Raw genomic sequence first — 58,629 nt, forward strand, 5'->3', positions numbered from 1 at the left:
AAAAGAACCAAACAGAAATATTGCCAATGAAAGACACTGTTCAGTGAAAGTTTCTCTAATAGAGTAGTACATGCCAAACACAATCTCAGAGCTAGAAGACAAAGTCTCAGAGGTGGGAAAAAACGTGACCAACCTTGACCATGCAGACAGTCTTAAAATAAAACAACTAACCATGACCAGAATATATACAAAATCTGGGACATAAAGGGACCAAATTTAAGAATCACTGGAATTGAGAGTTGTGAAGTGCAGGCTAATGACATGGATAACCTCTTCAGGGAAATAACTGATGGATTTCTAACTGATGGATTTCAAGATACAGGAAGCTTTCAGAGCCCCAAATATACAAGATCAAAAAATAACCTCTCCACAACACTGTATAATTTAAATGCCTAAAATACAGAACAAGCATAGTAATTTAAAAGTCTACAGATCACATTTTAAGGCAAGCCAATCAGAACTACTTCTCATTTCTTAATACAAACTCTAAAAGCCAGGAGATCTTTGATGTGTTCCAAGTTTTCAATGTCTAGCAAAGCTGTCATTCAAAATTGAATGGGAAATAAAAACATTCCAAGAGAAGAAAAAACTAAAATAATTCATGATTGCTAAACCAGCACTACAGAACTTCTTAAAGAAATACTCCACACAGAATAAATCAAAAACAAAACCCAGATCTCACAAATAAAAAAATATCATCTTAATAGTAACTAAGAAAATATAAACAGGACCAAAATAAACATTAGAAATAATTCAAAATGGCAGGAATTAACGAACATCTCTCTGTAATTACATGAATATAAACAGTCTTAGCTTTCCAATTAAAAGACACAGACTGGTAGAATGGATTAAAAATAAGACACAATTATACATTGCTTGTAAAATACAGGCAAAGACAGGTGCAGGCTTAAAGTAAGAGGATGAAAATTGATATACCATGTGAATGGAGCCCCAAAACAAGCAAGAGTAGCTACTCTCATATCTGAAAAGCAGGCTTCAAACTAAAATTAATCAGAAGATAAAGAAGATCATTTCATATGTTAAAGGGAAAAATCCAAAAAGAAGATACAATAATAGTAAATATTTATGGCCCAAATGTTGGTATACCTAATTACATAAAAAAAAGACACTACTTGATTTAAAGCCACCCATAGACCCCAATATGATTATAGTTGATGATTTCTACACACCTCTCTCACCAATAGATTGTTGTCCAGACATTAAACTCAGTATAAGACACTTTGGACCTGAAAAACATTATGAATCAAATGTGCTTAAAAGACATCTATAGAAAATTTTATACAACAACAACTGAATACACTTTCTTCTCAGCAGCTCATGGAATTTTCTCCAAATTAGACTATATTTTAGGCCACAAAGCAACTGTCAGCAAATACAAAAATAATTGATATAGTTTCTTGCATCTTATCATATCATAATGGAATGAAGTTAGAAATAAATTTAACAAAACCTTATATAAACTGTATGAACACATAGAAATTAAACAATACACTTTTTAAAGTACTTTTTAAAAATATTGTTTTTAGTTGTAGGTGGACACAACACCTTTATTTTATTTTTATGTAGTGCTGAGGATCAAACCCAGTGCCTACACATGCCAGGTGAGTGCTCAACCACTGAGCCACAGCCCTGGCCCTAAACAATATACTTTTGAATTATTAATGGCTTTTGAATGATTAAGAATAAATATTTTTAAAATGTAGGAATAGATAAAGGAGGTGAAGGACTTGTACAACAAAAACTATAATTTAAATTTTTTTACCATACGATTTATTTTTATTTTTTTTAGTCATACATGACAGCAGAATATATTTTGACATATAATACATACATGGAATGTACATACATCAATCATATTGTCTATTCTGCTGCCCTTCCTATCCCCCCTACTCCTCCCCTCCTTTCCCATCCTTTCTCTCTATCCAATCTAATGTGACACACTTTTTTTTCTTTTTCTCATCACAACATCATATATGTATTCTGTATAACAATGAGGTTTTCCTTCTATCTTTCATGCAACTCCCCTTCTCCAAAATTAATTGAGAATAGTGATACAGAATACCAGAACTTCTGAGACACTCTGAAGGCAGATATAAAATAAAAGTTTATGAGTGCTTAATAAACAACCTAATAATTCATCTCAAGGCCCTTGAAAAATAATAAACCAATTCTGAAACCCATACAGGGAAATAAGATCAGAGCTGAAATCAATGAAATTGAGAAAAAAAAAAAGATAAGTGAAATAAAGAGTTGGTTCTTTGAAAATATAAACAAGATTTTTAAATCCTTAGCCAAACTAACCCAGAGAATGAGAGAAGACCCTAATTTTATTAATAAAATTAGAGATGAAAAAGGAGAAATCACAGAAATCCAGAGGATCAATGGACATAACTTTGAAAACTATACTCCAATAAATTGGAAAACCTAGAATAAATGGATACATTTATAGACACATCCAAACTGCCAAAAATTAATCAAGAGCACACAGAAAAACCTACACAGATAATAAGATAGAAGCAGTAATAAAAAGCCTTCCAACAAAGAAAAGCCCAGGACCAGATGGATACTCAGCTGAATTCTATCAGACATTTAAAGAAGAATTAATGCCAATGCTCCTCACATTATTCCATGAAATAGAGATGGAATATTTCCAATTTTTTTTTAATGAAGCCAGTATCATACTCACACCCAAACGAGGTAAGGACACATCTAGAAAGAAAACTACAGACCAATATCCCTAATGAACTTCGATGCTAAAATCCTTAATAAAATATTATTAAATCATATTCAGCAACATATTAAGAAGATTGTACATAATGATTGACTTGGTTTTATTCCAGGGATACAAGGATGGCTTGACATACATAAATCAATAACTAATTCATCACATAAATACAATTACAGACAAAAATCACTTAGTCATCTCAGATGCAGAGAAAGCCTTTGCCAAAATCCAGCACCTATTAATGATAAAACATATACACATACTACGATATAACATCATACAGGCAGTATACAAAAATTCAAAACCAACATCATAGTGAATGGGGAAAAACTGAAAGCATTTCCTTTAAAATCTGGAACAAGACAATCATGTGAACTCTCCAGTTTAATACAGTATTAGAAATTCTACCTAGAGCAATCAGGCAAGAGAAGGAAATAAAAGGTATAAAAATAGGAAAAGAAGAAGTGAAATTGTCACTATTTGCAGGTGATATGCTCCTATACTTAGAAGATCCAAAAAGCTCCACGAAAATTGCTAGATCTAACAAACAAATTCAGCAAAGTAGTAGGTTACAATGTCAATAGCTTTCTTATATACCAATAATGATTCTGCTGAGAAATAATTCAGAGAAACAATTTTATTATGATAGTTTTTTTTAAAAAAAAATGTAGGAATAGGGGCTGGAGTTGTGGCTCAGTGGTAGAGTGCTCATCTAGCATGCACAGAGCATTGGGTTTGATCCTCAGCACCACATAAATTTAAAATAAAGATATTGTGTCCACCTAAAACTTAAGAATAAATATTTTTTAAATGCAGGAATAAATCAAGGCGGTGAAGGACTTCTACAACAAAAACTATAGAACATTGAAGAAGGATATCAAAGAAGGCACAAGAAGACAAAAAGACCTTCCGTGTTCATGGATAGGCATAATTAATATTGTTGAAATAGCAATACTACCAAAAGTAATATACAGATTCAATGCAATACCCATCAAAATACCAATGACATTCTTCACAGATCTATAAAAACAATCCTGAAATTCCTTTGGAAAAATAAAAGATCCAGAATAACCAAAGCAATTTTAAACCAAAAAAGCAATTCTGGAGGCAAAGAGATGTAGTAACAAAATTTGATTGGCACTGACATAAAAACAGATACAGAGAGGAGTGATGCAGAATAAAAAACACAGAGAGAAACCCACACATCTGCAGTAATCTAATCCTTGACATAGGTGTCAAAAACATACATTGGAGAAAAGACAACCTTTTTAACAAATGATCCTAGGGAAACTATTTACTTTATATATAGAAAAATGAGACTAGACCTCATATCTCTCACCCTGCACAAAGATCAACTCAAAATGGATCAAAGACCTAGGAATTAGACGAAACTGCAACACCTAGAAGAAAAGGTAGGGTCAACCCTCCAACATACAGGCAAAGACTTTCTAAGCAGAACCCCTAAAGTTCAAGATATAATGCCAAAAGTTAATGGGATGGCATCAAATTAGAAAGCTTCTGCACAGCAAAGGAAAAAAATTAGTATATAAAAAGAGAACCTATAGAATGGGAGAAAAATCTTTGCTAGCTATTCTCCTGACAGAGGATTAATACCCAGAATATATTAAAAACTCAAAAAACTTAGCACCAAATAAATAAGGAACACAAATAATAAATGGGCCAATTAACTAAATGGGCATTTCTCAAAAGCAGAAAAATATGGCCAAAAAAAGTATGAAAAAAATGTTTAAATGTATGAAAAAAATGTTTAATATTAACAATTTGGGAAATGCAAATCACTACTATCCTGAGATTTCATCTCACTCCAGTCAAAATGGCAGCCATCGAGAATACAAACAATAAAAGCTAGAGAGGATGTGGAGAAAAAGGACATGTTTACACTATTGGAAGGATTGTAAATTAGTACAACCACTATGGAAATCAGTATGAAGTTTTCTCAAAAGACTAGGAATAGTCCCACCAGATGACCCAGCTACAATGCTCTTCAGCATTTACTAATTAAATTAATTTAGTTTTAATTAATGCTGATTCAAGAATTAAAGTCATCATACTATAATAATATATTCAGACTCATGGCAGCACAATTCACAATAGTCAAACAATGGAACCAGCCTAGGTGTCTGTCAGTGAATGAATTGATGAAGAAAATGTGGCATATGCACAAAGTAGAGTTTTATTCAGCCATAATGAAAAGCAAAATTATGTCATTTGCAGAAAAATGAATGGAATTGAAATCATTATGTTAAGCAAAATAAGCCATTCTCAGAAGGTCAAGGTTCATTTTTTTACTCATACATGGAAGCTAGAGGAAAAAAAGGCAAAGAACAATACAGGTGGTGTCTCATAAAAAAATGGAAAGGAGTTCAGTAGAATAGAAGGAAGGGACAAGAAGGAGGAGGAGGGAAAGGAAAAGGAAGTACTGGGGAATTAGCCGCATCTTTTTTTTTTTTTAATTTTTAGATGTTGATGGACCTTTAATTTGTTCATTTATTTGTATGTGGTGCTGAGAATTGAACCCAGTGCCTCACACATGCTAGGCAAGCGCTCTGCCACTGAGCCACAACCCCAGCCCCCCCCCAACACATTATATTTTTATATTTTGTACACGTAGAAATATGTAACAACAATCCCACCATTAAGTACATCTATAATACACCGATTAAAAATAGAAGGAAAAAAGGTCATTTGTTCTACAGTGATCCTTGTAAAAATAGTGTAAAACAAAAAGACAGTGAGTACTTTTCACAATCCTTGCAAAAATGCAAGAGACCCATGAATTGTTGTTCCATAATATCCACCCCTAATTTCTACACTGTTTTGCCACTCCATCAACTCCATTCTGATTAATCTGAGATTACAAAATTAATTTGTCAAATACAATTTTAAGGTTAATATCAGCATAATTCTAAGCAGCAGAATAAAGCTAACCTGCAGTATTTGAGCTCAACTATCCCACCCACACATTACCAGGTCCAACTAACCAAACAGATCCTATGAACCATTTGGGTCTGCCTTTCCACTTGGCTTTATGTAGTAATCAAGTAAAGTACGATGTTTTAGTGACTACACAGATTCCATCCCGGCCTGCAAAGAGGAACTTCTACCATGCTGAACCACGTTGGCCATAGGATCCTGATCTGAATGCCTTCTGAAGTCGAGGTGGCATTTTTATAAATGTGTAAAGGAGCAAGCCAGTATTTTCTTAAGGGAAGCAAGTTAATGCCTGGATTTCATACAATAATACAATCCTGAGAGTGTACCAGGTACACCATGAAAGTGCTATTTACAATTCTTGATGTTTCCTGAGTACGATTCACATCAATCAGAAAATACAGTTGGATGATGCCTGAAAAATATCCTACTGTCTGCCTTGTAAACCCTACAATTCCAAGCTCACACGTTTCTTTTTGGACCTTGTTTTTGGAGATAATTCCAACAGACAATCCAACCATAACCTACGCTCTCTCATGTTCCCCTATCTGCATGAAAACACATCAAAACTCCTCTTATAATAGTGACCCCTTATAATCTTATACCAGACAGGTAATATTATTAACTTTATCACTGGAGAGAGACAAGATGGCCATGGAGAAAGAGATCACATGACCTTATCTTACCAACTAGCTCTTCTCTATCATGAGTTTCCCCATGTAGTTACCTTCTAAAATTGACACTCCTTGAAACTTTTCTTTGTCTTGTGCTTAATTATCTCTTTATGTTTAGTTTATAAACTTAATGGATTTTTAAAAGCCATTCTATCTTCCTTAAAACTAAAATGTTTTTCTTCTTTAAAAAATATGTAAAATGTACCAGTTTTAACTGTTTTAGATGTACAATTCAGTACATCCAATTTCTGGAATTTTTCACCTTGTAAAACTGAAACTCTTAAACAATGACTCCTCTTTCCCCTTTCACCCCAACCCCTGGCAACCAGCATTCCACTTTCTGTCTCTATAATAGTGTGACTACTCTAAGTACCTCATGCAAGTGGAATCATAGAGCATTTATCTTTGTGATTGGCTTATTTCACTTAACAGAATGTCTTCAAAATCAGAGGGGTGGGTTGCCAGGCTTTGAGCAGCACTTCCAAGGGCCTGATCAGCAAGAGTTGGTGGAAGGGGAACAGCGGACAGGAAGGAGCCGGGTCGGTGCGGGAAGCTGCTCGCTGGACAGGGCGCCAGGCTGTTGCAGAGGTGACCAAGCCTGAGGGGCTAGGCTTAGCGAGGCACGGGCAGCCTGAGGGTAGGACTCTGGCACCGGGTGTGTGCGCTCGCGGTGACAGAGCGGGGTGAGTGGGGGCCGGGCGGAGGAGACGCTCGTCGGGGGCACCAGTCCTGGGACTAACCTTGGAGAACTAAAAGGACCAGGGAGGGAGCCCCAGGGGGCCAAGCGCACCGAGGGGAGGGGCGCTCGTGTCGTCGCGGAACCGAGGGGGCGGGCGGAGGGCAGGACGTGGGAGGACAGAAGGGCAGGACTCACGGGGTCTGGGGCCCAGGGACACCCGTTGAAGGACTGTGGGGCAGGACGCACGCGGCGGTGGGGGTAGAGAGGACAAGGAGCACGTGGGGTCGCCGTTGAAACGGGGGGGGGGGGGGGGGTGGCGCACACGACCGGGAGGGGAAAAGAGGAACGGGGCGGGCGTGGGAGGACTGACGGGCGGGACAACGTTGGACTCCTATACGTTGGTCGGCTTCTGAAATGCTGAGGACGCGTTTGAAATGATATTTTCTCCTTTAGCCAGGACAGGTCTGAATTGGTTGGAAGAATATGGTATGATTTAATGTGTGCAGAAGAGCCTCCTGCGGCGTTTTAATTTTTAAATCCCAGTTTACGTGTGCATAATTACAAAATAAGTCGCTTTAAACAGGTTTAAAATGGAATCTTAAAAGTGCCTCAAGACCTTAAGGAATCCCACGGTGGTTAGTTTTCCCCAGTTTATTGGATGCTTTTGAAAACTCAGTGTTTCTGTTAAAGCTTACAAATTTTAAGAGCTCTGGACTGAATGTCTTCGAAAGTGTTACAGAACGTTCATTTGAGTCACCTTACTGAAACTGATTTCTTAAGTTGATTTAAAAAGTGAGCAAACGGAAGGTTAAGTGTCTGAACTGCAGAGTAGCAGAATCAGCTTTTTCCAAGTGCTCTCCACATGTCAGCTTCATTTCTCCTGCTACATTTTGTCTTTTCTTCCATGGGAGGATGTTGCCTCCACTAGCTTCCAGGCTCACATGATCACATTTTCCTATCAGAACTGTAACTCTCTCAAATCAGTCGGATTTGTCTGGCAGAGGTCATATATGATGACGCTTGCGAGAATAGAACATACTGGAAGAACATATCTGGCCTAACTTATTATGTAACTTTTGCCATAATTGCAGGTATGTTTTCAGGATATTATTATTACCATGGATGAAGTTGAAGTACCAGTAACATAGGTAGAGCAAACTTTTGTGAGAGGAAAAAAATGGCAAAATTTAGTGGCAGTCTGTGGGGAATGGAGGACTGAAAACAACTAAATGAATCTGAATGTGGTGGGAGCCTTACACAGAATTGAGGGAGGTGAGGAAGGGAATTTGGGAAGGTTTTATCAGCATTTGTCTGTCTTAGCAGCTTTGGCCCACAGTCTTATTAGTAAGCCTCTGTTACTTAAATTGACATTGTTAAATATCAGAACAAAAGTTATATACTAGGACTACCCTGGAAATTCCCCAATAACAGTAGTCATAATAGCTCTAAAAGTTTCTATCTTCTTACTTCACTACCAGAACCCCCACATTAAATGATAGGTATACTCAAATCTTGAGCAACTCAACAGATTTTTGAACATGTTCTCTCTTCAGGCACTGTGCTTGATGCTAGAGATACAAAAATATCCTCCCTAACTAGGGGTTCAAAATCTGCTGCCTGAAATTAAAACACCATAATGCAAGACTTTTTTTAAAAGTCAATTTCCAACAGAAGAGGGGGTCTAAAAACATTTGAAATGTTCTAGTGGACTGTAAAATGTGATTATAAAAAAGTCTAATATCACCTTAGCAATGGCAGAAAAAGTTAGATGTGCCGTACATAAAAGTTATGTCCAGTAGTAGAAAAATGGTATAAGAATGTGTGTCACGAGAGTGTCACACTTGTTCTTTTAAAAAATTCTTTCTGTACACATGTTATCTGCCAGACACTGCTAAACACAGATAATACAGTGAAGAACTGGACAGAAAACAGCGTTGGTCTCATGGCTTATGTTTTATTATTGATAATAATAGATAAGCAGAACACTTAGGTAGATAAATGGTTGGTAAATGCTATCAAGAGAATAAATAAGGTGGTAAGAGGAAGTAATTTATGTTAGGCCAGTCTTGAACATCCAAAGCAGACCTGTTTTGGTTAGTCCTGCTATAGGAACTAGAAATTTACCATCCCTCAGAATGTTTCCAGCTACTGTTGTAGAGGTAAGCATTCCTTGTGGTTTATTTGAGCCAGAATTATAACTTTATATAACATTGGATCATTGGGAATTTTCAATTTCTTCTTTAATGCATAACCAATGAACTTTCTACAACATTTGAGAAGATTATATTTCCAATGATGTTGCCTTTCATGAGAATAAAATCAGATTTTGTTTTGTAGCACCAGGAAGTGAAGCCAGTGACTACCACCATTTTATATTTTTATTTTTGAGATAGGGCCTACTACATTGCCCAGGCTGGCAACTTGTGATCCTCCTGCCCTCAGTCTCCCAGCTAGAAGAATAAATCTGATTTTGTTATTTGTTGAATAAACTTTGTGCTTGATTCTTTTCTGCCCTTGGACATGGAAAATGGGAGACAGTGGCCTTTTTTAGCTATTTTTCTTTGCTAAAAATTATATTCTTTCTAGGTGCTAATTTCACATGTAAGAATACGTGCACTTCTTTAAAAAAAAGAATGAGTATAAAAATAAAGAGTAAGGAATTTGTGATATTTGAGCAAATTAACATTTTGTTAGGTATTCTGTTTCTCTTCTTTAATCTTTACCAGTGACAAATTTCCTCTCCAAATAGAAGAATGGCAGTGAAATTCAGGCAGTTTACACTTCTTCTTTGGAAGAATTTTACTTTAAAAGTGAGTATACCTTTCTGAAAACTGTGGAAGGGACTTGATATTATTTTTGTGGATCATCAAAAATAAACCACAGAGTTAGGGAACTGTTAGATCAGGTGTTTGGAATATGTAATTGGAATCTCAGAAACCCGTGTTGTTTAAGGATACCACAAAGAAGGAGGAAGTTCAGGGCAGACATTTTAATATGAGTTTCAGGAGGACATAAATATTGAGTGGGAATGTAAGCTGGATAGTCAAAAGTCTGATTAGACAAGATTCATCTTCCACAAATTTTGAAAGGCTGGGCAAAATGGGCTAAAGAACAGATACATCAGACCAATGCCAAGAAGTCTCTTAATACCATCTTCTGCCACAGCCAAGGAATTTTCAAATATTTCCTCTCTGGGCAACAGAAAGCATCTTAGGGGAAATACATGATTAGAGTAGGGGATAAGTAAATAAGAAGCTCGAAGATAACATTTAACAAGAGGGTACTGATAATTACTTTTTAGTTTGGGGACCATTAGTTGTGGAGTAGGGAGGGAAAGCATAAAAACTTGAAGTAAAACACTAGAATTTAAGTCTTTCATATTTTTCAGAAACGACAATGGATTCTTCTCATCATGGAATTTTTTTTTTTTTTGGAACTGCTTTTCACCGTTATTCTTTTGATATTACGTAATTCTGTTTCGACAAAGCATATGGATAAGCTTGTGTTTGCAAGACAAACCATAAATACTCTGCCTTCTTACTTCCTTAATACCAACAAACAAAGAAATTGGGAACTAGTTTATGTCCCCTCTAACAATGAAGCAGTGAACAATCTTATTGAAATGGTACAACAAACTTTGAACAATAAGTTGAAAAGTAAGGAGTTATAAACATTCTTCATGACAATTCAGTTATTTATATATTTAAGTTTACTTTATTCTTGGTCCTCATAATTTTAATCAAACTAAGAATTACAAAACCATCCCTTGTTAGACTTAACAAATTTCTTAATAAATTCTTATCTCTATAAAGTCATTTGATATGCCTCATTCCCTCAGAGCAATGAATTTCATTGTCTTTTTATTAAAAGCTTACTACTTTGGGTCTGGGGTTGTGGCTCAATGGTAGAGTGCTCGCCTAGCATGAGTGAGGTGCCCTCAGCACCACATAAAAATAAAGATACTGTGTCAACCTACAACTAAAAAATAAATATATGTTTAAAAAAAGCTTACTGCTTGGATTTTTGTCTTCTTATAGTTCATGGTTTTACTTCAGAGAAAGACTTTGAAGAATACATTAAATATGATAAGGACTCTGATCATGTGATGGCTGCTATTGTGTTTGACCATGACTTTGTACACAGCGAGGACCCCTTACCACTTAAGGTGAGAAAGCCTTAACTTAAAAGGTTCACAGGGTTATAATAAAGACGTAGTTACCAGAGCTGGCAATTCCTATTGAAATCGAATTGCTTCACTAATCAACTGACTTACTCGATTAACAGAGCAGAAGTTTTGGTATGATTAGCCAAGGGCCTGTATGATTCTGCGGAGATTGGGTCATGGATTCAGTATTTTTCCTAAGGAGATACTGCTTTGAATTTGCCTGAAGTTATTGGAGTGAGAGAGTGAATGTTGCAACAAAATGATAGGAGTTGGAATGTCTGCAGATTTCTTGAAAATGAAGCAGTGGGCCTGGTCAAAGCATGGGACGTTAACAATTGACTGGGTACTCTGTTAAAATCTTCAAAGCTCCTGAGCAATCACTGCTAACCAATGAAGGAGGGCAAATTTGAGCCTTAACTTGCCTAAAGGAAGTTAGCAGAAAAAGCCACCTTCTCAAGGTCCCGAGGTCCTCATACTTTTCTTCTAGTAGTTTGGCATACCCTACCTTCAGTGACTTGAATTGATTTTATTTATTGAGCATCTGCTGTGTTCTGGGAGATACAAGGAATTCCGGGATTAAGACGGTCTTTCAAAGATAAGGAAAACAAGCATGATCTCACGGAATTGTGAGGGAGTGGAGGGGCAGAGGGAGAGACAAATGTATTGCTACTATGTGGTATTTCTAATTTTTTTTTTTTTTGCTATAGAAGTCATGTTAGTTTCAAGATGATAATGGAATATCCATGTGGATTTAAGTGACAAAATTGGGGAGTATTACTAATAGATATTTTTTGTCTTCTCCCTCCTAATTCTGTTGAAGTTTTCTGTGTTCCCCACTAGATTATACTGTCTTAGTTTATATTTCTTATCTTCACAAATATGGTACATTGCTTCAGAGATGGTAAGTCATCAATTAAAAGTATATTTTCAAAGTAAAAATAACTTTCCTCCTTACTGACATTTCCTTTTTTGTGATACACATTTAAAAATTTTATCATTTAAAAATTTTTCAAATGTACAGGGTGGTGGCCTTAAGTACATTCATATTGTTGTGCAAACTTCACCCTCTCCAGAACTTTGTCCTCCTCATTCCCTATCTCCTAAACCCCCCAGTAGTCACTGTTCTGTTAGAAAACAAAAGTCTCTCTGAGTTTGCCTATTCTGGGTACTTCAAGTAAGTGGAATTGTTTGTCCATTTGTTACAGATTTATTTCATTTATATTGTGGCTTATAATCAGAATTTAATTCCTTTTTAAAGCTTAATATTTCCCTGCATTTGTGTATCACATTCTGTCAGTTTATCTGTTAGTGAACATTTGTTTCTACTTTTTGGGCATTATGAATAATAGTGATAAAAAGAATATGGGTGTGCAAATATCTGTTCAAATCCCTGCTTTCAATTCTTTGGGGAATATATATAGAAGTGACATTCCTGAATCATACAGTATGATTTCATATGCTGAATCACTTATTTTTTGAGGAACTGTCATACTGTTTTACATTCTGATTAACAATGCTTAAGAGTTCCAATTTCTCTTAAATCCTTGCTAACAGTTGTTTTCTGGTATTTATTTTTGTTATAATAACCACCTAATAGGTGTGAAGTGGTATCTTATTGTGATTTTTATTTGCATTTCCTTAATGACTAGTGATTTTGAGCACCTTTTTCATGTACTTATTGGCCATTTGTATATCTTTGACATAAAATGTAGTCACAGTTTATTTCTGGGATCTTTATTTTATTCCATTTGTTTATATGTTTGTCTTTATGCCAGTACCATACATTTTGATTAGTTTTGCAGTAAGTTTTGCAATCAGGAAATTTGAGTCATCTTATTTTGTTCTTCTTTTTCAGTTTGTTTTAGCTATTCATGTCTCTCCCAATTCTATATAAATTTTAGGACAGATTTTTACTAACTCTGAAAAAAAATTGTTTTGTTGTTGTTGTTGTTGTATATTGGTAATTGAACCCAAGGGCACTTAACTACCAAGCCACAGCCCCAGAACTTTTTATCTTTTTGAGACAGGGGACTCACTAAGTTGTTGAGGGTGGCCTTGAACTTGTAATCCTCCCACCTTAGCCTCCTGAGCCACTGGTATTACAGGCATGTGCCACCAAACCTGGCTGGTTTTGATATTTTGAAATTTTCATCGGCAAACAGGAACAATTAGACTTCCTCCTTTTTCAAATTGGATGCTGACATTCTTTATTTCCTTCTCTTGTCTGACTGACTCTGGCAGTACTGTAGAACTTACAGTACTACATGGAATAGAGTGATAAAGTAGGCATCCTTGTCTTGTTCCAGATCTTAGAGGAAAAACTTTCAACTTTTCCCCATTGAGTATATTGTTAGCTGTGGGTTTGTTATATCTGACTGCTACTGTGTGGTGGTATATTTCTTGTGACTCATGAAGGGACATTGAACTTTATCAGATGCTTTTTCTGAATTTATTTGTCCTTCATTCTATTGATGTGACATACTGTGTGTTTGCTTTGGATATGTTAAACCAGCCCTTTAATAATTCCCACTTGATCATGATATGTGATTTTTTAAAATTGCTGTTGGATTCTGTTGAAGATTTTTGCATGCATGTTTATAGGAATATGGCCTACAGGGTTTTTTTCTTCCTGTAGCCTTTATCTGCTTTTTTGTGTCAGAAATGATGGCCTCATAAAATGAATTTGAAAGAATTCTCTTCAATTTCTTTAAAACATAAGAAATCCTTAAATGTTTGGTAGGATTCAACAGTGAAACTTTCCTTTGATGGGAGACTTCTTACTGATATTTAATCTCTCTCTTTTTTTAACTTAGTGGTCTGTTTAGATTTTCTTTTCTTAAGTTATCCATAGGCAGAGTACCCAATTCATTTATGAATTGTGCAACCCAGGGAACCAGCAACCTCTCTGCCAGCCTTGGCATGTTACAGTGCACACACCTGCACCCCTGCCCCTCATCCTCAATTCGGAGAGTGGCAGTTCCCTACCTGCAGGTGGCGCTCTCCCCCTGCCGGACCATCACGTTGTCGTGACAGTAGAATGTACTTTGGCATAATATATACCTTTCTATTTATGATTCCACTCTTATGGTTGTCCATGATGCCAAGTTACCCTGGTCGTATATACAAATACAAGGCTAGGAAGATTATGTCCAGTTAATTCTACTGTCTTTCCTGTTCCCCTTCTCTTCCTTTCCCTTTGTCTACTCCAATGGACTTCTGTTCTTCCCATCCCCAACCCCGCTTGTCATGAGTTAATATCCACAAGTCAGTGAAAACATTTGGCCTTTGGATTTTGGGGATTGGCTTATTTCACTTAGCGTGATATTCTCTAGTACCATCCATTTACCGGCAAATGCCATAATTTCATTCTTCTTTATGCTAAGTAATATTTTATAGTGTATATATAGCATTTTTTTTACCCATTCATCCATTGAAGGAAACCTAGGTTGTTTCCATAGCTTGGCTGTTGTGAGTTCACTTGCTATAAACATGAATGTGACAGCGTCTCTGTAGTATGCTGATTTTAAATCCTTTGGGTGCAGGGCTGGGGTTGTGGCTCAGTGGTAGAACACTTGTCCAGCATGTGCAAGGCCCTGAGTTCAATCCTCAGCACCCCATAAAAATAAATAAAATAAAGGCATTGTGTCCAACTACAACTAAAAAAGTATTTTTAAAAAATCCTTTGGGTGGGATAGCTGGATCAAATGGTGGTTCCATTCCAAGTTTTCTGAGGAATCTCCATTCTTCTTTCCAGAGTGGTTGCACCATTTGCATTCCCACCAACAATAAGAGTACCTTTCTCCCCACATCCTCACCAACATTTAGCATTACTTGTATTCTTTGTAACTTCTTTTCCTATTCATATCTCTTTAATCTCTTTCTTTTGTTTGATTGCTCTGCCTAGGGTTTCAAGGACTGTTTTGAATAGGAGTGGTGAAAGAGGGCATCCCTGTCTTGTTCCAATTTTTAAAGGGAATGCTTTCAGTTTTTCTCAATTTAGAATGATGTTGGCCTTGGGTTTAGCATATATAGCTTATTTCAGTCTTGATATGTTGAATATGTCTCGTAACTTATCCATTTCTTCTAGATTTTCCAATTTGTTCGCATATACTTCTTCATGATCCTTTGTATTTTAATGGTATCAATTGTTAACTTCTCATTTTTCATCACTAATTTTGTCTTTTCTCTTCTTAGTCTAGCAAAAACTTTTGTCGGTATCTTTTCAAAAAAACAGGTTTTGTTGTATTGATCATTTGAATGTTTTGCAACCTTACTTTTGTCTCCTCTGATCTACTAATATGGGGTTTGATTTGTTCATTCTTTTCTAGTTTATCGATGCTCTACAACTATAGTTTTATTACCACAGTTTCTGTGTTTCGTTAGTTCATATCTAGGTACTGATGATAAATTATATTTTCCCCTTCTTAGCTTTTTTATATCTATTTCCAATTAATATATAGTTTTTTCTTATTTTTGAACTCTTAAAAAATAGGTACCTTTATGTAGCACTTTTAAACATAGCCAGAAATTTCTAATATTCATTCATTGATGTTGTTAAATATAGCTATAACTTAACCTTTTTATGGTTGTAATAATTTATTTATTAAGATATATCACTATCACTATCCATTCTCCTATCAGTATCAAAGTATCTAAGATTTTTCCAGTTTGGGGTTCTTCTAATTTGTCAAAATTTTCTTAGTAATGTCTTCTAGTGTGCTTCTACATGTGTATTGAGTTTCTCTTGGATATCTATACCCAGAAATACAATTATAGCTCATAAGGTATGGACGTATTCAACTGCTGTTGTTACCATATATCTTACTCAAGTAGGTGTAATATGTAACTTTGGCCTTAATTTGCATTTTCCTACTTAATAATGAGGTTTCATATCTTTCTCACACATACTAGCCATGCATATTTTATGTTGCTGTGAATTTTCTTTCAGAATGTCCTTGGCCTATGTTTATTTTGGATTATTTGCTTTTTTATTAACTTATGTTTCAAAATACATATTTTAAGTAAGAATTTTATATTATTTTTTATGTCTTAAGAACCTCTTATTCAAGAGTAAATGAGATTTGTATTTTCAAATTTTTTAAAGTTGTGCTTTTGACATTTAAGTCCTTATTTAATTTGGAAGTAATCTTTACTATTATTTGCATTGTTCCATTTCTAGAGTTCTTTATCTTTCATATATATTGCCATCTGATGTCATTTCCCTTCAAATTTCCTTAGGTATTCTAGTTATTAATTTTCTTAGCTTTAGTTTATCTGAAAATGTCATTTTTGAAGAATATTTTCACATAGTAAAAAATTCTGGGTTGACTTTCTTTCCATAGTATTAGTGACTGTAGACGCAATGTTGTACAGTAGATACATAGAATTTATTCACCTTGAAGATCTGAAACCTACACCTGTTAAATGATGACTCCTTAGTTCCTCTTCACCCCAGAACTATTTTAGGTACCTAATATAAGTGTAATGGTAAAGTGTTTATTTCATTTATCATAATATTCTCTAGGTTTATCCTTATTGTCATGAATAGTGAAATTTTCTTCTTTAAGGCTGAATAATATTCCATTGTATATGTATATACTACATTTTTCTGCTTCATTCATCTGTGGATTGACTTTGCCTATGTTCTTTGATTGGAAGAGAATGGGAATTCTTGCTTTGTTTCTGATCTTAGAGGAGAAAATTTGTTTATCACCATTGAGTATGATGTTAGTCTTGGGTTTTTTGTATGTGGCTTTTATCATGTTAAGGTAAATTCCTTCTATACCTACTGGGAGTTCCTGTCATGGAAACATTGTTGAATTTAACCGAATTTTTTTCTCCATTTATTGAAATGGTTCATTTTTATCCTTCATTCTATTAATGTAGTATGTCACATTAAATTATTTGTGTATGTTGAATCCCAGAGTTAAATATCACTTAGTTATGGAGTGCAATATTTTTAATTGGCTGTTGAGTCCAGTTTGCTAAATATAGTCATATACTACATAACTACATTTCAATAAACTGTGAACATATATTACAGTACATACCATGTGGTTTGAATGTATAGTAGTTGATACCATCTACAAGAGCTTACATTATTAAAACTAGAGTTTGGGCTATAAACTCATTAAATAATTTTACAATAGACTGTGTCTTATTTAATACTTAAACTAGATTATCTTGAATGGCCAGTAACCAAAGTAATATGTACAGGTCTGCCAGGTCTATTACTATTCAAGGTACCATGCCCAAGTCTGAGGTGTAGCGCTGATTCTAACAGGAAATGGAAACAAATTTCAAGAGAAATAACTTGGTCAAATTCCCAGATCAGAGATTGTCAAGCTGCTTCTTCCAGATCCTCTCATCCAGTTTTATGAGAGAAAATAGAAAATAAAGTTCCTAGAGCTTCTTTAATGGAAGATAGGTCCTAGTTGACACCTAAGAACTCTAGACCCCAAGAATAAGTCCAGGAAGGAAAAAGTTGCCAAGTGCTAAGCAAGAAGCCCCAAGTGCCAGCCATGTGAAAAGAAGAGAGAAGAAAGATGAGAAAGAAAAAAGAAGCATATTTGTATATACCATCCTTTTGGATTGGCATGGTGACTGCCCACTAGCATTTGAGTACCTCAGATCTAACCAGTACACACAAATAGTCCTTCTTGGTGATGGAACCTTTGGTCTCATTTATCTTTGGGGGAAGGATAGAGATAAAGAAGACTTGTTCTACTCTCAGACTCTATGGAATAACTCCTGTTGTTAAACAAGTATGTTTGTTATTGAAAGATACAAAAGGGTGAATAGGTACACTAGTATCATAGAACTTTTTAAGTGTGCCACTTTGATGGATTTTAAGAAAATAGGACATAGGTTATTATATGTTATGGATATCTGGTATGAGTAAGTGCTTAACAAGCTTAACTTTAATTTCCTGGTATTATAAACCTTCATAATATTTAATACTGAAGGTAGATCTTTGTTTTATAATCATGTAGCAGTGCCCTCCAAACTTTAATCATTTTTTGCTTAACTTTAATATCTTTAATAGGTTAGGTACCACTTGCGTTTTAGTTATTTATTGAGAAACACCTCACGACCTACAAGACTTCTGGTGATTCCAAAGGAGGATCATGGCTGGTGCACAGGTCATCTCTTCCTAATTTACCTCTCACAAGGGCCCAGGAACCCATTAGAGCCTGATGGGGGCACTCCTGGTGAGTAGACTTGAGTCTGTTAGTTAAAAACATCTTCTGTATTGTTACTTTTTTCAAGCCACAAAGAAATCTCTTTAGATAATTTTGGAATTGTTTACTGATATTAATTTAGATTGATTATATACATTTATATATGTGTGCATGTGTTTGTGTGTGTGTATGTGTGTATAAAAGATGCAAAGTTTGAGTCAAGGTCCAAGAAGAAAATTATTTGCTTCTAGAAGACAGCCATTCTGAGAACTAGTAAAATATTCTGGATATATTCAAGACATGTAGCTTTTATTGATTTGATGGTTGAAATCAAAGGTTCTAATTTCTGGATTGAATCATATTACTACTCTTATATAAAGCTTTCCATAAGTCACATCACCTACTGCTTTTATCTGGAAGTGATAAATTGGTCAGTATGGTGAAAGTGGTATACAAGTATTATTAAACACTTTAAAATGTAGCTAGCATGAAATTATAGAACCAGCCTACGTGCCCTCCAACAGATGAATGGATAAAGAAAATGGTATGTGTACACAATGGAATATTACTTGCTATTGTGAATTGTGATGCTGTGAACATCGATGTAGCAGTATCCCTGTAGCACGCTCTTTTAAGGTCTTTGGGGAATAGTCCGAGAGGGTTATAGCTGGGTCAAATGGCGGTTCCATTCCCAGCTTTCCCAGGAATCTCCAAACTGCTTTCCAAATTGGCCGCACCAATTTGCAGTCCCACCAGCAATGTACAAGTGTACCCTTTTCCCCACATCCTCGCCAGCACTTGTTGTTTGACTTCATAATGGCTGCCAATCTTACTGGAGTGAGATGGTATCTTAGGGTGGTTTTGATTTGCATTTCTCTGACTGCTAGCGATGGTGAGCATTTTTTCGTGTATTTGTTGATTAATTATATATCCTCCTCTGAGAAGTGTCTGTTCAGATCCTTGGCCCATTTGTTGATTGGGTTATTTGTTTTCTTATTGTTTAATTTTTTGAGTTCTTTGTATACTCTGGATATTAGGACTCTATCTGAAGTGTGAGGAGTAAACATTTATTCCCAGTATGTAGGCTCCCTATTTACCTCTCTTATTATTTCTCTTGCTGAGAAAAAAACTTTTTAGTTTGAATAAGTCCCATTTGTTGATTCTTGTTTTTAACTCATGTGCTATAGGTGTCCTATTAAGGAGTTTGGAGCCCAACCCCACGAGATGTAAATTAGGGATAGGGCTGCTAAAAATAAATAAATAAAAATAAAGTGTTTTCTTTAATCCTCAGCTTTTGAGAGGCAGGAAAATAGGATATATAGTAGTCTATAATAGGAATATTTAAGGCACAGGTTCTCAAAAAAAATCAGTTAAACGAGGTGTTAAGCATGCAAATGCCATGAACCCAGGTAGGGAAGCACAATTCAGTGAAGCAGCATACCAGGAAAGGATGAATCAAAATTCTATGAAGGCAAGCTTCATGAAGGTACACAGATTAAAACTCATTTGGGGACCTTGGGATAAACAGCAAACAAATCCAAACAAGAAAGGTAAGCCACTTGACAACAGGGTGTGGAACCTCTGTGCCTTCTGCCCTGACTTTTTAGTACTTTTGTAATAGGGTAGGCAAAAGTTTCCAGGTGGTATCAGGATCCCAACTATTCTTCAGTTCAGAGGAAACTGAAGGATCAAAGATTTAAAACACCCCAAAATCTTTGCTTTCTAACCATAACCACCAAACGAGTTGTAAAAATTGAGTTACTGGTCCATTATATTTCACTGTGAATAGACTTTAGTACCCTTCCAAATTTGTATGTTAATCTTATCTCTAAAATGAAATACTTTTAACTATTTGAATAATATCAGTCACAAGAAACATTTTAATGAAATTTAGTGAAAGAAATGCGTCATTGCTCTTTAAGGAAAGATCAACCTTCTATATAATTCTACATTAGAGATTTAATTCTACATTGGCCACTTAACTAGGAAAATATGTGTGGGAGGAACAGAAGAACCTAGACTGTTGGGGGACTATTATCCATTGTTTGAATGCATATCTCTTGTTAGTCCAAGAGAGAGATGTTTCAAGAAATTGTATCACTGTTTACACTGACTGCAGTTACAACAACTAGGTTTAAAAGTAAGCAAAATTAAGTAAACTACTAGGCAGTAGAACTTTTGGGATACTGTATCAGGAAAAAAGCACTTTGCAAAGCTTGATGAGTTTAAAAAAATAGACAATAATTTTAAAGATAAAAAGCTATCTCATGAAGCCATGGGTAAAAAGAATGCAGCCCAATTTCAGAAAAAAAATTGTCTCTATCATTTCTTCACACATCTACTTAGTTCTTATTTTTCTTGGGGGAATGCTTTTCCTAATCACCATGACTGTCCATACAGCTTATATCCAGCCATTCAAAATTTCAGAAGAGAATCTGGTTAACCTAGTTGAGCTAGATTCACATCCTCATGACAACATGAGGGTCAAAACAGTCAGATGTGGATCCTGATATTCTACCCTTGAGATGGTTAAATAAAGGATATGTAAGAGGGCAACTCTTTGAGAAATGGGAATTGAAAATTGACAGCTGATATGAAATTACCTTATTCACCTCTTATATAAAGAGGTAAATTAATTTAAATTGTTTATGACATAATTTGGTTATTATACAGCCAACCGTGAATTATCATCAACCTACCTGACATTAATTTTATCTTACATTTGATTACATTAACTCATATTCATGAAGTCTCAAGCCTCTCCATTAATATCTCAAGCAATATATGTTTACTATAGTCATATCTTTGGGGGGGGGAAGCATTTTTATTTAAAAAAAAATCTTTCCAAACTAATAAGTATAAGATGAGAAAAGTTAGCAAGTGTTAAATTAACACATCTCCTTTTGTCTTTCTCAGACATTAAATATGAAGAAAATTATTATGGATTTCAAGGTCATGGGATTGGAAAATATGTGGTTGCCATGATTGTCACTGGCTTCCTTTTTCTTATTCTACTTTTCATCATTGAGGTCAACCTCTGGACTTGTAAATCTCTTTGCTCTAATTTCTTATATGGCTGCTTCTTCAGAAAACAAAAGAGGGTGAGTAGATGAGCTTCTAACTTGGTGAACACTCATACTCAAACCCTTTTTTTACTCAGAGAATACAAAGCCCTTATCATTAAAGAACTTCCTGCTATCTGTCATAGCCACTCAGTGACAAACCTACGACTAGAAATCAGATTTTCTTATTACTTCTTTAGTGCTGTTTTAATTCTATTCACCTGCTTCTTTAAAAAAAAATGGTTGGTGGGTGGCACACCTGTAATCCCAGCAGCTCAGGAGGCTGAGGCAGGAGTGTTGCAAGTTCAAAGCCAGCCTCAGCAACTTAGCAAGGCCCTAAGCAACTCAACGAGACCCTGTCTCAAAATTAAAAAAATAAAAAAGAGCTGGAATGATTTAAAAAGGGGGGGGCTGGGGATGTAGCTGAGTGATTAAGTACTCTGGATTCAATCCCTGATACCAAAAAACAGTCACATCCATTTAAATTTTATGGTTGAGAACATCCTTTTCTTTCTTTATTGTCAAAAAAAAAATATTCATTTGTCTCCAACTTTGGCACACATTGTTCTAGTCTTGGATGAACATGGCAGAGGGAAGAGGAGAAGAGAAAATGAGGGAGCTCTAACATCTAAAATACCTGAAAATCTTTAAAATTCAAAGACCTAGTAGCAGAAAAATGGTCCTGATTTTTCTTTTCTCCTTTTATTTTTTAACTAATAATATAATGCTTTGAAAGGGAAACCTAGTTTCAAAGTGAAATTATATTCAGTGACAAGATCTTAAAATTTCCATGAGAAAAGTGGAAAGAATACAGTTGCATGGTATAGTTTCTTTTAATGATTTTTACTTTAATTCACAAATACAAATTTTAATGACATTTTAAAATATGTATGCATTCTGGAATGGCTAAATTGAACCAACTTACCTATTATTTCACAACTGATTTTTTGTGTGGTGCAGTTTTCAAGAATAAGTTGTTTCTAACTGTAGTCAGCAAGTTATACTAATAGAGATCTTAAACTTATTCCTTCTTTTCAACTGAAATTTTGTATCCTTTGATTAATATGTCCCAAGTACCTTCCATGCCTACCCTAACCCCTGATCATACAGTATTTGTCTTTCTATCCCTGTTTTATTTCACTTAACACAATGTCCTCTGGTTATGTCACAAATAACAAGATTTCTTTTTTTATGGCTGAATAGTGTTGGTTTTGTAAATATATCAATTTCTTTATCCATTCACAATTACTTCCTTGTCCGGAATATTATAAATAATGCCAAAATGAACATGAAAGTGCAGGTAACCAACTCTTCCACTCACTGATTGCTGACTTATATGGTCATTCTGTTTTTAGTTTTTTGAGAAACCTAAAACATACTGTTTTCCCAAATTGTTATACGGGGGTTCCCTTTCCTCCACACCCTCACAAACACTAGTTCTTTTGTCTTATTGGTAACAGCCATTCTAACAGATATCAGGTGTGTTTTATTGTAGTTTTAATTTGCATTTCCCACTTGTTTATTGCTTTTGTTGCCTGCATATCAAAAAAAAACATTGCACATGCTACTATGAAATAGTTCTTTCCCTATAATTGGGGTTTCACGTTTAGGTTTTTAATCTACTTTTAATTAATTTTTCTATTTGGCAAGAAATAAGAGTCTAATTTCACTCTTTTGCTTTTTGAAGTCCAGTTTTCCTTGTCCTTTTCTCCTCCCCCCATTGTATATTCTTGGAGGTTTCTCAAATATTAGTCAACCATGAGTGTTCCATTGGTCTATGTATCTGTTTTTTATTTTTAAACATGGTGTCATTCTCCTTAATACCTTTATTTTGTTTATTTATTCATTTATTTTTATGTGGTGCTGGGGATCGAACCCAGTACCTCACATGTGCTAGGCAAGCACTCTACCACTGAGCCACAACCCCAGCCCTATATATCTGTTTTTATGTCAACACAATACTGTTCTGTTTATCAAAACATTACAATATAGTTTGAAATAAGGTAGTGTGATGTCTCCAGTTTTGTTGTTCTTGCTTAGGATTCTTATCAGGGCCTTTTATGACTACATATGAATTTTAAGATTTTTTTTCTAATTCTGTGAAAAAAGACATTGAACTTTTGCATGACTATAGACCACTTTGGTGTGGGGAGCCACACTGAATGACCACGCCTTCCAAACCTGATGCCTTAGACTCTGACCAATCACTGCATTCATAAGGAGGTCGTCTTTGTGGGTGTGCCTCTAGGTTTGAGTTATACTCACCTGTTCTCTTGTAGTCCTACCCTTCTGATCTTTTATGGATAGAACAGAGTCCCCCAAATAAAAGCTTGTTTCCAAACGTGCTCCCTCTCTCTCGCCAGCCTCTTGTGACTTTCTCTTGCTTTTCCTATTTTGGAGCCTGAGGCCAAGAGCCGGGGAAGTCCTCCTGAAGCTTGCGTAAAGGTAAATTTTGTCTGTGTTTTATTTTGTGTCCCTGCAAACTCACACAGCGCCTGTGCTGGTTGAGGTCAGGTATCTTGAGTCCCTGAATTCTTGTTCTGAAGCTTTGGGTGGTAGACATTTTGATAATATTCCAAATTATGAACACAGATGCTTATCCATGTATTTGTGTCTTCCTCAATTTCTTTCATCATTGTTTTGTAATTTTTGGTATAGGGATTTTTTTAACTCCTTGATTAAATTTATTCATATGTATTATATTTTTAATAACATGAGATTGTCATACAACCAGAGATATGAAAAATTGTGCTGTATATGTGTAATAAGAATTTTAATGTATTCTGCTGTAATTTATTTTTTTTAATTAGAAAATGTTTATTTGATATCAATAGTCATGTTTACAGAATGTGTAAATATACTTTATGAAACTTCATGAAGTAAATTGCTAGTTTTGAACAAATTGTACATAACCACCATCTATTAAGGAGTATGGTCTTATGAAATCCATTTTTTTAGCTTTTATATAGTCTATGATATCATTGTGGCCTCCTTTTTGGGTGGAAATTATCAACATTCAGAGCAAATTACCCATTGACTAATAATTTTAAAATTTTAGACAGTTTTAGCAAACAACACAATATTTTGTTATACCTATACATAGTGAAATAATAAATAGTTTATAAATTCACATATCAATTCATACAGTTAACTTTTTATGTGCACATGATAAAAGCACATAAAATGTATTTTCTTAATAAATTTTGAGGATGAAATGTTATATTATTAACTGCATTCCTCATTCTATACCTTATATCTCTAGGCTTATTCTTCCAACATAACTGTGATTTTACATTCTTTTACTGACATTTTCCTTGATTTCTTCCTTTGGCAATTACTGTTAATGATAATTCTGTTTCTATGTATTTAACTTTTTAGATATTCCACATTTAAGTCAGACCATGCAGTATTTTCTTCTTGTATCTGGCTTATTTCATTTCACATAGTATCATCCAGATTCATCCATGTTGTCCCAAATGTCATTTTTTAAAATGTTGATTGTTAGTCATGTACAAACACACATATCATAGCACCTCACAATGTCTTTGTCCATTCATTAATTGATGGACATTTAGGTTGTTTCCATATCTTGGCTGCTGTGGCTATTGATGCAACGAAAACAGGAGGGTAGATGTGTCTTCAAATAATGATTTCATTTCCTTTGTGTATCTACTTAGAAGAGGAATTGATGGTTCATATGGTAGTTCCATTTTAAATTTTTGAACAGCCTCTTTGTTTTCCATAATGACTGTTTCAATTTATATTCCTACCAAGAGCGTACATACCTTGCTAATGCTTATCTTTTACATTTTGATAATAGTCATTGTAACAACTATAAGGTTATAGCTTTGATTTGCATTTTCCTCTTTTTTTATTGGTTGTTCACAACATTACAAAGCTCTTGACATATCATACTTCATACATTAGACTGAAGTGGGTTATGAACTCCCAATTTTACCCCAAATGCAGGTTGCAGAGTCACATCGGTTACACACCCACAATTTTACATAATGCCCTATTGGTAATTGTTGTACTCTGCTACCTTTCCTGTCCCCCACTATCCCCCCTCCCCTCCCCTCCCTTTTACTCTCTCTACCCCATCTACTGTAATCCATCTCCCTCCTTATTTATTTTCCCATTCCCCACCCAGCCTCTTATATGTAATTTTGTATAGCAATGAGGGTCTCCCTTCATTTCCATGCAATTTTCCTCATCTCTCCCTTTCCCTCCCATCTCATGTCACTGATTAATGTTACTCTTTTCTTCCTACTCTTCCTCCCTGCTCTGTTCATATTTGCTCTCATTATATCAAAGAAGACATTTGGCACTTGTTTTTTAGGGATTGGCTAGCTTCACTAAGCATAATCTGCTCTAGTGCTGTCCATTTCCCTGCAAATTCTATGATTTTGTCATTTTTTATTGCTGCATAGTACTCCATTGTGTATAGATGCCACATTTTTTTTATCCATTCATCTACTGAGGGGCATCTGCGTTGGTTCCACAGTCTAGCAATTGTGAATTGTGCTGCTATGAACATCGATGTGGCAGTATCCCTGTAGCATGCTCTTTTAAGGTCTTCAGGGAATAGTCCAAGAAGGGCAATAGCAGGGTCAAATGGTGGTTCCATTCCCATCTTTCCCAGGAATCTCCAAACTGCTTTCCAAATTGGCCGCACCAATTTGCAGTCCCACCAGCAATGTACAAGTGTACCCTTTTCTCCACAACCTCTCCAGCACTTGTTGTTGTTTGACTTCATAGTGGCTGCCAATCTTACTGGAGTGAAATGGTATCTTAGGGTGGTTTTGATTTGCATTTCTCTGACTGCTAGAGATGGTGAGCATTTTTTCATGTACTTATTGATTGATTGTATATCCTCCTCTGAGAGGTGTCTGTTCAGGTCCTTGGCCCATTTGTTGATTGGGTTATTTGTTATCTTATTGTCTAATTTTTTGAGTTCTTTGTATACTCTGGATATTAGGGCTCTATCTGAAGTGTGAGGAGTAAGATTTGTTCCCAGGATGTAGGCTCCCTGTTTACCTCTCTTATTGTTTCTCTTGCTGAGAAAAAACTTTTAAGTTTAATTAAGTCCCATTTGTTGATTCTTGTTGTTAACTCTTGTGCTATGGGTGTCCTATTAAGGAATTTGGAGCCCGACCCCACAATCTGTAGATCGGATCCAACTTTTTCTTCTATCAGACGCAGAGTCTCTGGTTTGATATCAAGTTCCCTGATCCATTTTGAGTTAACTTTTGTGCATGGCGAGAGAAAGGGATTCAGTTTCATTTTGTTGCATATGGATTTCCAGTTTTCCCAACACCATTTGTTGAAGATGCTATCCTTCCTCCATTGCATGCTTTTAGCCCCTTTATCAAATATATGATAGTTGTAACTTTGTGGATTAGTCTCTGTGTCCTCTATTCTATACCATTGGTCCACCCGCCTGTTTTGGTACCAGTACCATGCTGTTTTTGTCACTATTGCTCTGTAATATAGTTTGAAATCTGGTATCGCTATACCACCTGATTCACACTTCCTGTTTAGAATTGCTTTTGCTATTCTGGGTCTTTTATTTTTCCATATGAATTTCATGATTGCTTTGTCAATTTCTACAAGATATGCCGTTGGGATTTTGATTGGCATTGCATTAAACCTATAGAGAACTTTTGGTAATATCGCCATTTTGATGATGTTAGTTCTGCCTATCCATGAACAGGGTATGTTTTTCCATCTTCTAAGATCTTCATCAACTTCTCTCTTTAGGGTTCTGTAGTTTTCATTATATAAATCTTTCACCTCTTTTGTTAGGTTAATTCCCAAGTATTTTATTTTTTTTGAGGATATCGTGAATGGAGTGTTTTTCCTCATTTCCGTTTCCGAAGTTTTGTCGCTGATATACAGAAATGCCTTTGATTTATGCGTGTTGATTTTATATCCTGCCACTTTGCTGAATTCATTTATTAGTTCTAGTATTTTCTTTGTAGACCCTTTTGGGTCTTCTAGGTATAGAATCATGTCATCTGCAAATAGTGATAATTTAAGTTCTTCTTTTCCAATTTTTATGCCTTTAATTTCTTTCGTCTGTCTAATTGCTCTGGCCAGTGTTTCGAGAACTATATTGAATAGAAGTGGAGATAGAGGGCATCCCTGTCTTGTTCCGGATTTTAGAGGGAATGCCTTCAACTTTTGTCCATTCAGAATGATGCTAGCCTGCGGCTTAGCATAGATAGCTTTTACAATGTCAAGGTAAGTTCCTGTTATCCCTAATTTTTCTAATGTTTTGAACATAAAGGGATGCTGTACTTTGTCAAATGCTTTCTCTGCATCTATCGAGATGATCATATGGTTCTTATCTTTAAGTCTATTGATGTGGTGAATAACATTTATTGATTTCCGTATGTTGAACCATCCTTGCATCCCAGGGATGAATCCTACTTGGTCATGGTGCACAATTTTTTTGATGTGTTTTTGTATTCGATTCGCCAGAATTTTATTGAGGATTTTTGCATCTAGGTTCATTAGAGATATTGGTCTGTAGTTTTCTTTCTTTGAGGTGTCTTTGTCTGGTTTCGGAATCAGGGTGATGTTGGCCTCATAGAATGAATTTGGAAGAGCTCCCTCTTTTTCTATTTCCTGAAATAACTTGAAAAGTATTGGTTTTAATTCTTCTTTAAAGGTTTTGTAAAACTCCGCTGTATACCCATCCGGTCCTGGGCTTTTCTTGGTTGGTAGTCTTTTGATGGCTTCTTCAATTTCATCCATTGATATTGGTCTGTTCAAATTGTGTGTATCCTCCTGACTCAGTCTGGGAAAATCATATGACTTAAGAAATTTATCGATGTCTTCACTATCTTCTATTTTGTTGGAATATAGGTTTTCAAAATAATTTCTTATTGTCTTCTGTATTTCTGTAGCATCTGTTGTGATATTGCCTTTTTCATCCCGTATGTTAGTAATTTGAGTTCTCTCTCTTCTTCTCTTCGTTAGCATGGCTAAAGGTCTGTTGATCTTATTTATTTTTTCGAAAAACCAACTTTTAGTTTTGTTAATTTTTTCAATAGTTTCTTTTGTTTCAATTTCATTGATTTCCGCTCTAATTTTAATTATTTCTAGCCTTCTGCTACATTTGCTGTTGTTTTGCTCTTCCTTTTCTAGGGCTTTGAGATGAAGTGTGAGCTCATTTATTTGTTGGTTTTTTCTTTTTTTGAGGAATGACCACCAGGCGATGAATTTTCCTCTTAAAACTGCTTTCATTGTGTCCCATAGATTCCGATATGTTGTGTCTGTATTTTCATTTATCTCTAAGAATTTTTTAATTTCCTCCTTTATGTCTTCTGTAACCCATTGATCATTCAGTAACATATTGTTCATTTTCCATGTGATGTAGGATTTTTCCTTCCTTCTTTTATCATTGATTTCCAGTTTCATTCCATTATGATCAGATAAAATGCATGGTATTATCTCCACCCCTTTATATTTACTGAGGGTTTCCCTATGGCATAATATATGGTCTATTTTTGAGAAGGATCCATGTGCTGCTGAGAAAAAAGTATATCCATTTGATGATGGTTGATATATTCTATATATATATCAGTTAAGTCTAGGTTATTGATTGTGATATTGAGTTCTATAGTTTCTTTATTCAATTTTTGTTTGGAGGATCTGTCCAACGGTGAAAGAGGTGTGTTGAAGTCACCCATAATTATTGTGTTGTGGTCTATTTGATTCTTGAACTTGAGGAGAATTTGTTTTATGAATGTCGCAGCACCATTGTTTGGTGCATAAATATTGATAATTGTTATGTCTTGTTGGTGAATGGTTCCTTTTAACAGTATATAATGGCCTTGTTTATCCCTTTTGATTAACTTAGTCTTGAAGTCGATTTTATTCGATATGAGGATGGCCACTCCTGCTTGCTTACGAGAACTGTGTGTGTGGTATATTTTTTCCCATCCTTTCACCTTCAGCCTGTGTATGTCTTTTCCAATCAGATGTGTCTCCTGGAGGCAGCATATTGTTGGATTTGTTTTTTTAATCCATGATACCAGCCTATGTCGCTTTATTGGAGAGTTTAGGCCATTAACATTCAGAGTTACTATTGATATATGGTTTGAACTTCCATCCATGTTTGATTGTTTATCTTTTTTTTTTTTAATATTTAGTTTGTTTCTCCGTGATTATCTTTCCCCTCGCCCTCTGTCTTTACTGAGGCACTTCCCACTGATGGTTTTGGTTATTGTTTTTCATTTCTTCCTCGTGTAGTGTTTTGCTCAAAATGCTTTGCAATGCAGGTTTTCTGGCTGCAAATTCTTTTAACTTTTGTTTATCATGAAAGATCTTTATTTCGTTGTCATACCTGAAGCTTAATTTTGCTGGATACAGAATTCTTGGTTGGCATCCATTGTCTTTCAGTGTTTGAAATACATTGTTCCATGACCTTCTTGCTTTCAGTGTCTGTGATGAAAAGTCCGTTGTTAACCGTATTGGTTTACCCCTAAATGTAATCTGTCTCCTTTCTCTTGTAGCTTTTTTTTTTTTTTGAATTTGTTTTTTTTTTATTGATTATTTATCGCATTACATAGTTCATGATATATCATCTTTCATACATTAGACTCAAATTGTGCTTTGAACTCCCATTTTCACCCCAAATACAGATTGCAGAATCACATCTGTTACATATTCGCATTTTTACATAATGCCATATTAGTGACTGTTGTATTCTGCTACCTTTCCTATCCCCTACTATCCCCCCTCCCCTCCCCTCCCCTCCCATCTTCCCTCTCTACCTCCCCTGCTGTTGTTCAATTCTCTCCCTTTTTTTTTTTTCCCTCCCCCTTGCCCCTCATAACCTCTTATAATTTTATGTATCCTTGAAGGTCTCCTACCATTTCCATATGCTTTCCCTTCTCTCTCCGTTTCTCTCCCCCCATTCGTCTTTGTTTCTTGTAGCTTTTAATATTTTCTCTTTGTTCTGTATATTGGATATCTTCATAACAATGTGTCTTGGCGTTGGTCTACTGTGATTTTGTGTGCTCGGTGTCCTGTATGCATCTTCAATTTGTATATCTGTTTCCTTTTTTATTTCTGGAAAGTTTTCTGTAATTATTTCATTCAGCAGGTTTCTCATTCCCTTGGTGTGAATCTCTGTACCTTCTTCTATCCCGATGACTCGTAAGTTTGGTTTCTTCATGTTATCCCAAATCTCTTGGATGTTTTTCTCGTGATTTTTTACCAGCCTTTCTGAGTTGGCTAGACTCTTTTCAAGATGGTATATTTTGTCTTCATTATCTGATGTTCTGGTTTCTACTTGTTCCACTCTGTTAGTGATACTCTCAATTGAGTTTTTAATCTGGTTTATCGTTTCCTTCATTTCTAGAATTATTGTTTGATTATTCTTTATAATCTCTATCTCCTGATAAAGATGCTTAACTTCTTCTTTTAGGTGTTTATGTAACTCATTCTCAATGTGTTCTTTCACTGCTTGAATTTGCTGTCTTGTATCCTCTTTGATGTTCCATTCCATCTGTCTAAGGTGTTCCTTGAGGTCTTTATATGACCATTTTTCTGATGACTCTAGGTCCTCCTGAATATTTAGGCTATCCTGCATTGTTTGTACTCCTTTTCTTCCTTGTTTCTTGAAGCTGCTCATGTTGCTTCTTGTTCTGATTGACTGCTGAGTTACTGTTTACTCCTATAAATTTATTTGATGCTAGGGAGGAAAGGTATTAGAAGGGAAGGGAAGAAGTCACTAAGGAGAATGAGAGTAGGCAGGTAGAATTCAAGGAAGGGGGATAAGAAAAATGAACAGACAAAAGAAGAAAGAAATAGGAACTAAAAAAGAACAAAAATTTAAAAAAATATATTAATAATAATTTAAAAAAATTAAAATTAAGATTAGAAGAGAAAGAAGAAAAAAGAGAAAAGAAAAAAAACAAGATAGAAAAATGAAGATGAAAGAAAAACCCCAATCAAGAAAAAAAAAAAAAAAAAAAACCTAATAAATGCCGTCTTAGAGTTTGATTAACTTCTCTTCCACTAGGTGGCGCTGTGCCCACCAGGTCGAGTCTTTCCCGTCAGTACATGGGAACCAATCACTGTGCAGCAGCTCCTCCCAGACTGGGCGAGTCTCCAAACCTGAGTGCCTAGGGCCTCCTCTTGTGTCCAATCCCTTCCACTTTTCCTCTAGCCAGGCCCCTCTCACCACAGTACTGGCTACAGGCCAGGTCTGCTGCTCCCGGGAGCCCTGTTTTCATGAACGACTGGGCTCACTCCTCCAGATTGCCATTCCCTCAGACCCTAATTTTGTAGAGCTTGGTGCTGAGAATCCTCAGCGAATTTTACTTGCCCTCCGGTAGCCACACCCCCGTAGCTGGTGCAAGAGACCTCAGCAGTCAGCCCTGGCGGAAGCGGCAGTCCCACACCACCTCTGACTCCCTCGGGCTGGCTGTAGCACTCACGGGAGAGCTGGGAGGGGCTCTTAAGTTTTCCCCGATGCGTGGAGAGGGAAAGTCAGGGGTCCACACACCTGTAGCAGCAGGCTTCAATGAAGTTATCTCCTGCGCTGCAGCCCTGCAACTCCAGCCCTCTGCCACAGTGGTGTCCTCCGCAAACGGCGAAAGTTCGCCTCCCCCTGCCAGGCGACCAACGCCACGGGCGGGTCCCCACTGTCTCCCAAGCCCCGCCTGGACCCTGCGGCCACTACCCACGAAGGCCCGGCAGGCATCCACCTCCGCAGGATGAGAAGGGCTGACCAGCCGCCTCGGCTGGATGGCTTAATGCTGAGTCGCAGCTGTCAGTCTCGGCTTTTCAGACGCAGCGGTGCGGGGCGCGGAACACGGAGAGGCTTACTCACTTCCCGCCGCCATCTTCCTCTTCTCGCTATTTCGGGATGATGGCGGGGTGCTGGCTCGCTCTCTCTGGTGTGTCTCTGCCTCGAGCTCCCACGCCTTTCTCCTCCACGGCCTCCACAGCCAGCACTGCCCTGGTCGCTCTCTCCGCCCCCGGCGTTCCCGGCTTCTAGCCAGCCACGCCGCGTCCAGGTCCGTGTTTTTCTGGCTCGCGCTCCAGCGGCGCCCGGGACCGGGGAGGCGACAGCCGGCAAGTACCACAGTCCCCGGGCTCCGAGTCCCAGCGGCCACAAACCGACACTTCTAATAGACCTACCAGATCCTGGCAGGACCCCTCTTCATGGAATTTTGCTAGGAGTTCCTCAGTGTGAAGACTGCCACTGTTCCAAAGGGTCTTTTTGATCTCGTTAATGTGGAGACATTAGAGTCACTGCTTCCTCGGCGGCGGCCATGTTTGCATTTCCGGAGTACTGTAATTTATTTTTTTAAAAAATCAATTAAAAAATAAATAAATAAAATGAGATTATCAGAATGGCTATTATCACAAAACAAATAGCAAATGCTGGTGAAAATGTACAGAAAAAGGAACTCTTAAATACACTGTTGGTTGAAATGTAAATTAGTACAGCCATTAGGGAAACCACTATGCAAATTCCTCAAAAATCTAAAAATAGAACTGCCATATGATCCAGTCTTGCCCCTTTCCTGGTTATATATCTAAAGGAAATGATAAACAAAGAGATACCTGAATACCCATGTTTATTGCACCACTGCTCATAATAGCCAAGATATGAAATCAACCTAAATGTGTCAATTTGTGAATGGATAAAGAAAATACAGCATATAAACACATATTCAACCATAAAGAAGAATGAAGTCCTGTCATTTGCAGGAAAGTGGATGGAACTAGAGGACATCATGTTAAGTAAAATAAGCCATATTCAGAAAAACAAGCATTGCATGTTTCTTCTCTCTATATATGAGAGTAAAAGAAAGACTACTAAGGACTGGTAAAGGGATTATGGGGAGAGAAGAATCAGGGTGTTGCTAGGTTGCTTAGGGCTTCATTAAGTTGCTGAGGCTGGCTTTGAACTCCTGATACTTCTGCCTTAGCCTCCCCAGCCACGGGGATTACAGCATGTGCCATATACTGGTTAAGTGTGTCTCAGTTTAACAGCTTTTGAAGACGAATTTTGATATAATAAAAACAATTGATTTAATATTCTACAATTTAGAACACCTGGCTAGCATGCATAAGACCCTGGTTTTGGGGAGCTTGTGCCCCTCCTGTAGGTCCACGTCAGGACTCCACGCCAGCTGAGGCCACGCTGGCCGGGGTCGGGCGCTGGCACTCTCAAGGCTGGCACTAGCTCACCTCACCATCTCTGTATCTTAGCTCTCGCTCCTCTCTCCTCGCCGGCTGGCTCTCAGGCCTCGGCGATGCTTTTGCTCCTCCCGCTGCCCACCGTGCACCGTGAGCTGCGCGGCGGTGAGGGCGGCGTATCTTCTGTGCTGGCCTGAAGGAGGGAGAAGAGCAAGCGGGGCGTCCGTCCCACTGCAGCCACTGGCTCAAGGCAACCTCGCCGGAGCCCTGGAGACCTGTATGGATGGGCATGGCTTGATAGCAGCGACTGCCTGCACCGCCGGGGTTGTACAGCAGGGTCCCTTAGGGCTTTGCCCACTGCCGCTGGCCCTGCTGCTACTGATGCTGCTCAGCCTTGGACTTCTCCACGCAGGTGACTGCCATCAGCCGTCCTAATGTCGAATCCAGAAATGTACCACGGACTTTGTATCCCTTCGAAAGCCTGCCTTGGCAACCTGGTGTATCATTCTGCTGTGTTAGGGCTCAGTGACCTCCTGCGCTGGAGGAACTGTTCTAAGGATGGACCCACATCCTCTACCAACCTTTGAAGTGACCCATGACCCTTGTAATTATCACAGCCACACAGAACCCAGAGAACATAGGGGAGGGGACCATAACCCTCCCCCAGTTACTTTTTTTGTGGCTTGTTCGGGGATCCTCACCTTAGAACTTTGAAGGATCACTTCCAAACTTATAAAGTGGAAGGGAACTGGACACTCAAAGATAATAATTAGCTTTCAGTTCAAGTGACAAATGTGCCTGCGGTCCCTGGATCCAGTGCCACTGCTACAAATAAGGTAAGTGTGCTTTCTTTTTTCCCCTCTTTCTACTCATAACTTCCAAATGTTTGATTCTTCAGACAACTTTCAAAATGTGGTATAAAAGGGTTATTTTAAAGGAATGTTTTTAAAATTTTTTTTAACATTTTCTTGAAATGCAATTAAGAATTGATAAAGGATTTAGTAAGGAACTTGCTCTGGAATATAAAGTGTGGGTCTAAATTTAAATAGATGAGCTGGGGATGTGGCTCAAGCAGTAGCTCGTTCACCTGGCATGCGTGCAGCCCGGGTTCTATCCTCAGCACCACATACCAACAAAGATGTTGTGTCTGCCGAAAACTAAAAAATAAATATTAAAAATTCTCTCTCTCCCTCTCTTCTCTCACTCTGTCTTTAAAAAAATAAATTTAAATAGACAATGATATGAAAAATAAATAGTAAACTATGAAATGGCTTTCTCCTGGGAGAAAATGCAGGCCAATTTAATGAAGAAATGTGTGTGTGTGTTTTGTTTTGTTTTTCGGTGATGACTTTCAAGTGCATGTGTGTGTAATTCCTCTTGAAGAATTCCATATTCAGTTTTATCAGATGACTGAAGCGGACATTTTGAATAAAGAAAACTGTGAAGCTTGAGGCAGTGACCCATAAGGAAATACATTTTTAAAAAATATCTTCAGTTGTAGATGAACACAATATCTTTATTTTATTTATTTATTTTTATGTGATGCTGAGGATCGAACCCAGTGCCTCACACCTGCTAAGCAAGCGCTCTACCACTGAGCCCCAGCCCCATGGAAACACATTTTATTGGTGATTTGGAAGTTATAGTAAAATGCAATAACTATCAGCCAAACTTCCCAATGGAAAACCCATAATGGTATTTGTTCCTAACCTTTTGGTGACCAAGGAAGATACAAATTGGATATTGCATAAAGGGATATATAATCCCCATGTAATTTCGGGCCTTGGGTTAACAGTTTAAGTCAGAGCTAAGGGAAAAACTGGCAAAATTAAGTTAAGCTTACCCTGCCTGCTGTCCACTGTCTATAGCCCATGTTTGTTTATTTTTAAAACACTAGCACTGTTCAACAGCAACTTCCAGGCACCAGTGTCTTCCTACAAATAGGTAGAGAGGAGCTATCAATAGGGTTTCCAATTGCCAGTCAATGCTAGACAAAAAGGGTTTCTACTAAAAGAGCGTCCCAAGTAAACCACTTCCTTCCCTATTATCCTAACCACAAAACCATACATATGGCTTTGTATGTAAAGCAAGACCATCTCATTTGCTTTAACTTCCTTTATTTATTGTATCTATTCATAAGCTGCTTCAGATTAAAATACAATTGGTGAGAATCAAGCTTTTGAGATACTTATGACTGTCTTTTGATTCTGGGTCACCTTCCCTTGCCTCCGGGACACCTTCCCTTGCCTCCAAACATATGTGGTATATTTTTAAAACAAATTTTAATTGTTTGACTTGGCATTTTATGGAGGCAATTTTATAATACCTACATAGATATCTGCATAACCCAGGGATTTGTATCGCACTGAGTTAATTCTAGCTCCTCACCTCTTTAGGAAAAATTTAATAGCACCCATCACCACCATGCTCCCAATTAGTCTTTGTCAGATTACCTCAAAACCGGCTTTTCCTTACCCTGAAATTGATCATGAAAACATAATTGATATTTATAATTCCTTCTTCTACACCTATTCCATGTTTCCTTTCTCATCACTTTAGCTAGACTCATCTTTCATTCCTAGGGAATCTGAATCCTCATTATGTTTCCCTTTATTGGGTTACTGAAATGGTTTCCCATTAACATTTACTTGTGATACCCCCCAACAATCTTCTGGATATCATAATGGTCTCTTCTTTCTCATGATGTAGAAAAAGGCAAATTTCCATTATTAATTGGAGTTGAATTGCCTCTGGCAATATAGTAACTCCCTTGTTTATTGTTCAGTGACATAAAGAACTGCCAACTGGTAGATTTGGTAGAATCATTCCTTTCTTGGGAATTGTATCAGATACTTCTTGTGTGCCACTGGAAATTCTCTCAGCCATTATCTTTTACATCATACATGGCTGAAATAAGCAGTTCTTCACAGATTTTAACCACCAGCCTTGTGCATGTAGTTAGTCTGACAGCATTACCTCAGACATGTTCCACCTGCTTCTTGTGTCCTGCCATTGGGTCTCTCTGATTCCATGGAGGGAATATCATGGAAAACCAGCTCAACTCTCACACATGCAGAACTTGTAAGTACAGGGAGTTAATGCCAATGATTCAGTTTTTACAGGTGCTGAATGATTATGAATTTATGCCTTAGTCATCACAGAGCCAAGTTATTAAGTAGGGTAGTATATCTTGTTCCCTATTTAATATCCCTCTATTCCTTACTTCTCACAATCATATAAAATTCTCAAATTACTTGCAAATAAGATTTTGTCTCAGCCTCTGTTTTTTTTTAAATTATTTACATCACAGGCTATGACAGAAAGTAAGATCTCTAATCTTCAAATCAACAAAGCCCAACACTATGGTTGTGGGAAGCAAAAATTCTGTGTTATTTGGCTTAATAATGAGAGATTTTCCTGCTACCATCCCATTGATTCCCAGACCTGTGAATCATGTCTATGGCAAAAACAGCACCAAAATGGATTTCTGGTTCAAATATATATCATATTCTATAAGAGACTACAATGACTTTTTTTTATTATTCTGTTTAGTACTTTGTTTCCAGCATTTGAAAAAAAAAGCCTGACATAGAGTAGATTCTTAATAAATATTTGAAGCAGTGCTTTCTTTATGGCACACATCTAAAACTCAAATTGTCACCAGCTTGCCAGGCTGGCAAGATGAGCTGGGTTCAAAGGAGCTCGCTGTATCAATAACTAAGAAAATGTCGAAAAAAACCATGTAGCACATGAACACGAGTTTCTAAGATCGAAGGCAGGAGGGCTCAGTGACCCCAAAGGTCAGCTCCATGCTGTGCAGTGCTGGAAAGAGCAAGAGAGTGAGCATACCCGAAACTCCACTATTTATTGGGGAGAAGACATTCGATAGAATATTCCACCCAAATAAGGCAAGGGGTAGGGTTTCAAAAGGTGGAGTCTTGCTTGGTGATGTCTTGTGGTCAGCAGATTGATTGACATCTTGGCAAGTCACACCCATCTCAGTTGCTGTGTGAGATCACAGGCTGAGAGAAAGGAAAGGCACATTTTTGTCGCACAATGCCAGACCAGTCTTCTCATACATTCAAATGTGCATAGCTCACACACACAGCCCATGGATGGCTCGTGACACCAAATGATACAGAGAAGATAAGCATAGGCTCTGCACCAGATGACACACAAATGCATGAAGTGTTTCATATTTTTCTGAAGAGACAAACATGTCATTAAAATATAAAAAATAGGTTTGGGTTTTAAGTAATAAAATAGAGAAGCATTTTGGAATGAAAAATGGCAGGCAGGTTAGTATGGCTAAGGATTATGACTAGTGAAAGAAGCTAAATACCTTGCACTAGAGTTCATACCTTGTTACCAGTTCTTAAAACATTTTAGAAGCTATCACTAGTCTATATCGCTTCATCTGTCTATTATCCCGTAGACCAAGGAGAGAGACCAATTGGGATATGACTGCAGTAGCCTGTCCGAAAAGCAGAAAGAGGATGGGAAAGAAGGAAGGAAAGTAACATAAAATAAATTAGAAGTAACAGAATTGAATGAAATAAACTGACACCAAGCAAAAGGAACACAGGATGTGTTACTTGCTATGTCTGTTGAACTGTGATTGAAGCTACGTAAGGTTAGATGCCTCCATAAAAATAATTGACTTTTATAGCTTAAAACTATATTAAGCAACCATCTTTCAAATCTTTGATTTAACTGTTTCCTAGTATTTTATACACAAGAGGAACAGAATAAAATGTTGTTCTTTAAATTAAAAAAAAAAAAACGATGAAGTAATTAAATGAACCACATAAACCAGCAGTTCCAGAACAGCACTTAATAATAATACTGAAGAGGAATGGTACTGATAGTGAGAATGCTTTTAGTGATACCCACTTAAGTGAGACACTGGCTTTTGGGCTACTTCAGATATACTATTATCCCATGTTGAAGAAGCACCCATCTATTTCTATTATAGTGAGCATTTTTATCTGACATGGTCACTGAATTTTAACAAATGCATCCTATCTTTGAAAAACTATTTCCACATTTTCAAAAGGACTTAAATATTTTAATTCAAGAAGTGAAATACAGAAAGACAGTTGCTCCATAACTATACAAATGGTAAATTAAACAAGATAAGAAAATGTTTTAATTTATACTATTTAAATTTCATTCATTACTTTAGGATAATAACTCATCTCAAAATCTACAATTTTAACAAGCATCTGGGAAGTTTGTTTAGTTGTTGTTCAGAAACAGATGTTGGCCTGATAGAAACACATTTGAAAACATTCTTGTTCTGGTCATAGTTTCCACTATACCTATGAACAATGCCTCTAATAAGTCTCAGAAGTTCTCCTGTTTTTCAAAACATAAATATTTTTTAAAAAAGTATTACTTCACCTAAATTTTATATTTTAACAAATATACACCAGAATCACTCCAACGCTAAAGTTTCCTCACTTGAGTCAGTGCCCCACTGCTGACAAAGACTATGACAGTCATATATGGATGCCCTGTCACAGAGTAAAGACACGAACTTGGATAGGGCTTCTTACACGATAACAAGATGCTGCTTCTTAAATGTATTAATAATTCCTAATGTAATGGCACAAAAATTATCCACTCTTCTATCAAACGGTCAGAGTTCCACTTTCAGTATATGGCAGAACAGGTGATTCACATCAACTGACTCCCAGCTAAGAAATAGAATAGCTGGATAAAAAAAAAATTGTTTAAAATCCCCTGCATAGGCATCAGACATATCAAAGCAGTGAGGAGTTATATAAACCTCATCTGGGAGAGCATGGAAGTTCAAGTTGATTTGGGGGTGCATTCTCCCTTAAGATATCTGCCAACTACAGAAAGGTCATTTACAAGGAGTGAGCAGAGATTTTAACAGTCTTAGAGCTGGGAAAACAAAAAATGGAGTCTGATGACCTTAAAGAAAGAGATTTTAGCAAGCACTCCCGCCCCACCCCAGGTTTAGGATTGAAACCAAAACAAAGCTACACATTTAAAGGGACTAGTTATTCAGAATAAAAGACCAGAAATCTCCAAATCCCCTCAATCATGAATAAAACTGAATAATTCTGAAATTTCTTTCACTAAAAGGTCATTAAAAGCACTTAAAATAGAGGAAAGGACTTATGATTTTTAAAAGGGACTACAATAAAATGAAGAATTTCCCTTCATCAAAAGCCACCAGTGAAAAAGCAGATCATGGAGTATGAGGAAAAATATCTACAATAAATGTTAACAAAGAACTTGTACCTAGAACAACTTTCTTCAAAAAATTCCCATAAATCAGTAAGAAAAAGACAAATAATGCAATAGGAAAAAAAGCAAGAGACTGAAACAGACTTTGAAAAAGAAGATATCTAAATGGCCAGTAGGTATATGAAATGGTGCTCAACAACACTTGTCACCAGGCAGAGAAGTAAGATAACACTAAACTTAATGAGGGAAGCTACAATAAAAAGAAAATACTAAGTGTTGATAAGAATGCTGAGAAACCATGACTATCCTACTCTCCTTGTTGGTGTGTGAACTGATAAAATCCTTGGAAAATCCTTTGACAATAACCACTGTATTAGCTCTGTAATGTGACAATTTTACTTCTACAGATAGACCAAACAGAAATGCATGCATATGCACAAGAAATATATACAAGAAAGTTCATATTCATTATGTTTATTATTCATAATGGCAAAAAACTCTTCAACTATCCCAATACCCATCAATAATAAAATGAAATTCTAAATTGTGGAATATTTGCACAACCAAATATCTACATAGCAGCATGAATGAATGAACAATAGCTACATGCAATAACATAGATGAATCCTACAAATATTGTTGAGTGATAACCATACATTTAAAAAAGGATATACCATATGATACTATTTATATAAAATTCAAAAGCAGGCATAATTTATGACATTAAAAGTCAGAGTAGTAATTGCTTTTAGGTAAGAGGCAGTTAATGGGAAGAGGTTCAATGGGGCTTCAGAGGTGATGACAACATTTTGCTTATTAACATGGGAAGTGTTCACTTTGATGCTCTATTGAGGTATACAATTTGGGTTCGTGAACTTTTCTGTATATGTTATACTTCAGTAACAAGGTTTTAAAAAATGCTTAAACTGGAAAAAATATTCAAGATATTAAAATAATTAATATGACAATTACTATTTCTTGATAACCTACTGTGTGTCAGGCACTGTGCATTTGTTTTATTGTTTCATTTCCACAACAGCCTTTCAAAGCAGGAATTCATCTCCCCATTGCAGATTTTTAAAAACCAGAAGCTCAAATAGTTTGAGCAGCTTCCTTATGTCATAAGGCTGGTAAATGATGAAGCACACTAAACATTGGAAACCAAGTGTGATTTCAGAATTAAGGCCAATTTCAGAAAATAAAGTCAAGCCCTTTTACAAAACATGTAGGACTTATAAGGTCTCCAGCCTCCTTTGGGAATTATAGCCTTATTTTTCACCAAGCCTCTTGCTTATATCTCAGGCCACTCCTGCCATAACTTCAGAATCCCTATCCCCAACCCCTTCACTTACTAACTCCACACTCTGGTAATTATATACTACTTGCAGCTCCCCGAACAAGTCAGACTTTCTCATAGCTTCATGTCTTTGCATATGCTGCCCCCTCACCTTAAAATGCATCTTCTCCACCTCTTGCCCTACCAACACTTTGGCTGAGTTGGCTCTTATGGGTTCTTAAATATCTAAGGTAATATAAGTGATTATCTCCTTTGAAAGTCTTTCTCTGATCTGGCCCACCCTTCTTATCTACATGTGTAGCACCCTACTTGTACCTCTGTCATACCACAGTGTAACATTTATGTATCTGTCTTTCTATATGAAATTAGAAATTCTTGGAGAGAAGGAGCCATTTACCACTTATATTTACCTTTCACTAAAAGGTCATTAAAAACACTTAAAATAGAGGGAAGGACTTATGATTTTTAAAAAGAACTACAATAAAACGAGGAATTTCATTTTATTGAATGAAATTCTTAATAAAATGAATTTCATTTTATTAAGAATTCAAGGGTATATCCCTTGCACCCAGTGCAGTACTTGGCACACAGGAGGCTCTCCAGATTAGCTAAACAAATAAACTTGTTTAATATCTGAACTAAAAGCAAACAAAATGTTTCAAATACTAAATAAATGGAATTTCTATTGCCATGAAATTATTGTCTGCATTTTTGTTTTGTTGACAGAGGCTTTGCAAAGAATCCTTTTAGAATTTCATTAAACACACAAGACAGAATATTTTTTCCATCTCTCATAAGAAAACTCTTTGAATAATATGGTCCAGGTGTAAGAGCTGAATCAAGAACAGCTAAACCACATTGAAATAAGGGGAAAAAATGTTGGAAAGGCAAATAAAAAGTAACAAAGAAGATGATATTTGAATAACTTCCCACATCAACCTCTTATAGTTCTATTAACAGTGATAAAGAAGACAGTTTTTTAAAAGGAATGATATTTCTGAAACAATATGGAAGAAAAATCCAAGCCCTTTCTTATTTAGAAAGAGATTACAAGTTCATACAAATGACAATGGTGGGCCATCTGAAGATTTTTTCCATAGACTGTGTTCTCTATAATAGTTAAATCCCCAGATGAGTCTACTGCATTATAATAGTAAGTACATTATTAATAATAACAAGCATGACAGCTTAACAGAAAAACATCGAATTATAATCAGAAGTCATGCATTCTAGTCCCAGTTCTTCAACTAACTAATATTTTGTAACTTCAAGAAAATTGGTTTTGAAATTTGTTTTTATCATATGTATTTAGGTTGTACAATAAGATATGTACATATATGGTATTGAAAAATGTGAAATAATTAGTACAGATAAGCAAATTAACATATCCATCACCTTCTATAGTTACCTTTTTGTATATGGTAGGAGCACCTAAGATATACTCTCTGCAGTTTTTCAACATATAATACATTAATATTAACTACAGCCCTCCAGCAATATATTAATTATATCTCTAGGCTTATTCATCCTACAACACTGAAAGTCTCCCCATTTCCTTCCCCTTGAGCAAATTATTCAACCTCTTTACCAAACTGTTTATCTATAAATTGCAAATCCTAATCCATGCTTATCTTCAGAAAATTTTATCAAATTACATTACTTATTCTTTCAATAACTATCTACTGAGTACTGGTAGTAGGCATTTGATATTTTGAGGTCTACTTACATTTATCTTAATAAGATCCAGATTTTCCTGTAGGAAATCTCTATTGGAAACCAGATCTATTCCATTCTTAGATTTGGATGAGCTTTCTCCCCACGCCTAGATCCAGGGGTGACCTATGAGTCACTTAAGCCACTCAGCATATTCCATTCCCCAGATATACAGGTCAGGGTTTCAGTGATAGGGATGTTTCCAGTCAGAAATAACAATACATAAAAGTTCATTTGTTAATTTCTGGGAAAGAGCAACCAAAAGAAATTCATCTAAGAATGTGACAGTGTGGTGTAAGTCAAAATGGGTCAGGCAAGTCTGTGTTTCTTTTGAAAGCTTCTAGACACTGCATTCTTTGACTTCAGACTCCTTCCTCCATCTCAAAGCTAGCAGATAGTATCTTGCAATCTCTCCCTCTCTGATCTTCTGACTTTGACCTTCCTGCTTCCCTTGTAATTATGTCAGGCCCACCCAGAAAATCCAAGATCATCTTTCCTCTGAGATCCTTAATTTAACCATATGATCCAAGTCCCTTTCACCACATAAGCTAATATTCATAGGCTTTGGAAATTAGGACAGGCATCTTAGGGGCCAACACTTTTAACTACCTTAGGCACTATCATTAAAATTGCAATTCTTTGAAATACTTCAGGGAGCAGGAAAAATAAAACTTTCATTTCAGAGGAAAAGGACTAACAAGAGATGGAAGTTAAAAATGAAGAAACACCATGGCTAAATCTCAAAAACAATACTGGGTGAAAATGCAAGCTGTGTTGTTCTATAATACATAAATCAAAAAATAAATTATTGGAATCAAATGTACATTATAAAACTATAAAAATCATAGACATAAAGGATACTACAGTCGTTATCTCTAGAGAAGCAAATGTATGGGGGCTTCAAATTTACCTCTGACATGGACATATGAATATGCATTAAATTCTCTGTACTTTTCCATATGTTGGGTTATTTCATAATTTAAGTTAAGTAGTATTTATTTAATTAAAATAATAGAAAAAATATGTTTTGGATCTCTACTTGTTTATCTCTTCATTCTAAGAAAGATCAAGCTCCAGAAACATTCCACAAGCTCTTCCACTTTTAAATGCTAATTTAGAAAACAGATTAATTATAGTGTGGTTATTCTTATTAGTAAAGTATTCTCAATGTTCTTTCAGAGTATTTCAAATATGATTTAATTTATATTGGTATTAGCTTTGTCCCATTTAAACACTAGATTTACAATAAGGAGATTCAGATTCTAACTAGTTTCTGCTAACTAGTTTCATAATTTTAATTAAGTCTATTTTAAGTATTTGCCCCATTTCCTCACACAACTCAAGAGGATAGATTACCTGCAAATTTCTTTCCAGTTTTAACACTATGAATCAGAAGGATACTACCACAAATAACCAAATACTTAACTCACACAAATCAATGCCAAACCTAATCAAGAACTTAAGAAAATTCTAATAAACCATATTTTCCCTTCACAAATTTTTCTTCTTCAAGATTCCTTAGGTATTCCTATCAATATTAAAAACTTGTCCAAATACTATGACCCCACATATTTTTGAAGTATTATACCTATCCAACACTTCAAAGAAGTAGTTTTCTGTGCATGTTCACAGCAATATTTCATGCTTTCAGTAACTGCAGAAATTATTCTTAGAGAATCATTTTTTCCTTAAACTGTAACTGACATGAGGCTTCCTTTTGAAAAATAAAAACATAACATTAGACAAAATCTTTCTATTTCCTCATCATACTTTTACCTTCTATGTTACGATTCTAGGTCTTTATAAGTAAATGTGTAAGATATACAAAAAGAACTACTGAAAGTTTCAGTATAATTACTTCCCCAAATTAAAACCATCAATAGTATACTATTATAGGATAAATCAGGATGCACACAGAGACAATCAAGAAGAGAATTATTTATATGGCATTTATCCACTCATTCATTTGTTCATTCTTTCAATAAGCATCATGTGCCAGATCCTGTGATAGATGTGTGAGTAAAACAATTCCTTTCTCTCATGTGCTCACGTGTGAGGTGGTGAACCGGACACATTCATTCATTCCAAAAGTATTTATTGGGTACCTACTGTGTGCTAAATATAGCTTCTAAGGAAGTAAAGTGAACAAAACCAAAAAGATAATCAGCCTCCACTTATTTTATAATCTAAAAAGGGATTTACATAGTAAATAAAATATAATAGAACATTAGGAATTGACATATTTAAAAAACAGATAGGAGGACAAAAAGAACAGAGATTATTATTTTAGGTGGGTGGTTAAGTGGGGACAGAGAGAATAGCAAGTATAAAGGCGCTTAGAAATCTTTTTGGCGTTTTTGCAGATCAAACTAAGAATACAATGTAAGATACCAATTTTCAAGGGTGGGAGACAATTTTCTTTGTGAGGATGAGTGTTGTGAAGGTCACCTGATAGGAGCCTTTTTTGAAAAAATGTACACTTAACCCCTTCTCCACCTCCTAACCACAATTCTAAGATGACTCCTGTTGAAGATTATATTATAGGGAGCCACTGTTACTAAGGTGATTATGTCATATCATTCTTTTGTTCAAGGAAACATAAAGTTGAGAATCACTATAAGACATGGTATATTGGTCACATGCTATATTGGTCTCCAGAGAAAAAAGAAAAGTGGAATTTACCCTGATGACTTACTTAAAAGACTGCTTTTTCAGACATATGGACAAAACAAACATGGGGTACTTAAGTACCCAAAGGCTAACATTAGTATGAAACTATTACCATTCCCAGGCTGAAAGAACAAGGGAAAGAAATAAAATTATCAAATCTTTGAAAGCCAGACTACTGGACAGACTATGTCATGTAGCTCCTTCTATCAGTACAACATTTAAGTAGACAGAAAAAATGGGAAAACACAAACTCTCCACCCACCCTTTGATGTCCTCCCAATGATTCCCATTGGGTGATCTTTAGCAGAAGCCAGCAAGTAAGGGATCCCAGAAAGAGGCACTAGGTAGATGATTCAGCCTTTTAGGGTACGAGAAGAAGATATGGAGAATCCATTGGGCCAGGGATGAGACAGGGGCAAATAACCAGCACACATACTATATAGAAGACATTTATAAAAACAAGTAGAATACTGTGCATAAAGAGAATGTGAAGCTGAGGTACAGGTATAGAGAAGATATAAACCAAAGCAGGAATTAATTAGAGTACATGCCATGTTTGGAGAACTGTGCAGAGTTTGGAATGACCAGCCCATTGAAGAATTAGTAGAATGTGGAATATGAGGCTGGAAAGGTAGAATAGGACCAGATGATGAAGCAGAAATCAGTAAAAAAATGGCCTGTATTTCAAATCTAACCTGCTGTATGTTTCTTTACACTTATTTATACTGGAACACTGCCACGCCCATTCATTTACACATTGTCAATGGCTGCTCCAAGTTAGAGTGGCCAGAGTTGAGTAGCATAGTTGTGTAATTGCAACAGAGAGAGTATGGCCCATAAAGCCACAAATACTTATTATTTGGCCCTTTACAGAAAAATGTTTCTGTTCTCTGTTGGGGGAAAATATGTAAGAATGACATACAAAAAGTTGGATAATTTCTGAAAGTAAAGAATAAACTGTTATCTTAAATCAATAATCAATGAAACCTAGAATCCACTAGGAAACTCTAAAGATGTTATGAAAAAAAGCAGCTACATGCTAAGAAAATATTTTAGAAACTAACATTCATCCCCTCCAGTGGAACTGGATATTTATGCTAATCAAGCAACATACCAGGGGACTGAATTCAAATATTCTTAACCTCTATAACTTTCTAAATATCTATTTACTTCACATTTTCAAAATATACATAAGTCACTCATTCATTAATGTTTAAATGTTTACCTTCAGAGTGTTTTCTTCTGGAATATCACCCTACATTTTGTTCTTAAATTAATTTTGTTGAGAATTGAGCTTAAATGTCTGTAATGCACTGTTTTGTCTGGGCATTTTGTTGTGGAGCCAAACTTTTGAGGAATGCATTTGTCTTGAGTACCTCAATTTTTCTGTGATATGAGTACCTTAATGGTTTCTGTGGTTGCATCCCGAATTCACTGGAAAAGAATTTATTCCATCATTTGTCACTAGGTTTATTCTTTTACATTGAGGGATTAAGTCATTTTTATCCCAAGTTTTCAAGCTAGTATTTTTGTTGTCATCTCTGTAAATGTATTAGGAAGAAAGAAGGGGAAAAAGGTAAAACACTTATTTCTGTATACTTTTTTAAATTAAAGGACAATCATAAAAATTTTTATTTATATGGCAATTCCTGGTTTACAAACTACTTTGTAACTAACTAGTTTGAAATTACAAACACATCATCACAACAACCCTTCAATAAATTAGCTCTCTTTCCAGATGAGGATAAAGAACCTTAGTGTGCAAATAATGTACTCAAAGTCTTTTATCAAGTTACTTACAAGTTTAGAACTAAGAGAACACTATACCATATATTTTTAAACTATGCCAGCCTTCACATGATAGTGATTGTCTCCAAGTGGAAAGAGTTTGCTTAATTCTTTATACATTTATACATCACTACAAAGTAAATTTTTGAAGTTAAACTATGGTTTATAAATCACAAGGAAAAATGAATATACACAGGGTATATACCTCTTTGATAGATATGTTGTGCTTTTCCTGTGTAGCTAAAAAAGCCTACTAGTCAATCTGTTGTAGTATTTACTAACTACATTAACCTAAATGGAGTTGTATCAACTGATCAGAACATGTTGTTAATGAGGGTAAAATCAGAAGGGTGTTTTCTAAGTAGGCTAGTAGTTTTCCAAAGGAAAAAAACTAGTACAAGTCACAAATTCTTCCTGAATAATTTTCTTGGAAATATCACCAGTATTATTACAAGAGAGCAATCAATACAATCCATCTCTTGTTTAAGAAAACAATCCAAGAAAAGGTCTAGATTTGCTAGTAACAGGAATAAATCTAGGTTTTATGTGACCTAAAGCTTGTATAATTTGGAAAGTACAGGTGAATAAATTAAGTGCAAAATTAAATGTGAACAAGATAGAATTTTTAAAAATCACAATTTAAAAAATTAAGTTATACTACAAACCTTACAATATCCAGGAAAAATATATCAAGGTTTATTATTTATTAACTGTCTGATACACAGACTTTTTTCCGACATTGATCACCTCCTTTTCCTATGACAACAATTTTGTTTCTTTATTTCAGTAGAGAGTACAGAAATACAATTTTGTCTTTCCTCTCTCGTGGCTATTAAAATTATTTTTATTAATTATAGTCTAGGAAGGTTTCTTTCAGCTTCACAATTACATAATAGTTCATCTAACATCAGCAACATTTTTACTCAGAAGGTATTCCTGGCCTGGGGACTATCCCTGGGAGAACGACAGTCCTTCCACCTTTGTAGTGTGGCCCACACAGAGATGCTGTCTCAGAAGCCAGTCCAGCTCAGCCATGTCCTCAACACCCAACCAGACAACAAAGCCCAAGTTGCAGGGGCTTCCAAGCATGCAAGCAGCAGTGTCTTCCTTGAATCATTCTTTTTGGAGAAACTATAGGTCAAAAAGTCAACAAAGCCCCCAAAGCAAGCTGTTGCTGAGTCCAGATGGATATGAATGTAGCAGATGACTCTAGGTTAAGATGAAATTATAAGGTAAAACTTGCTGCCTTCTTCTCTGGCCCATGGATGGGGACATGACTTTGAAGGGGACAATGTAAATGAGGCCTTGATGAGTAAGCATCATTAATTTCATGGGAAATTCTCCTCTGCTAATGAAAACTGTCATGCTTTTTTGTCATTTAATTCTTTAATTGGCATATTATAATTACACATAATAGTGGAATATACTTTGTGGCACATTATACAAGCACATAACATTATTTCATTCCCCAGTATCTCTATTTTCTTCCTCCCTCCCCCTGATCCCCTTTCTCTACTGGTCTCCTTTATAATTTCATGAGCTCCTTCTGCCTTTTGTTTTTCTTTTCTCTCTAGCTTCCACATGTGAGAGGAAACATATGGCCCTTTGATTTTTTGAGCCTGGCTTATTTTGCTTAACATAATCCTCCCAAGTTCTATTCATATTCATGTAAATGATATAATTTATTCTTCTTTATGACTGAGTAAAATTCCACTATGTATGTATCCCACATTTTCTTTATTCATTTGTCTGCTGACAGACACCTAGGCTAGTTCCATAACTTGGCTATTGTAAATTATGCTGCTATCAACATGGGTATGCATGTAACACTACAGTATGCTGATTCTAGTCCTTTTGGATAAATACTGAGGAGTGGTAGAGTTGGATAATATGGTAGTTACATTCCCAGTCTTTTGAGGAAACTCCATGCTGATTTCCATAGTGATTGTTCTAATCCTACCAACAGTGTATAAGTATTCCTGCCCCCCCCCATATCCTTGCCAGCATTTATTATTATTTGTGTTTTTGATGATTGATATTCTAAATAAACCTCCTACACTTTGAATACCCTACTGAACTATACTCAATCACTAACAGTTCACATCAATAGGAAAACAAAATCTCCTTGGACTGCCATAAAACATCATGAAAAATCAATCAAAAATTCATATATATGTATTTTAACATTTTCTAAAATTTTTGCTATAAATTCTATAATGCATATTGTTCTAACATTCTTTAAGAGAATATGTGTAACAAATTTAAAAAACTATGAAGACCCTACAAATTATTGGACCTAATTATTGGAGAAGTGAGGCTAGAAACACCTCAGAGGGAAGTTAGAACTTAGGTTCAAAGTCAAAAATCATCGAAGAGAAGAGAAGCTATTGGAGTGGAGAAGCACAACTAATACAAAAGAAAAGACAACATGCTATTTTAAGAAAAAAAACTAAAATTTTCTTCTCCCTTCACCGAATGCCTGTAAGGACAAGGAAACATCTGGTTCACAAGTATTTAAGCTAAGGTTAAATTACCAGCAGTTGCCAAGAAACTTAAAGATCTCAATAGGTTATATATTACAAGAAATTCCAGAGTTCTTCAAGTTGCAAGAGAAAGATGCTAAAGAGCAACATGAGATTATATTTATGAAACTCACTGGCAAAGGTACGTATGTAGATAAAATTAGTACTCATAGGTTTCCACATTCACAGATTCAACCAACCAGAGCTCAAAAATATTTGGAAAAAAATAGTGTTTGTCCTGAACAAATACAGACTTTTTCCTTGTCATTGTTTCTTAAACAATATAGTAATGACAACTATTTACACAGAATTTGTTATATTAGCTATTGTTTATAATCTAGAGATGATTTAAAAGTAAAATGAGAATGTCCATAGGTTATATGTAAATACCATATAGAAATTTCTTAAATGCCATTCTGTCTAAAACATGAGGAAAAGATAAAGGAGGGGAGAAGGGCAATGAGGAGGAGAGGGAAAAGACAAAAATAGAAGACAAATTTTAAGTAGACTCACCTCCAACCACTTTGGCTTCTTGTAGTATTTGATTGAATTGATTCAGAGACAGAATCTTGGCTTCTTAGGAGATGAGAAACTGAAGGTGGTATTTGGCTTTCAAGGAAATAGCTCTTGTTAAATATAAATAATTTGTTTCAAATCAATAAATGTAAAATATACACAGGAAAAATGGCATCATACACACATTTATTGGCTTATATTTTTTCTCCATACCCTATATTCATATTTTTGTTGTTGTTAAAGGAGTCAACTCTGGATTTATAGCTTCCCAGGCCCAATCTCAAAAGAATAAGAACATAGACAAAAGTAAAATTGGTAGCATTTTTCAAAATAACTATTTCATATTTATTTAACTTAGGAAATGTAAAAACTTGAAGATAAAGGCCTCTTCAATAGCACTTTACTGTTGAATTTGCCATAGCCTGCCCTATTGATTTTTATAGATGTCTTTCTTCCTCTTTGTATTTAAGCAAATATAATAAATTCTAATATAGAATCTTATACTTTGTAACATAAAAATTCTAATATTGTATCTTGTACTTTGTAACATAAATGCAGTCTACCCCAATTTTTTTATTCTATACTGCAGCAGGAAATACATCATAACCCATAACAGATACATACATAATGTGTTTTGAGAGAGATGAATAGAGGCAGACCAATAGTGGGTAAGAGAACATAACAAAATTTCACCATCATATCTTATCCTTATTATGTAGGACACATACTGGTATTTTCTATTATACTCTGGTCTCTTCTATTCCTTCCTCCCTCCCTCCCTCCCTCCCTCCCTTCCTTCCTTCTTTCCTTCTTTCCTTCCTTCCTTCCTTCTTTAGACTGGTTATATCCTAGCCCAACTACTGAGTCAAGACAAAAATTTGGAACAAACTGATGTAGTCCTTTCTTTTATCCAGTGTAAGAATCTTATTATATCTGTGACAAATAGTAATCCTAGTCAGAGCTTGAACAGTTTAGTAACTGAGGAAAATGCACATTTCCTTATGAAGTAGTTCATACTTGCTATTTTTCAAGTCAACATTCATGCTACTTATAAAAAATATTTTAAGTGGTGGTGAACTTTTTAATTTTTTCCATATTTATATTGGTGCATTATAGTTGTACATAATGGTGGGAAATGTTGTTACATATTTATAGTATATACAATATAACATATAATTTGGCCAATATCATTCTCCAGTCCTTCCCCTTTCCCTGCCCTCCTTCTCCTCCATGGTCCCTTTCCTCTTCTCTACTGATCTCCCTTTGATTTTTATAAGATTCTATCCCACACCACACACACCCTTTATTTTCCTTTTTTCCTCTTTAGCTTCCACATGAGAGAAGAGATATGACCCTTGACATTTTGAGTTTGGCTTATTTGGCTTAACATATTGCTTTGAAGTTCCATTCATTTTCCTACAAATGGCATAATTTCATTTTTATTTATGGCTGAATAAAACTCCATTATGTATATACATCACATTTTCTTTATCCATTCATCCAGTAATGGACACCTAGGTGGGTTCCATAGTTTGGCTATTGTGAACTGTGCTTCTATAAAAATGGTTATACATGTTTCACTACAGTATGGTAACTGTAATTCTTCAGGATGAATACTAAGAAATGGTTTAGCTCAGTTATATGATGGTTCCATTCCCAGTAGGAATGGTGGAGAATTTTTTTAAATGGTAGGTGATGACCAGATAAATGCTGACTTGTGCCTACCCATTTGAATTTCTAATTTTCTATCCATAAAAATGGGAATAATAGGAACTTTATACCTCAAATTCCTCTAACATGGAAGAAAAAATAATATTAGAACTACATTAATGTCTCTGGGAAAAAACTAAAAGAAATTAACAATACGAGTATTGCTATATATAAAGATCTTTTAAAATTGTAGTTGCATAATATGATATTAATAATTTTAAGTATCTCCCAAACTTAAATGTATACAGTCATCATGCACCAAATACACTTCCAAATATCTGCCTGCCCATGCCTTCATCCAGAGGGAAGTACAAACACATCTCCCAGTACTCACAACAATAGCTAATTGGTTCAGAAGTGAGAAGCCTACACATAAAGCTAAGTCAGGATTTTAGTGGTCTCACTTAAATAACAAAAAGAACCAAAGCCTCCCTTTCCCTAGAATTTAATAAAGAGATACAGAAGGCAGTCAACCAATGACCTTTGAGAGCTAGAACTATAAGATTATGTAGCTGGGTGCATGCCTGAAATCCCAGAAGCTCGGGAGGCTGAGGCAGAAGGATCGCGAGTTCAAAGCCAGCCTCTGCAAAAGTGAGGCACTAAGCAACTCAGTGAGACCCTGTCTATAAATAAAATACAAAATAGGGCTGGGGATGTGGCTCAATGGATGAATGTCCCTGAATTCACTCCCCAGTACCCCCAACCCTCCAAAAATGATTATGTAAACTCTTAGCAATGGCAACTTAGCTCATGTGATAGTTGAAGCTATAAAGGAAGCAAACTGGATGGGAGTGCTTTAGTCCAATTAGTTTGCTATAACAAAATACCTTTACTGGATATGTTAGAAATAATAGACGTTTACTTTTTAATACTTATGGAGGTTGGGATGCCTTATTAAATCACTAACAGTTTAGGTATCTAACAAAAGCTCACTCTACTTCACAGATGGCACATCTTACATGACAGAAGAAGCAAAAAGCTCCCTCAGATACATGCACAGTGTGTGTCACAAATCCCATCCTTGAGGGCAGAACTTTCATGATTTAATCACCTCCTACAGGTCCCATCTTTTAAACTACTATCACATTGTTGATTAAGTTTCAACATATGAATTTTCAGGCCATAGAAGAAAGTAAAGAATCAGCAAATGAAGAAAGGCAAAAAAATTCCATAAAAAGAGAAAGAAGAAATTAGAACAAAGCACCAGAAATTCCTGGGCTCCTCCCCTACCTAAAGTCTAATTTTTTTCCACATTTTTCCTGTGTTCCATGCATACTTATCCCTGTTCCTGAGGCAACTTGAGTTCCTCATTCTTTACTACAGATAACAAAATCTATATCTGTTTGAAAAAGAAAAAAAAATCTTTGCAATGTAGGTTACTACTTCATTAGAACAAATCTAAGATACTCCATTTTAATACTAAGCAACCCTTGTAGACAGAAATTCATATTCTTGTTCCAGAGTATTCAGGAAAAGCCAAGAAATCTCTGCATTTGTATAGTAAAAGAAGATAAAAAAATTTCCACTCTCATTATAAAGAAAATTTCCAATCTTCTACAATCCCAGTTCTTGTTTACTGAAATATTTCACCTTACTCATTTTCTTACCTGTTGGTATCAGAGGGAAATCATAACTATCAGAAGCAATACTGATACCTGGATCATTTTTAAGTGGATTAGATGTTAAGGGCTAACTATTCTTCTTCTTCTGATTGAACAAAGGTACAGGCAAACAGCCTACATTGAATATTCCAATAAATTAGTCCATAACAGAAAAGCAATCAGATCTACTTATAGAATGATTACTAATATATAATGCACCAATTTAATTTCTACTTCTATATTTTAACGTACTTATTATAGATATATTTCTATGCCCTTGAATTGGTTTTTGTATTCTTTTTAAAATCCTAAATAGCCTCCTTTGTCTCTCTAAAAAGTAATTTTTGTTCTACCTTAACATTGCTTTCCTCCTGTTTGGAATTAATTCCCATTCTTCTCTCATTCCACTTTTTGTTTTCCTTATTTCTCTCATGTGCCTACCTTCTACCATTTCAACTGTAGAGAATCCATGATGTACAACAGAGATGAGGAAAAATCAAAATTTCAACCATGCTTTTCAAAACCCCAACCATTATCTGGATAGTACCAGCACATCTTTTAGGGTCATAGTTCTCCATGTTTAGTTTGACTTAAATTTAATCTAGAATTTTGCTTAACATGCAAGTTCTAAGAACATAAACCCATTCTTATAAAATTTTAATTCAACAGGTATAGTTTGGAGCCCAAACTCTATGATTTCAACAAGCACCCTCAGTGTCTGTAATGATATTTCTTATGGTAATTTTAAGAATGCCTTAGAGAGAAACAATATCTAATCCAAATGAGAAAGAAAAAAAATCTCTACTTCCTCTAGACAGCATAACTAGGATCTCAAGTCAGGCCAGAATTCACAATGTATAGACTTTAAAACCTATAAAGAAACTCAGAGGAAAAGAGGTCCAAAAAGTTTGTCTATTTCTTCAAAGAGAGTCACTGGAAGAACTCAGATAGGACCCAAGCTTCTTAAATCTCAGTTCAGATCTCTAGCCACTATTGTCTAGCTGCACTACAGGAGAATTCTGAGTCTAAAAACTCTCTGATGAAATATTAAATTATGTGAACTCTTGAGTCAGACTACCTGCATAATAATTATATATTTGAATCACAACTTCAAAATATAAACATGGGCAATTTCTTTAAACTCTTTGTGCCAACATGACACAAACTGAGAGGCAAAATAACATAATTATTAAGACATGAGTTTTAGAGCCAGATTCCTAGGTTTACATCCTGGTTATACCATTTAATAGATTTCTTGTTTAACCACTTTGTGTCTTAGTTTCTTATAGGAAAAACAGGGACAATAATAACAACTATCTTAGAGAGTTGGTGGAAGAATTAAATGAATTATGTTAATGTCTAGAAATGTTCACCATAAATAATAGTTATCATTATCTTCATTGTGGATCATACTCATCCCCTGGTTCTCACCATTCTTGCCCTATGCTTATATTACCTAATAAGTTAGGAAAACAGAAATTATAGCTGTTAGGAAACATATGTACTTCTGGAAATATTTTTACTAAATCAATCATGAATATAATTAAAAATAGATCCATTGTTTTCATCTTAAAAAGCATAGAATAACTCAAGCTCCTAAGATCTGTGGAATAACACCAGAATGAATGTAAATTTTTATTTTACTCCCACCTCTGCCACTAAATACTTTTGGTTGAGTAAGTTTTATTTTACCCCCTTGACCTAAAAAGAAAAGAAGTAAGACTCAATGTTTCATCTTTCTTAAAGTTTCTTTCAAAAAGTTTCACCTACAAACTACACAAGCTTTATATGGCATATACAAAATAAAGAGGCTTCAAAAATAAACTTGTTCAATACCTGCTGTACTTCAAGTTTAATTTTCATTTAAGTTTCTCTTCATTTTCTTTTATATTAGTCTATTAAGATTCCTTTTGCATTCTAAATTCACAAAGTGAAGTTGTGTAACCAAACCTTTCAAGAAAGAACTTTGTAACTCATATTGTATCAACAACAAAATAAATTCCCAGCATATAGTTATGGAAATTATGTTTGAAAACTACACTGAAACCTGATACTGTAAACATTTTAGATATTCCTTTGCTTCTGAGTTTTTACAACAAATCTTATTTTTCCAGCATTGTTCAAAATAAGGTGATTGGGGTGAATATAACCTTGCTTCTTAATATGTGCATATTTTTACATTGTCTATAAAATGTATTTCAGAATCAAGGAAACACCATAATTCTGAGTCAGATCTATAAAGAGGGAAATGGACTACGGCATTGGAAAACTCACAAGTAGGAAATATACAGTACTGAACTAGCCATATGAGAACATGGTCTGTGTCCTACTTCATGACACTATAAAATATAATCACCTGCGTTGGACATTAGTTTGAGACTACCAAAGACTAAATCCTCACTTCATATGAAAACAAATACAATGATAAATTTCCACTCAGTTTTCACAGTTTCATCAAATGAAATAAAAGGGTTTTTTCCATTTTTTTTCTTTTACAACATATTTGCTGTTGTGATTTTTCCACCTATAGCTTCCTAATATATTTCAATCAAATCCAACAAATACTTGCCTATTGCATGGGTGAAAAGGAAAGATACAAACTTAATTAAGATCATTTCCAAATTCCATACCCCAAAATACATATGGACATAAACAGAAATAAGGAATGATGCAAATCAGATTTAGGTAAACATTAACTTCCAAATGTCACTATAAAAATCAAATTTGGAAAACATGAGGTGAGGGACTGCCCCTGCTTTGTTTCTCTACTTTGACTTGAAACTAGATATAGTAGGCCCTTTTGAAAATATTTCTGGTTCTATTCTAGGAACCAAAACAGAGGTTGTGCCACTTTTTCTCAAAACAGAAACACCAGTGCAATTTATATCCTAATCATAAGGGTGCTTAAAAGGGCCATTACATCTTTCACTATCCTACGGTCAAAAGAAACAAATTTTTAAAGTGAAAAAATCCTCCCCTGGATCCCCTACCTCGCAGAACTCCTACTTCCAGTTGGACCTGAGTGCCTTAGTGATGCGGTTGTGTGGCACAGGTGTGCAAAAAGTTTGTTCAACTTGCCAACACTTCTCGTCCCCAAAGACTGTTGCCAGATGGGCATGTTTGGGTCTCCCCTTGGGGGGGGGGAGGCGCTGTGCCCCTTAGAGTCTATGGTCTTTAGGTTCCCCAAACCTCCCTGATCCACCCAGGGCCCTGCGGCATTTTGTCACTAGAGTAAATGCAAGGGCTTTCCCTTCTTGACCTCAACCATTACATGGCACACAACCAGAACCTTCAGGTTCCTCCACCTTGGTCAACCTTCCACAAGACACCCCAGTCAAGGACTGCCGGCCTTCCCACTTCGGAAGAAGAGAAACCCGTGCAGGCGCACTTGGCCTCGCAGCTGACTGCGCAGGCGCACATGCCACCTGTGCGTTGGTGCGGGCGCATTTGGCGTTCTTGCCCCTGAGAACCGCGGGAAGGACAAATTTAAAGCACTTCTCCTGCATTGTCACACTGTAAGGAGATGGCCCTACCTCTTCAGCCCTTTGCCCAGACAGTGAAGGCGCTTGTTCTGGTCACTGGAGAGGCAGAGACAGATGTTCCATCCAGTCATCCTCTGTCCCAGCTGCATGGGAAAATTGTGAGTCCCTCTTTCCTGCACCCCTGGTCATCTCTTAACTTCTAGACTTCAATTTTCAAGATGCTGGTGGCAACCTGGACTGTGTCTAAAAGAGGATGACTCCCAGGAATACAAAACCAAAGCGTAACTATCTTACTTGGTCTGGCTGCATTTCTGAGTCAGATCTATCTGTTGGGATGAGAGTTCCCAGGATGCTGGTGGGTGAACTGAGGCCTGCATGTGGGTGACAATCATGTGAGGCAGAGAGCAGTCAGTAAGGCAGAGCCAGTGCTGCTAGAGCAAAAGAGCCCATGAGCCACGGAGATACTTGTCAGATCAGGCTTGGCAGGCAGCAACCAAAGTTGGCAGATTTAAAAGGGCCGCTGAACGGGCTTTATTGAGATATCACTCCCAGGCCGAACTGGATCAGACCCACAGATGGGGCAGGGGAAGGGTCTGAGGAGAAACCCAGTGGAAGCTCCACCGGACTGGACTTTTATGGGGCTTACAGCAGGAAGGGAAGGGCTTGGGACAGGAAAAGGTGTCTCTAGGGTCCCTTGCCCCCTTGGAGTTGGTCAGGGGAGTTGGCTGAACTCCAGGATTGGCCAGGGGGTCCTGCTGATTGACAGGTGTTAGTCAGGAGATCTGGCCAATTGACAGGTGTTTCCCCGGCATCTGATTGATGTTCAAAGCAGCGCGGGCTGCTTTGTTCTAAGTTGCCACTAAGTCGCCACCAAGTCGCTGCCACCGACCTAACAACTAACATTATCTGGAACTTATATAGATACATAAACATTTTCATTCTTCCAGAGCTAACTCCACTAAGCTAATTTCATTCCATATTTATTGTTTTATAGAACACAACTAAATGATTTCTAAATTTTGCACTAGAAAAATCATTTTCTATTGGAATAAACTTCCTTCTGAATGTTGTAGTAAAAATGTGTCAGTTGACTTTATGTATTTGGGGTGGGGGAGGGTAACTGGGGACTGATCAGGGGCACTCAACCACTGAGCCACATCCCCAGCCCTATTTTGTATTTTATTTAGAGACAGGGTCTTGCTGAATTGCTTAGCGCCTCACTGTTGCTGAGGTTGGCTTTGAACCTATGATCCTTCTGCCTCACCACCTCAGCTGCTAGGATCACAGGCATGTGCCACTGCACCCAGCTCAATCGACTTTAGCATGTAAAGTTTTACCAAGTATCCTTCTCCCACTGTAAATGTTCTGTTATGTTTTATTTGAGTCCAAATCCTCAGGGTCATTTTTTCCAGTCGTAAATTTTGGCAAGAAAACTTTATCCTTTCATTGAGTTTTAGTTATTTATAAAATTTCTAATGTGCCAT

The 58,629-nt window shown here is 36.1% G+C and overlaps 1 long non-coding RNA gene and 2 pseudogenes across 3 annotated transcripts; 2 read left to right on the forward strand and 1 right to left on the reverse strand.

The window, feature by feature from the left end:
* Window positions 1-9,771: 9,771 nt before the first annotated feature.
* On the forward strand, window positions 9,772-18,422 carry LOC308651944. Its single transcript, XR_014022694.1, has 3 exons — window positions 9,772-9,861; window positions 11,089-11,216; window positions 18,262-18,422. It is a non-coding gene; the product is annotated as an uncharacterized lncRNA (long non-coding RNA).
* A 4,319-nt stretch (window positions 18,423-22,741) lies between these two features.
* LOC308652315 (repulsive guidance molecule B-like) lies at window positions 22,742-38,152 on the forward strand (annotated as a pseudogene). Its single transcript has 3 exons — window positions 22,742-22,759; window positions 33,700-34,463; window positions 38,063-38,152. The product of its transcript is annotated as a repulsive guidance molecule B-like (transcript).
* Window positions 38,153-40,889: 2,737 nt separating this feature from the next.
* LOC308652317 (spermatogenesis-associated protein 22-like) lies at window positions 40,890-57,169 on the reverse strand (annotated as a pseudogene). The gene is made up of 7 exons: window positions 56,935-57,169; window positions 53,670-53,798; window positions 50,566-50,631; window positions 50,350-50,445; window positions 46,752-47,067; window positions 44,445-44,570; window positions 40,890-40,993 (listed from the first exon to the last, which is right to left on the reverse strand). The product of its transcript is annotated as a spermatogenesis-associated protein 22-like (transcript).
* Window positions 57,170-58,629: the final 1,460 nt, after the last annotated feature.

The sequence above is a fragment of the Spermophilus citellus genome, assembly GCF_964194105.1.
Source record: "Spermophilus citellus genome assembly, chromosome: 6".
Classification (NCBI taxonomy): domain Eukaryota; kingdom Metazoa; phylum Chordata; class Mammalia; order Rodentia; family Sciuridae; genus Spermophilus; species Spermophilus citellus.